This window comes from Varroa jacobsoni, unplaced genomic scaffold (genome assembly GCF_002532875.2).
Source record: "Varroa jacobsoni isolate VJ856 unplaced genomic scaffold, vjacob_1.0 contig01295, whole genome shotgun sequence".
NCBI classification, from domain to species: Eukaryota; Metazoa; Arthropoda; class Arachnida; order Mesostigmata; family Varroidae; genus Varroa; species Varroa jacobsoni.
In genome coordinates, this window is record NW_019214615.1 from 442 (window position 1) to 71,927 (window position 71,486).

General features: G+C 37.7%; 5 protein-coding genes and 1 long non-coding RNA gene across 20 annotated transcripts; 3 read left to right on the top strand and 3 right to left on the bottom strand.

Annotated features, from left to right (window-relative positions):
• The first annotated feature begins 9,833 nt into the window (after nucleotides 1-9,833).
• Nucleotides 9,834-19,887, top strand: LOC111271949 (uncharacterized). Of its 6 annotated transcripts, none has more exons than XM_086973106.1 (6): nucleotides 9,834-10,322; nucleotides 11,990-12,219; nucleotides 12,811-12,919; nucleotides 13,062-13,175; nucleotides 13,392-13,542; nucleotides 14,043-19,887. In XM_086973106.1, exons 1-4 carry the CDS (start codon nucleotides 10,243-10,245, stop codon nucleotides 13,090-13,092), a joined length of 450 nt encoding a protein of 149 aa, XP_086829232.1. In that variant the 5' UTR covers nucleotides 9,834-10,242; the 3' UTR covers nucleotides 13,093-13,175; nucleotides 13,392-13,542; nucleotides 14,043-19,887. The 6 variants fall into 6 exon arrangements, with proteins under 6 accessions (XP_086829232.1, XP_086829234.1, XP_086829231.1 ...); XM_086973105.1 differs by having other exon boundaries at nucleotides 9,835-10,322; nucleotides 13,409-13,542; XM_086973107.1 differs by having other exon boundaries at nucleotides 9,835-10,322; nucleotides 13,409-13,477.
• Nucleotides 13,027-24,225, bottom strand: LOC111271946 (transcription elongation factor A N-terminal and central domain-containing protein 2). Of its 5 annotated transcripts, none has more exons than XR_002687230.2 (7): nucleotides 23,765-24,222; nucleotides 23,078-23,189; nucleotides 22,554-22,749; nucleotides 22,055-22,159; nucleotides 21,815-21,882; nucleotides 21,258-21,387; nucleotides 20,528-20,812 (listed from the first exon to the last, which is right to left on the bottom strand). XR_002687230.2 is itself a non-coding variant. In XM_022853009.2 (7 exons), exons 1-6 carry the CDS (start codon nucleotides 23,891-23,893, stop codon nucleotides 21,341-21,343), a joined length of 657 nt encoding a protein of 218 aa, XP_022708744.1. In that variant the 5' UTR covers nucleotides 23,894-24,223; the 3' UTR covers nucleotides 20,528-20,812; nucleotides 21,335-21,340. The 5 variants fall into 5 exon arrangements, 4 of the variants coding, with proteins under 4 accessions (XP_086829229.1, XP_022708744.1, XP_022708743.1 ...); XM_022853009.2 differs by having other exon boundaries at nucleotides 21,335-21,387; nucleotides 23,765-24,223; XM_086973103.1 differs by lacking the exons at nucleotides 20,528-20,812; nucleotides 21,258-21,387 and adding an exon at nucleotides 13,027-13,139 and having other exon boundaries at nucleotides 23,765-24,225.
• Nucleotides 24,226-24,311: 86 nt separating this feature from the next.
• On the top strand, nucleotides 24,312-39,978 carry LOC111271948 (D-aminoacyl-tRNA deacylase 2). 6 transcript variants are annotated; one of them, XM_022853015.1, is made up of 7 exons: nucleotides 24,312-24,503; nucleotides 27,920-28,084; nucleotides 36,332-36,510; nucleotides 37,958-38,075; nucleotides 38,761-38,897; nucleotides 39,224-39,284; nucleotides 39,806-39,978. In XM_022853015.1, exons 3-7 carry the CDS (start codon nucleotides 36,406-36,408, stop codon nucleotides 39,907-39,909), a joined length of 525 nt encoding a protein of 174 aa, XP_022708750.1. In that variant the 5' UTR covers nucleotides 24,312-24,503; nucleotides 27,920-28,084; nucleotides 36,332-36,405; the 3' UTR covers nucleotides 39,910-39,978. The 6 variants fall into 6 exon arrangements, with proteins under 6 accessions (XP_022708750.1, XP_022708749.1, XP_086829230.1 ...); XM_086973104.1 differs by lacking the exons at nucleotides 24,312-24,503; nucleotides 27,920-28,084 and adding exons at nucleotides 32,938-33,046; nucleotides 39,578-39,650; XM_022853014.2 differs by lacking the exons at nucleotides 24,312-24,503; nucleotides 27,920-28,084 and adding an exon at nucleotides 32,937-33,046.
• Nelf-E (negative elongation factor E) lies at nucleotides 28,356-32,747 on the bottom strand. The gene is made up of 6 exons (XM_022853006.2): nucleotides 32,494-32,747; nucleotides 31,955-32,048; nucleotides 31,619-31,769; nucleotides 31,282-31,463; nucleotides 30,876-31,048; nucleotides 28,356-29,472 (listed from the first exon to the last, which is right to left on the bottom strand). Exons 1-6 carry the CDS (start codon nucleotides 32,581-32,583, stop codon nucleotides 29,350-29,352), a joined length of 813 nt encoding a protein of 270 aa, XP_022708741.1. The 5' UTR covers nucleotides 32,584-32,747; the 3' UTR covers nucleotides 28,356-29,349.
• On the top strand, nucleotides 33,053-35,189 carry beta-PheRS (phenylalanine--tRNA ligase beta subunit). The gene has a single exon (XM_022853005.1). It carries the CDS (start codon nucleotides 33,156-33,158, stop codon nucleotides 34,938-34,940), a length of 1,785 nt encoding a protein of 594 aa, XP_022708740.1. The 5' UTR covers nucleotides 33,053-33,155; the 3' UTR covers nucleotides 34,941-35,189.
• Nucleotides 39,979-40,019: 41 nt separating the features above from the next.
• LOC147751918 (uncharacterized) lies at nucleotides 40,020-47,439 on the bottom strand. Its single transcript, XR_015315542.1, has 2 exons — nucleotides 42,048-47,439; nucleotides 40,020-40,567 (listed from the first exon to the last, which is right to left on the bottom strand). It is a non-coding gene; the product is annotated as an uncharacterized LOC147751918 (long non-coding RNA).
• Between the last annotated feature and the right edge of the window lie 24,047 nt (nucleotides 47,440-71,486).

The window sequence follows — 71,486 nt, forward strand, 5'->3', positions numbered from 1 at the left end:
AAGAAGGTTTGTAATTATTTTTTCTTGGTGGTTAAGTAAAGTACTTAAGTATAAAATATACTCAGGTCCATATATTTCATTAAAAAAGGTGGCCAGAGAAGAAGAACTCAACGTTTTAGCCTTTTAATAATACGGTAGTCACATCCTAATAACCGTTTACTGTGGAGACTGTAGTACTGTATGGATGTTCTATTCCGTACTTCCGCGAAAATAAAAACTGAGTTTTAATTATCTGAATGGGTGGCTGACCGCTTATATATGTAAGATATATAGTATATAACTAAAAAAACAGAGCACTAGTTTTTAGAGAAGTGTAATATATAGCAACGTAGAAAAGGATTCACAGGAATGCTTACGAATTATCGCACATTTATTTCAATATGAAATATGTTATCAAAAGATTTGCACTAAAGTGCCAGTTTATTAATCATAGTATAAAGGAGTATTTACTTCATCCTTTAGCGGCGCGTAGTTTAAAATTTAATACATTTTAAAGTTTGTTGTGCTTTTAACAGTCTAATGTACAATTCAAATTGTGTGGTTTCTGTTTTTAGCAATAGTTTAAATGATGCAGGTGGTGGGGCGACATCGTATGATAATAAAAGTAAATCACACGAATAGTGAATGAACGTGCTGGAGTTACCATGTATTCTTAATAAAGGACTTTACCTTATTTGATGCGACACGCGCTGTCTTGGTAGCCAGTTCATTTCATTTGTCATGCTATGTGTGTGGGTGAATGTGAATATTTGATACCAAAGTATGGTTGCTTGGTATATAGCACGTTCGAAGTGACAAAGATTAGTACATTATATGTCATTTGACCTCAGCCAACGGTCTACTAAAATCCAATCAATGCTAAATCGTGATGTTAAGTTGCTCCAGATAACTACATCTTACGGTCTCAATGCAGACAACAAAGCTACGAGGTGCTGCACACAAGATCAAGGCCAGTAAATCCTTCTCCTCACGAGTTCTTCAACCCATCCTCGTGTTTTTTTATACTGACGTAATGTTTCTAGGTTGTTCGCCTCTGAAAGTCTTCCTTCTATGTTCTCATTCTTATCTGCTTGAGCGGTCAAAAACGTACCTTATGGTAAGTGGCATCCGGCTTTCATTAACCGATTATGTGAGGCTGCTTTTGCCGCAGCGCCACTAATAAAACGAGACACAATGGTTTAGATCATTAAATATAACTTCTTGCTTCGCATGTGTACGGACTTTAGCGTTAAAGCGGATTTTTAACCAGAAAAAACAACCTTCCTTGGACGTCTATTACTGCCGATTTTTTTTTTGTTATTTCGCTAAGCAACTTAACGTGGTGGTTAAAAGCTTTTAAGCCATTGTGGATATCAATGGTATGTTTGGAGTTTTGCACTCGGTATCGCCATTAAGTATTTCATCATAGGGGTGACTATCAGCATGAATTGAAGTGTGTCTATGCCTGCGTTTAAGTACAGACCACAACGTGTTCCAAATGATGAGCAGACAAGTTACCCACGAAGCTATCACCGATATCGGTTGATATTAACTTACATCGGCCACTAGAAATAGAACACCCTCCTCCCATATGTCGATGATCGGATGATGTGCAATTATATCGGAAAATGGGACTAAGGTGTCGAAATTTAAGATGAGACATGAACTTTGATAACGTGGCTTGTGTTCCAATTTTTATGCTAAAATCACTCCGATGTGTAAATGACGATATTTGAGGGCTATCGAAGTTTTATATGCAGTAGAATACTTTAATTAAACGCGGTTTCTAGGCTGAGTGTAACTTATGAGCAGGTACTCTTTGTTTGAGCTGTAAGTGTACCAAATCGTGGCTAGATCACAGCATCATAAACCAGGTCACATCTGAGAGTTGGAAGGTTCGAAATGCCACGAATCATATTAAATATGATTTATAAAAACCAAAGAAATGTTCTTAAAAAATGGTCAATGCTATCCAAAAAAACTTAATTTTGAGCTAATTAGTCGGGGGATAACTTGTCTCAAGATGCCGCAGAATTGTCCGAGCACTGTTAGTGAGTGATATCATTTATATCGGTACCTGCTATAACGGATTGGATCAGTTGAATTTAAAATTGTAGAACTTAAATATGATTGAAACGTGATTGAAGGTTAAGTATAAATTTTATTAAAAAGACTTTGAAGTTGGTTGCGATTTTATCTTGGAGCTGAATATAGTTTTGCAATACAGTAAATAATCTTCAATTATTTTAGCGCTGAAGCAAACTCATTGTCATAAGCTAAATGTTTTTTTAATTTTGGGCAAAAGTTACGGTTTTTACGACAGTTGACTACGAATAGAGAATAGGGAAGCTGTGTTCTCTATTTCTGTCGTTTTATTCCTATTTAAACGTTTGGACACTTGAGATTAAAGCGGTTTGACCGCGTTGAGTTAAAATGTCATAAACTTTAGTCTGCTTATAATGATATAGGAGACGATTGTGGTCTAAAAAAATCAATGCTATATGCCGAAAATATGAATGGCAGGTCGACGGAATAATATTCGAATAGATTAATTAAAAAAAAAAGGTCAGTTACTATATTCAGAATGTCTTGTTATAGACTCTCTTCTGAAATGCATGTAGTAATATCATGTTTAGATCAAGGATTTTTAAACTGAATAACTAGGTTAACGAACAAATTCTTCAGAATAGACGTTAGGTCCTCAGAAGTTTAATCTTACGCACATAATGTTAGTCCTAAAAATGTAGCAAAAAGCCATGGCTGCAGAAGGTACCTGACAGATAAGTTATGATATAACAACAGACTTTATTACGCAACGATTAGGTCCAGTGTAACTTCATGAGTTACCTCCTCATAGATTCGAAGAAGAAGCGATTGTTCGTATAATTATTTGCTCGAATCTTCTTTCATAATTAAAGAAGTGCTTTAGAGATCACAGCAATCAGTAACATGTACTCGGGACTGAAAGTGGTAATGCTCTAGAGGAATTCATTGAGCGTGTTCCTAAAAGCAATAAATGATTGAACCTTAAATTTAAAGGAGCAGCGTTTCAAACGGAAAAAACGATGGTGCATATACTACTTCACATAATGCAATGGCATTGAAAATTAGATTTAATAGAGCTCATTTTTGAATTTTCCAACTGAACAGTTGAGAATAATGTCTATGTGGGTATGAGTAAGTTCTCACGAAGAGCAATAGAGAGAAATGCTATTTTTTTTTACAATCAGGCGTCGAAAGTTGTATTGAAAATACAAAAAAGGTCGACCGTGAAACGGAAAATACAGTTTTTTTAACCCTAGGGTATTTGCGATGAAGGTGAGTACTCACGTTAGCGTCTCGTTCAGAACAAATCCTCTAGATGATTTTCTTCAAGCAAATTAGGAATAAATTAAGTATGAGGGTAAAATAAAGAGTATTGGTCTATCCGATTCGTATATTAGCTTAAGCGAGGTTCTGCGGCCCAATATTAAGAAGATTTGAGCATATGCCAAGACATCGTTAGATAGATATTTTAAAAATAGCTATATCTATTAAGTGTGCTTCATTTTTTTGGAACCTTATGTATGTAACGCTTCAGTTCTTGTAGGATTGTATTTTTTGATATTTTACTTATTACTTTCTTACTAATTTTTAGGTAACTGATGATCGCATATAAAGAAAATAATCAATGTTATTCGACCTGTATGGAAATAAATAGTGTCATGCATCTATAATTTGGCCCCGTTTTTAGATACGAACACCAGGGCTCCTTAAATTATTCATTCGTTTCTTGCACATGATCATCACTAAGTATTCACACCAGATATTACTTTACATTATTCCGTTACTTTTCCCCACCTAGGCTGAAGCGAGGTTGTATCTGGTTGGTTTAGATCTCAATTTATAGCCCAAAACCCTTACAGTTGTTCTAATATTCTTCTGCACTAAGCCCCTTGTCGTCATTTACGCTTTTTCTTATTGTTCTCTATCACATTTTTCCTAATAAAGTTCTCCCATCAGCCTGTTTCAGCAATGTGGCACTGTTGATCTGTTAAAAATACCATATTCTACACCGGGGTAGCAAACGTAAAAAGCGTTATTCTTCGAAGAATCAATATTCTGCGTATTATGTAAAATCTCACGCAAACATGAAATCGTCTTAAAAATAAAGTAAACGATGCAAAAACCCTGTAACGTTCAAAAAAATGTTCTACCATTTACCGGAGGAAACATTATATTTTATTCTCTGAAGGATGAAAAGTTGCCTATTATGTAAAGCTCGAGAAGCTAAGCATTCAGATGTTTTAAACATTGTTAGCCATTTCTGACACAATTGACTAAGAACGAATTTCTTCCTAGGATAAAATTTCCTAAGACATTATCAGGTTTTTTTTTATTTTTACCATATACAAAACTTTTTTCTAAAACATATCAAAAAATATCAGAAACGTTGTTACTGTCATTTTAAAGATGGTCTGGACACATATATAAGTCTTTGAGGCGTTAAAGATGGGACAGAATTTGTTGAAAAAATAACGTAGAACGCGGTTGAACATCGTGGCTAAAGGCTACATCTAAATTAATAATCTAATTAAATAAATTAACATAATTATACCGCATATTTTTATAATTGTACCATATTATATGTAATTAGCATATAAGAACATAATTATACCATATATATATATATGAAATGCTTTATTTCATTTATGTATTATTTCACGTTACTCTGCTGAGACGGACTAGAAATGTCCTTGTTTTGAAGGAATCAACGTGATTCACTAACTTTATCTGATACTCTGCAAATTAATAGTAGCTATTTGTAGCTATCACTAATTACTCATAGTCCGCAGAGCCATACAAGTAGTAAACATGCTTAGAGGTAACAGGCATCGATTAGTCGAACTAGGTAATATAAAAACAGGACCCAGCGGCGTGCAGAGGGGAATTTGTCTCGAGTGTCATGGACCGTTGCGTTTTTAAACAATTGCAATCAATGCCATGTCTGTAGAAACCTAGGTTGGAGCTAACGGCTATTTGCCGAACTGAACGCGCTATTACGCAATAGATGTAACTCTAGGATTTTATTACAAGGACACACGATCTAGACGGTAGTTGATTTGATAAATCAAATCTTTCGTTGCCTATTTATAGGTGCTATCGTAATACCGAGGTAATGTGCTAGTTTTGTCAGGTCACCACCGATGGCACATACACAAAGTTGCTTTTATTCTGCTACCGGTTAGCAAATCCGGTTAGAAAATCAAATTTACTTCAGGTTATTCGTCGCTATATAGGACATGCAGAAGTGAATTATCGATCTGTAGAGTATTATGAAAAATAATAGCTTTTTACTAATAACCGTACACCAAGCTCTATTAATAGGCATGAAACCATTAAACTCATTTAAAATTTAAATATGCTACATACATACATAGAAATCAAACGGAAGTGAATTTTGGGCTCACAGGAAACTAAAAATTTCAAAAATACGAGGCCCTAAAAGCGTAAGAAAATTCACCATTGCAGCTTACTTGAGCGATCGAAATCGCTACCGACATTCTCTCTAAAGCGGCTATTTAGTTTTGTAGCGAAAACTTAAGTGTAAAAAAAATTATTTCAGTACTACAAAAACGAAAAACCCACCACGCTGAAACATTCATGATAGGCGAAACCTTCCGATTGTGTTGAAAAACGATCTATCCTAGATAAATTTCCATGTACTGTCCTTAGCTCTAAAGCCACTTTTACAGATCTTTATAGAGCTGTTATATACGTTCTTCATGCTAGCAATAGATTAATTTATTGAACTGGACTTTTTGGAAAAACGACCTACCGTTGATGTCCTGATTGTTGCCTTTATTTCACAGTTCAAACAGCCGTCATTGTACAATACACGTAAAGGAATTCCATGTGTTCTTTAGAGTACTAACAGTTACAAGCCGAAAAAACGAAAATGGAAGGGAGCTGCTCGAGACTCTGTGGGCCTAACACATAGTTTTTCCATTCCAATTTATTACTTCTTGTCCTTCATGGCTCAAATCTATAAATAATATATGCTTTTGTCCCTTCAAAGATTATCCTTATTGGAAAGGTTGTACTTTCTTAAAGTAAAGGTGACTTCTTTAATGTCTATAGTATCGATCTCTCTTATTCCTAGCTAAAAAAAAATGCGTCACTTTATCCTGATGTTTCGTTGTGCTAATCGTACTCACGTCTTTTGTGATTTGCGGAATCGAAAGGATCGCAGCTATTTAGTTTTGCTCCATACTAACTACTGCGCCTTATTTCGAATAGATCTGGAGAATGTTTATTGACTATAGGTTGCCAGTCACCTCGGAGGGCTCCATCGACGAATAAGGCGGGATGCCTGAACGGCGCAAAGACCAGGTTTGCTGGACGTTTACTAGCACGTCCCTAAGTGGTGAATAAAGGACTGCGTCAAAACCCCAGCGCAGATCAAAACGTAGCTTAAATCCGCGGGTATGCTAAACAACGGTCTTAAAGGTATTCAAAGCGGCGGGCCACTGTGACGGATGCCGGCGAGAAAGAATAGACGTTTTCAGGTTATGCCAATGTAGTTACCAAAGCTTCATCGTCCAACTTAAGCGTCCCTAGTACTAGAGAACGTCCCACACTACGTGGCTTTCGGTTGCATATTAGCGTCCTCGCACTCAACTTTATTGAAAACACAAACAAAATTATTATTGTTATCATTATTCTCTCGGTCATGTCCACGCTCTAAAAAACAGTAAAGTATGGTCCATTACGGCTGAATATACCTCATTGCATGAATAGATCAAATATTTTGACACTCGATAGAGAGTTGAATTCGCGGTAGTCTCTAGATGAAGTCCTCGGCACAAAATTGCGACTTCTTTCAGCACTACTACTATCTTTTCGCTAAAATCGTTTATTCCTTGTCATAACTCTGCACTCTTTTCATTTATTGTGCTTACGCTATGCCCGCATTAAGTTGTTTTGTGTAGTAGGACCGCTGAATAACACCGACGCTGCCGTTACCGCAGTCGATATAACCTGGAGGATGGTGCTACAGCTTTTGACTGCATCTTTTCCAAGCTTGCACTCACTCAACCTCAGCAGGTTGCATGGAAGGCCAAACAATTAGTTATAGCGGGATAAGGGCTTCGATTCGAATTAAGTAAAGCAGCAGCCCGTTTGATCAAATTACATACAGTTTATTTGTGTAAGTTTTTGCGGTTTGAGATCACTTTTTTTTTCACAGTTTGTTGTGTCCTATTGACTAACTAAAATGTGTCGTTCTGAAACACATTCTTTGCTCTTCGTAAGCTTGTTAACGTTGTTTTATCTAAACTATAAGCCTTAGCTCCAGCTCAGACAGTTAAATTGCATTTTTACGAAACATTTTTGACAATCTGTAATAATCTTAAGGATGTGGAATTTACTAAAACTTTTATATAACTGACTCTCAGCCGTCCTCACCACGACAAGTCGAAAATCAGGAAGAACCGGAGCAGGACAACGAGCGGCCTTCACTTACACAAAACTGTTTATATACACTTACACAATATATAATGAGTTTTTTAACCAACTATAATAGCTTTGACTTAACAAATAACATCTGTTGTTTGGTATGCAATTAAATTGCCCAGATATCGATCTGTTTGATTTGCAAACACTGAGTAATGCCTTCCCGCAAACTTTACAAAAATATACAGAATAATCATAAGTAACCCGCTAAATCATTACTAATTTTTTTCAGTGTTGGCATAGTTTTAGTTATCCATCCTAATTTCTTATTTTCAAAAATATAATGGCGTCTTGTTTTATGGCAGTTACAATGGTCAACTTTCACAAAATTATTAAAATATATGATTCCGTAATCCGAATTGAATGTATAGGCTTTAACAAAGACGTATCCTGTTTCAATCAAATAGACTCTTTGTTGCCTTTAGCTACTGCTTTAAACCAAAAGCAGAGTCTTCTTATTAATTTTTGATGAAATTTAGCGGCCTAATCGCAAACCGTAGTCTTGATTTCAGATTCAACTAAGCGCGCTGTGCTGCACTTTTAAGAAATGCACTTTCTAGAAGCTCATAGATAGTTCATAGGTTCTAGAAGCGAGGTCCTTGCTAAAGCTGCTGATTAAAGAAGTACATCTTGAATGGAAACGCTTATACCCTAACGATAGTAAAATGAAAACATGACACGTTTTTTATTATCTGTAATGAATGGATATTATACGTTGCTGCGAAATATTATCTTTTCAAAGAAAGCGCTCACAGCTTGTGTTGCATCCCACCATTTGTATATATTTGTTTACCTAATAATTGAGGTAGTACAACATAACAGCCTCGCTTTGATGTCATCACACTTCTAAACAGAACGACCATCCCTCACGAAACTCTAAAAAAAAAAACTCTAAAAAAAAAAACTAAAAAAAAAAACAGAGCGAAGAAGTTGCAAGGGATACTGCTAAAGTTGTGCGCGCAACAAAAAGGTGAAGTTTATTTCTCATTTTCGGAAAGGAAATATTTATCGAAAGAACGTAAATCAGTCAGCTACTATTTTTTGTCAACAATGATTCAACACTCCATGCGAAAATAGCCGATTGCAAAAAAAATATTGAATTCCTTACAATGTATGTTTACGGATCAGAGACCAGATAAAAGTGTAAGATAATGACTCAACGTTACTAAAATTTTCTTGGTAGATGACTAGCCAAGCTCGTAATAACATTCATAATCATTATCATATTTCTTACGGTAAACGATTTCGTTAAAGGCATGAAGAAGTAGTCGTGGTGAGAAAGTAACTTAAGACTGAATACCATATGGCTTTTCTACGATGGTTTGTGTTTTCCTCTCTTTCCATATTGATCGGATCATGATTAATTTCGCGTAAAGTTACAGCGTACTGGCAGTTGTTGGAACGGTAGAAAGCCGCCGAATTTTTCTATTGGAAGTGGGGCAATCAGCCTAAATGACTGTAATCGTTTTCTGGCCAAACAAACCGTCAGGCTGGATACCTTACAACGTCAAAGGCACAGAAAATATTGATGAGTCGTTAACACTTAGTAACGGCATGGCGGAGCCTACCAAGCCATGTGATTGAAAATCACAATTTCTTTAGGAAGCCTGTACAGTAAACGTTAAAGCAATAAATGTAAAGTGCCTCTAAAAGAACGATTAGAAAGTAATTAATTGTAGCTTCCTTTAGAGAGACCAAACAGGTTGGTCGGGAGTGGACATAATATACGGAACATAAAATAAATTCCGAACATGTCGTTAATCGTTTTGTAAGCATTTGCTTGTTTCTCACAAACAATCTGCTAGAATACATTTTAGATGAGGGTGCGCCTAATACTATTCTGGAAGATGAAACATTTTTGCAAGCTTCTAATATAAGCAAAAATTTGCGTTTCAAAAATAGGGAAAAGAGTCTTATTAGTTTCATTACGAATATGATTATCTAACCTAAACTCTAATGAAAACTATGGCAAGCATCGCTTTTCACTTTTAAGACTTGATGAAACTGAATGCACTTAAATTCACCGTTTCACCGTTTATTAAAACATTATACCCGCAGATTAGTTTTTCTAAAGAGTCTAAAACTTTAATATACGCAGGCAATCATTTGAATACAGAAGAAAATTTAAGCCGAAAGTTCATATGGATTCTATCAAAAAATCCTACTTCGCTTATCTAAGCTCGTTGGAAAGTTTTTTTAATGAAGATTTACATCCACAGCCAAGTACTATACTCGGTTTATTCACGACCAATTCACAATTGTCTAATGATAATGATAGCTGCCTTTGTGCGCTATATGCGATACAAAAATCCCTCCTAGAGCGCAGTGTTTGACGAGCACCGCCAGATGGCGCTCGGCGACAACAAATGCATTTGTTGTTTGGCCGCCTGGACCCGTCTGTCCGCCTAATGGTCCATTCTCTTGTGACTGATGGTGCTCTTCGCTGCGATGCGAGCTTTCCATGAGCAATACCCAACTTGTGCCCTAGCTAGGTTAATAGACAACCACTGTTTCCAGTTTTAGCTGTAGCCTTTGGTACAGCTTCCGCTAAAACTAGACCCCTTTTTAGCATAACCCTACGCCAGGAGTTATAAGTTGCCAGGAGCTCCTAAATGGAGCTCTTTGCATAGTAATGAGTCGTTGATGAATAGCGCTCAACTCTTGCCTTGACCCTCAAAAAGGACTTTTCACTTGGTGTACAGCTGTATTCCGTATTCTCTATTGCAATCGATCCTTAACTTGTCACTGGTCCCGTGTAGGGAAATCAGCATGGGTGTAATTCGTGGTGCCAGAGTTTTTCATGAACCCGTTTCGGACGTGGAGGTGAAGGAAGAATGCCCGCTTTCCAAGTGAGTCCTTTCTTGGAATTATGCTCGTAAACCTTCTATGGTGAATTCGTAAAAAAACATCATGGTCCGACTTGCTCGTCGTCATAGTGGTCGCACACCGTTCCGTGTGTGGAGTCACGTTCGATCGCCCGCTTCATCACCGTCGCCCAAAATTTGCCCTAATACTGACAGACAAAATAGGACTGGACATTTCTGGTAGACGTCCTTCGAAGAGAGTGCGCAGTGCAACGGTGTTGTACATTAATTATGTTTTATATTTTTTGCACAAGAAAAAAATAGCTGGCAAATTTCTCAACTGGAATAAACTGCGACGTTGTATAGCCGTGCAATATACGGCTTATTCATAGGAGACGATCGCATAGATTGCCCCCCACAATAAAACGGTATCAGCCAAATCGTGTTTTTCTGACGATGATGACTCGCGAATCATGGCGGCGACCGAGTCGACGAATAGGATGTAGCTAAGATCAAAAACGCGCGCTATGTCTCCGCTGTGACTCATTATATATAAGTTTGGTCAATAGATGTTCGATATAAATGAATTATGGTATTTGCGTGGTTATGGTAAGCGTCTTAGTTGTTTAGCCTTACAGCAAAGGATACTCGATATAAATGAAGGAAAGCCATATTGTACTTTACAGCTTAGTTGATCGCTAATTTGAAATTATTTTTGTAGCAAAATATTTTGGTACTGGATTTATAAATCAGGTGAAAATGTAGTTCACTGTTTTCATTGATCGAAACAATGATACACAAGAAGATGTACCTAGCATCAGTGAAAATTCGTAATTTGGTGTGACTTTATTACCTAAAATATCCCAGTAGATGATATGCAAGGGCTTACATTCACACAGACGATGACTTCTACAAACAACATCCTTCCAGTTAATTATCCATGGTATATATATAAGTCATATGAGGAATTAGAATAGAAAAGAACATAATCGTTACAACTTACCATCTACCCATTAGTCGTGCTTCGTTAAACGTTGTCCTGATAAATGTAGCTTAATAAACCTTAGTGCAGAATTAATTTTCATTTAAAGAAAATATTTTTTATTAAAAAAGTTTTAATAAAATATTAAAATTATGTATGATACTATCTTATAGTCAATAAGTATGAATGCGTTGGTTATGTTAATGTAGTCTTTAACTTTTTAAATGAAATGTGGGCACCGAGTTACATAAAAGACTGAATTTACTGAACTAGCACATGCAAAGCAATTAAAGAATCGAATGTCGCTGTCTACTACTAAATTAGAATGTATTACAAAATAAAAGTTTAGGTACTTTTAGACGTTTGTATTTGGAAGTTTCGAACAGTCAACTATCTGCTGTGGAGAATTAAGAAAACTTGTGAATACCTTCAAGATTCTCGTTGTTCTTTGCCCTTTATTTATGTTGGCTAACTTTTACCATATTCTCGAATATGTATTATATATTCGTTAATGGCGACTTTAGCGGTCTTAGCCAATAATCTACGTGTATGGTACGCAAAAACGAGCAAGAGTCTCAATCTAAAGTTCTGTTCAGACTTCAATAAAATAACAATCTTCTTTAGGTATGTTTAAAGTTCGTTTAAGAACTTTCAGACTAATTTTTGCCTTTGCAAACATGAGTTGGTACATATTTTAGTAATAATAGAAAAATATGTTTTTCACTCGTAGTATGACAGAAAGTCCAGATAACTCGCGCCTTGCGCTCGATATCTTGGTGTTAGAAGAATTAAAAAATCGTCAGCAGTTAAGACGACAACGAAGGGCAGAATTAGTTGTGGCCTCGAGCACTGGAACTTCGCTTGTAATAAGACTTCGAGCTACCTGTGACGATGTTGAAGGGCTTAACTCGCATCTTGTCGTCCACAATGAGCTGCGCAAACGAAAATGCATACAGAACGGTAGGAGCATTTTTTAAGTCGTCCTCTTTGATTGTCTTATCAGGTTGTGTTGTATGATTGAGCACGGACCTCTAATAATTCTAAATTCTTTTTGCTATTTTAGTTACTCAGTGCTACACAGTGCTGAGATTCAACCACTACATACACTAAACACGTTGCTGATTTTATAATCGTAAAATTATGTTTGGAACAGAGGCCTTACAAACAGAAAGCAAGATTAGAATGGTTTTATTTCGTTAGACGTGAGCAACAGCCATATGGGGTGCAATCGACCGGTATGAGGTTTTCAAAGCTATTTATCATTATACCCAAAAGCTTTATTATCAAAATGTCCGTACTATATGATATTCAGGTTCCTAATCTGCACAACCGAGATTTACAATACAGACTCAACTTAAGCCCATTGACATAGCAACACGTTCCGAAAATTATTTTCGGTGGCATTTAACTTCCCCGTTTTTGTGTACATTCCTTCATACGGAGGTGTTCGTTTGCATGTCAGGAAATTCTTAATTAATACGTAAGAATAAACGGACGCTTTCATATCGCTCCGAAATATTGTGGTATATTGTGCTTATGTTGAATTTGCAGACAAACAGCTCTACGCCCTCTGTCATTCGGAGGATGATTTAGAACACACTTTATTGAAGATTCGCTGCCCGGTTTCGCACTCCTGCTTTCCGAAAAGGACAACATTACAGTGAGTCGCGAATATCTCATCTTGTGTAAACTGTATGTGCAATCAGTAAGCCAATTTATATTAGAGAAATAATAGAAAATAAAATTACCACATACATACATATGCACTGTGTACGTTCGGTTGCGTTTCAAATTGGTTGTAGCTGTGGGATGTCATGCTATGCAAGCAGCTGAAGCTTATGATGAAGATACGTGCAATGACGTTAGTTTTGGATGTGAAGCTGTTGGAAGAAGAGGAGCACAAAAACCGAAAAAAAGTAAGTATAACTAGCAACCCAAGCTATAGCAGCTTTTTATATGTAATCATCTAAGACATCTGGAGCCAAAGAGTATTTGCTTTCATGTGAAGCGATTGTCCTCTGAGCATTACGAATATCCTATGCTCGGGAATTGGTTCCATGTTGCTCAATACGATGATAGCTTCCGAGTAGTCACACCGAAAACAGTCGTTCCTTTTGGCTAGTCTTCTATAGTTTATTACGCCTTTCAGAGCATCCTGCTGCGAATATAACTGAAGATTGTTAGCACAGATCAGACGACGATACGAGGCAAGCCTTACGTAAGTAGTGCTGCCCTATCGACATAATCAGGACCATCGGAGGGCAGCTCGAAATCTTTTTTACAGTAAGCATCAACTCTTCAGATTTGTTTGGATATTTCTGGTCTGAAATTCTATTAACGAGTTATATTTTTCTCTTTAACAGCCTCGACTCAAATATTGCAACTGGTTGGTATATCACGGATATATAACAATTAATCTGTCCTTTACTTGGACGCTGTCAGATGCCGTATTTACTGCTCTAATCAACAACTGTTACTCGAAACTAATGTTTTAGCTCAGAATATATGAGCCTACAATAAAAAAGTAATTAATCCAATTTATTATTCTCTCTGCCTAATCATAGCAACCTGACTGAGGCATTAACAGTTTTTATGCCATTAAATGAAGCAAGATATATGTGCAGATATTAGATTAAAAATGGTCCCCCCGCAGTGAACCCTGTTACTGTTATTTGCCTTTCCTTCAGGAAAATACCCTGGAATTCTGGGTTATGAAGAACATTTTAAAACTCTTTAACCATAGTAAAATTGATTACCGTGCTTTATATCTTGATTTGAAACAGGCATGGATCGTAACGGTCATCGTAAAAATCTTCATTCAAAATTCATATTATTCTCTTTGGCACTATCAGCCTACCTCAAGTCTCGCCGAAGTGCCTCATCGATAACGAAAAATGGTTCTCATCGGCATCGAGCATCTCGTCATTATCATTTACATTAACAAACAAATCGCGTCACTGACAAGTGAAAACCGATCCGACGAGACAAAAACCTCTATGACTATGTCACATTTTGATTTCTTTAAGCGACGTAGCAAGTTGCATATCATTCGAGTTATGTAAGAATTTATAAATACATTCGGGCGAGTTATGACAGAACAACAACGTTACAAAGCAGGATCGCATGCTGACTCTACGTTATGACGTCATCCTAAATTTAACATGGAATTATTCTACCTGACGGTCTTGTTAGCAGCGAACGGCTCAGCCACATTAAGCGCTGGAAAAGCCAAGCAGATGGAATTGCAACCTTGAAAGCATCTTATTTGAGATTATGTAAATCCATACCTGGTGACAGTTTTTTTTCGCTGCTTATTATAATAATAAGAGGAGTTCTATTAGTTAGTTTTGCAAATTTGAAGTCTTTAGACAACTTAATCTATAATACTCTGAGCAACGCATATCATTTTATAAACTGAAGGTCATATTGCGGTTCAACGATGTTCCTCAAAAGATGTATTGGGGTAGAAACTACCGTATATATAGGTAGTTCACTGAATCAATGTTGTTGCCAATTAGTCTCAATTTCAGTGTCGAAATATCGGTCCATAGCTAGCCGAAACGATTAATTTCAATCGTATTCATGTTATTGACCCAATACCGAGCGGCTATTTTAATCAAAGAGACAAGTTACATTCAGTATAAATTGTTAAAGTCACTTTTGTAAGTCATAAATGAAGATTTTATGTTGGAACCTATCTGGTATCAATTAAGTTAAAACGATATCAAATATATGTTCAACCAGTTGCTTAAGGATCAATGGTATGCTAGGCCAATGCATTAGGCTTATAGTGGATAGTGTAAATATCTTTCCGCCTTAATGCAAATCCATGTCGAATTAGGCCTTATGATAAATTAAACACAATAAGAATTAATTATCTTAAATATAAGACGAATCTAATCCTAAAACAAAAGTTGACACAGGTCGAAATCACGTTACATAATTATAGTTCTCTATGATCGTATAATTCAGTCAAGCCCTGAATTTTATGTGAATTGTGAAATAGAATTTTCCATAAAGAAGAGAAACATCGCAGCCATCCACCAAGGAGGACCTATGAGGATATTTTAGAACCCGTGAAAAACATCTCTATGTGAAAGAGGTCTATTTTTGTAACCAAACTATGACAAGTGTTTTGATATCGAAAAGTCGCGTTGACTCGATGAATAAAATTATATTCTGATATTATCACGAATGAAGCACCAGCATAATGGTAAGACATTCGTCAGCATACTATTCTTATATCCAGTAGTTGTGTGCACCCAAACAGAAAAGACTTCGTCATTCCTTCATAAAATCCAATGTTTGTTGTTTAAGCCTCTTATCCTTCCACAAGTTTCTTCCATGCATCCAAACCATTGCACGTTTGCATTTGCGAAAATTTTCCCATCTAAGCGCATCACGCGTATGCAGTACCGCCGTTTCTGTGATTATTATATTCTTGAAAACGAAACTGAGACTCTACCTCGTGTCCCATAACACAGAAACATTAATTTTCCACAGTCGTGGTTTTAATTAAAGATACAGTCTTGATTTCACGGGGTAATTTCATTATATTTTTTGGTTCTTTAATACGTTTTTGTTCTAAAAGATAAAAAATGATCGGACTTAATGCATCGATCGTCTTTTATTGTTGTCTATATTCGATTCCCAATTTAATTTTACTATAGGGTATGATTTCATTTTGATATGCAATGCAATATAATGCAAACCCGTGTATGGAGTTCGTCCTTTTCTGACCCATTGCCAAGATAACTCCTAAACGGACATTTTATCCTTTTTTTCACACTTCTAAACGGCAGGCCTTCATAGCCGAATCCATCGACAGCAATGTAACTCGCCAAGCTACCGAGGACGCTCATATATCGAGAGCACCAGTGAATCGATAAAGTAATCAGGCAATCAATCAAGGATGATAATCAATAACCATCAAGATCAGTCAAACAATCATAACTGTTCTCCAGTTAATTCAGCAAGCCGACGATTCAACCAACCGATGCGAATTTAACTAACCATTATATCTAACTAATATTCATACACTGACTGACTAACTCACTGACTCACTCCGGAAACGCTCAACTACGACGAATAGAGAAATCGTCGTATAAACTTCGTGAATAACGTAACCTGCATGATAATACCTGCATATATTACTCACATAATATAGTTGGTACTACTGGATTAATTAGATTTGTACGTTTCGTCGTGCTAGCTTTTGTATACCATTGCGATAAAATAAATAGAAAGAGGAAAAATACTACGCGAAAGAGAGAAACCGAGAGGAAGATGCTGTGCTAATCAATATTCAATTAATTAATACGCGGCCCGACAAAATAGAAGAGGAACAGTAATGATACGAAAAGCCCGCTCACATTGTCACAAAGTAAATCTTTTACTACTACAACTATGACTATTATTACTATTGTTACTATTATTAGTAGCATTATTATTATTATTAATACAACTAAATACTACTCTGTAATAAAAATAATTAAGTCACTGCTCTTACTCCGCGCCGGGAACCGGTTGATGTAGTTCCAGTTGCAACTAATTACCACCAGCCACAGTGTACGTCACATGTATGTCACAACATTCATTATTATTATTATTACTATGGTAATGATATTTTAGCCTGTTGTAAAGTTGATAACGCGATTATCACAAATGACTACTGCAAATATGAAGCGATAATAATTAGAAAGTGATGCTAATCATAATAATCTCACATTAACAATATAATGAGGATTAGAATGGCGACCACACTCGTCAATAGGCTGGGTTAGGAAAGTTAGGAAGTAGAAAAGCAACTTTAAAATGGAGAAGACTCATATCGGTACCGGCGTGCACCGCTCTGTTCCGTCACTTTTGGTAACTCTATGCAATAATAATGATAACAACAATCACGCTCCAAACTTTACAACACAACCACCGCATAATGAACAACAGTTACTACAGCCATAACTACGTAAAGAATTATTGCAAAAAAGCAACCAGCAACTGTTGCCGATACATTTGTATACTATCTTCGTCTCCATAATAATAAAAGCATCGTCTGTCTTTTTTTTTTTATCCTAATTAAATCTTGACGATCGCCTGCAGCTAAGACTAATAAGCGTTCACTATTACTATCGTTTAAGGAGAATAATAACAATACTAATTATAATTATCATAGCGACTGTATTAACCATATTAGCTTCAACTACATTGCTACTATAATCATATTATATCTTGTCGGAAGCGGAATCATAACAGCAGTGTTAATGTCACAATACTTACCGTTAGCTACTTTTGCTCAACTAACAAGCCTCTTTTTGTACTTTCTTTATGTATTCAGCCTGGCAGCGTCAGCACCTCGCTTCAAAGTGAGGCGGTTGTTCCGTTGGACAGGTCTAATTTAGCTGCCACATTTTGCTCTACTGTGAGCAGCTATTGGTGCTTGAAAACTGCTGTTCACAACACGACAGAAAAATCTCGCTAACTGAACACTGATTTATTAGACACTATGTTCGATATTATTATTGTTATTATATATTGTAATGCCACGATATCACAACAACCGCGTCCTATACATAGATCAAATAGCTATTATCTGTAAGCAAGGCGCAGGAGAGCAATTATATCGGCTGTGTGAAATTAAAACGGTTGCATGAATAACGTGCACGAGTATCACTGGCAAACCACCAGTCCAATTACCACCAAACATCAAAGAGAATTGCTTCGGATAATGCGATAATCGGGCGATGAAGCCGGACATTTTGCCATATCCAGGTGAGTACACGAAAATTGAAAATAATCGATTGAATCGACAAGATCTGCTTAGGCATTTGTCGTAGCGGTAGTAGCAGGAAGCTTAATATATCTAAGATAAGAAGCAAGTCGACAAGTGGAGCGGATAATATTATACTCACTAAAATGGATAATTTTATTTCAATTACCATTTATCGTGTAGAATATGTCACTGGCGGGTTTTAAACCAGCACTTGGATAATCGAGAAACACCGGAGTGGATAATATCAAACTGGTAGTAAGCCAATACGAATGGTAACGCAGCTTATATGCAGCCGATGTAAACAAGTCGTTGAAATCATGTAGTAACTTACACGACAAAGGCATATGATGTCTAAAAAAGAAACATTAATAATACCAAATGGCAGAGATGTTTGTCGGTCAGTACGTATCTACTAATATGGGCATATATGCACAACCAAACGAGACTTGTGTAAATCGCAAGCATCAATACGTAAATACACCAAAATCCATCTTGAACTCTCGGATACTGCGAGTAACATTACAGGAGTTCGGTGAAATAAGCTTTAGCATAGACCCCACAAAGATGGGCACTGTCGTTAATCGTAAGATGACCGAGTCTTTTACTTGAGCTTTAAACTAAACTAAGCACCCGTTATCTGTGTAGCCGACTAATGTTTGAAGCCCATGTTTGAGTCATCTTTGATGGATTCAAATGTTTATGATGTCAGTACATCAAGGACGTTCTATATGAAACGCATCTTCTATATGAAACCGTCGTATTCGATAGGTTTCCATATAAATTTATGAAAATTTATGACATAACGTAAAACGGAGTCCTGGTAGACAAAATAAGGAAGTTAAGCAAGGAGGGATTAAGAAATTCTTGAAACATAACAGCGCTTTTCTCAATTGAACTATATTGTCCCATACAATGTTATTAGGACTTACATAGTATTCATGCATTCAAAGTCGTCGAAACTATTTCCATGGCACGCCCCGTAGACAGTAACACAATTGCCCTATACGCGGCTGTTGTAGAATTTAACGTGCGAAACGGAATAGAAAGACATTTTAATGGTTATCTAAGACTGATTGGTTTAAGGAGACAAACGAAATTATCATGTCTTCCCTTTATGATCCCCTTAAAAATGCCCTGTGCGATGAACGCAGGTTTCACATATGACCCCACATAAACGTAGCCAATTTCAAACTGCTTGCAGCGTCATCGATAGATATTGTATGATTCTGACACCAATACAAACTGGTCATCAGTTTGATCTTCCCATTACCCTCCTGGTCCCTGGAGATCCAAGGCCACTGTTAAGCAGAAGGGAGAACCACAGGCTATCGATTTTTTCGCTGAACGATAAACTAAAAAAATGGAGAGAGGAATGTGAGACTTAATAAAACTGCAAAAAGACGCTCACAGCCATGAAGGTCACTATCGCTAATAGGTCAACGATCAATTGCCATTATGAAAAACGTCAGACAACATCAAAGTCATCCCAATCAATTTGTTGAATTCATTCGGTGAAACCTAATATCAGAAAATAAACCATTTTCTTAAATACGAAAAGGTCATATAGAACAGTTACACATGGAAGGAACATTTTTGAAATACGTACGTAACTTGTCCATCAACAAATTTTCAATCATCTTCATCAAAGCACTTATCCTTCACAGACCTATTTCTGTCCTTCGCACAGCCTCTCGACTAAGAGCCTGTTAATGAACTTCTAATAGAAGCTCATTCTAGTGGAACCGCAAGGCGAGCTCTATGTATCACCATCACTAATTGTCACAATTTAAGGAAACAAATGAACTGTCTGCACACAAATAACAACAGATAGAATAACAATAAAGAAAATAGTTGAAGTATGTCTGTCATGTCTTTTTTCATCTATGTATACTGAACCTATCAATGAAGCCATGAAAATGCTACTGCATTATTAAGAAGTGATCATAATCCAAGGCTTGTATTACGAATATCCAGACCACGGAACATTGTTTTAAGTTACTTCCGTGACAAAAGGCTTAGATGATCAATATTTTTGTTAAGGATAACCATGCGCATTTTGTCCATCCATCTTACTTTTTGAACACTGCTAAGGAAATTGTAAAGAGAATTCATACATTTGACGGATATTCAGAATATTCAACTGAGCAAATTGTGCTTTCTTTTTTAGCTTCCTCTCTTAAGGTCATTTACTCTCAGGTGTGTTACATAAACTACATCTAGCTCTGTCGTATGATAACAGAATAGAACAATAGTTGCAGGCCGTCAATTTCATTAATTACTCAAATTGCTAAAGATCATCGAAACGCTATGCTTGCTCTGGGGGCAATAAAATAACAAGTTCTGAGTCTGTCTAAAAAAAATTGGAGCTTAAGGTGGAAGAGTCTTACTAAGCTTTCTGCTCTCCCTTGTGATTTTTACTCGCACGTTTTTCGATTACTTTGGTCAGTGTTGCTTACATAGTAAAGCAGATGGTTATATTTAGCATAGAGCCCTTCCGACTTCGTAATAATGAAGATATTCTTTTTTTATTAATAGATCTTTGAGTTTGTTTTGGATCCATTGTCAGTCTATCACAATTGGTTCCAATATTTATATTTGGAATAACTATTAGCCACTGGCGCCTATTTGAATAACATTTTCGTGAATTTCTATCGAACCTATACATCAAAGTCTATAATCTTGAATTCCATCTGTGTGATTAGTATCTCGATCATAGATCAGTCTGGAGTAAACCTATTATACACAGCGCAGTCGAAGAGACGTTTGTAGTTGATACAGGCTCCGCTAGAATTCCGAAAAAAATTAGTTTCCGACTTTAGCTTCGGGACGGATATCCAAAGCTAAATCTGGGCCACTGAAGCATCTGGGTAATGTCTTTATATATAAATCATGAAATTCATCATTTCATTAATTAAAGACAGTCAATACGTTGTACTTCTCGTAGAAACAAGTTAACATATGAATTAGTTGAACTGTTACGAACTAAATACTTTTTCTTATTAATTTTGATTTTTATATCTCCGAAATATTAAGAATTAGAAACAGTGCAAGTCTTGCGTAAGTACCCTAGACACCTGGCTGACGTTGAACTAAATCCCACATTTGTCAACACTGAGGTAAACCTACACCTAAGGCTTAAAACACCCACTATTGCAAAATCGTTGACTACTAGACCTAGATGTTTGTTCAGCCACTACGTCTTACTTATTGTCAGTAAGAAAACGCTCACAGTTTTTACAATGCAGTAATGGTGTACAGATTTGCTTAAACTAGATCGACGTTTTCATCTACATTAAGCTGACTAACTATTCATTATGACGACTTGTGCTTTTTTACAAACGCTTCCACGGTCATATTTCCTGTAAGGCAAAAATTGGCTGGTATTTTTCTCAGAGTGACAATAGCAGCATAGCCAATTGCTTTAACCTAAATTTTGTAAAAATATTGGTTTAGGTATCGCGCTTATATAAACCGTCCAACTGAAGTGTTTTATCTATGACCTGGTCAATGTTGATGCATTTTTTTTTTACAGAATGCATATATTTACCTTATTTAGCTACGGCCTGCCATAGCTACGGATAAAACGTTTGATTTCACAGTCTAACTGCATTATACGTGAGCTATATATTTTTAGAGATGGAAAGACACTGCAATAATAATAAAATAAGTAACAATATTGTAATAAATATATAAAAAAATAATAAAATAAGTAACAATATTATAATAAATATATAAAAAAATAATAAATTAAGTGGGAATCTCTCACTTCGATAACAGTCAGCTTACCAGAGACAAGCTTATTTTGAAGATTAACGTCAGTACGTAATTTATATGCTATTTGGCGACAACTCCTTCTGAAAGAATTTAACCGTAAATAATAAAAAATTAAACACTTTATATTAATGTACCATCTAACGTTAAGTACTTTTAAATCCGGTCAAAGTTTTTTAATTTACCTTAAAACAACAACAAATAACTAGCATATTAGCTAAAAAAATTCATAGAAATAGTATCTCCAAGAGTTACCTGTAGGGCGCATTCAGAATTCGCTTGCATTGAGCGAAAACTTCTTGTTCAAGAGCTATAACAACTGTGTCGTCTATTGTTGTTGACAACGCTTCCGAAAACCATCTGAAAAATACGTCGTTATTGAATACTAGTAAATGTTTGCACTTTACAGTTTTGATATGACAAGGCAAACTCTAATTAGACTGGTAATAAGTCTGTATTCAAACGAGATAACTTCAATGTCTATAGTCTATGTTGTAACTGTTGCAACTATATGCTTTTTAAATATTTTATATTATCATAAAGAGCGGTAGCAAATGACCGGTCACTAGATCGCTTCTCAAAAACCTCCGAAGAAAATCCGTTGTAACAGGATTATAAATTTTTGTTACATGCAAGCTAATTCTGGCTTTCGAAAATTCCGACAGTCATTGCAATGTACGAATTATTGCTTGTACTTGTATGCGTGCTATTATAGATTCTGCTAAAAGATTATTACTTTGATCTATTCGTTTACCTCTTTGCAATATCCCGCAACCTTTGGGATTCGATATCGAAGCGAACTTCCTGTTTTTGCAAAGCTGCTTTATTTAGAATATGCTCCTTCCAACGATCGTAAACGCGCTTGGCAGCAGTTCGTACAGAAAGGTTTTCGTGTGAAAGAAGCTGACGTACGGGTTTTCCAACGCTAGTCTTCAGCAGGATATCACGACCTAAAACTAGCAGCTGTTAGGCATACTATATTACAAGATAAAAATACCTAAATGGAATAATAAGCGTATTTATAAATTGGTTTTCGGAATCTTTCTTCAATGCTGACTAATTTATGGCTAATTCCTTGAGCACTGTGCTTAAGTCCTACATGTTGTCAATGAGAAATCCAAAATATAATCGTAAGATCACAGAAAAGACTACGTACAGTCGAAAATAGATAATGCACTTTTTCCCTAAAGCTTTATGAACTGAATTTCAGTTGAATCTATGTAGATTTCTTTTTCAAAATATAGTAAACAGTTTATCCGAATTAAATGAAAAGCTTACCTGGGGTTTTTTTGGCGAGTTGTCGCAGAGTCTTTTCGAGAAGCTCGTCACTACTTGTCGGATTTGAAAGAATTTTCTTAGCTTCATCCAGATCTTCAAGTATCACAACGCCCTGGGAAATATTATATGATTAGAAAGACACATTAAGAATAAAACATTACTTACTCATCTCTCAAAATGTTGTCACTTAACAAGGACTAATAACGCGTCCGAGAACAATGTAGAAGTACAATGTAAACGCTACTATCTGACCGTATTTTTGGTTAGTTCAGAGCTGTAATAATTCAAATTATTTTTAAGATACATAAGTCTGTGCTTTCCTGTCAGTGCATACAATTAAGTATATAGAACAGCTTCTGTTCATGATACTCCACAAGAACTTCGATTCTCCATTATTGCGCCTGATATGTTTTGCAAGCAATCATTAAGTGGGTGTTTTGTAGCTAAATGCTTTTGATTAAAAAGGATATACGTTGATACCAATAATTAGTACGACCTCATAGCTCCTAAGCGACGAATAAAACTTAAAAGGCTTAAACTTGGGAGAATAAAAACTTTCATCTATAAACTGTAGTCTATGTGGCCAGTATTACCCGGAGCACATCCAGTTGAATTAAATGTTCAATGTCGGTAACTCATATACAAAGATAAGATCTTTGGTAAACTAAACCTCCTAACTAAATGTACCTGAAGATCCTTAAGTCGGAACTGAGAACGCCGACTTTTTTTTTTTCCCTGCAACGACCTCTTAAGGAATGCCTCATCGTTTGCATCATCGCCTGTTTTTTTTGGGATTCGGACTACAAACTTGTCCATGGTTTGTTCGTACTGCGTATGTTGACTGCTAACAATTCCTGGCAGTCAACTACTCACAAGTTACATATCCTTTATGGTGAACATCAAACATTACGTACTAACACCCGTATAATTTGCTACCATCTAAGACATAATGGAAATCATTCCAACTACATGTTAGGTTCCGGTTAGCATATCACTGTCGTCTACTATTATGCCATGCATAAGTTGTAATTCAAAAGTAAATGTAAAGCCACTGCTCAATTAATATTAGATCACCAAAAATGAGTTATACATCATCACGAATTCATGAAGTAAGTGGCTACAGAACTGAGAGGCAGTTGAGATTTTGATATGGATAGTGGGTTCACTTAGCGGTCGACAACTGCGTTGGCGCCTATAATCTGTTTGTAAACAAATACACGTGACTCTGAATAATAATCAGAGTAACGACGATTTCTGCATTTACATAACATATATTGTTATAACTCTTATATAAGAAACGTTCCAGTTTAGTGAACAAAACCATCGAGCGGCAAAGTCTAGGTATCTCAATTGCAAAGATCAAATTTAAAAGGGAAATGTCAGAGAGGGCGCGCGAGAATGTGCTCGAATCTGATAGAATTAAAAGGTGAGTTGTGTTAATTCTGGTGAAATCACACTTCCCACAGATCATAAACTAAAGCCTACTTCATAGCACTTGATAATGATTTAGTCGACCAAAAACAGAATATGTGAACGATTGTTTTTTTTGGTTAGCCTGAGATACAGTTTGTGTGTGACACAAGTGTATAAACTCGTTACCTGTATTAGAAAAGACCATCTACAAAATCCCTATTCTTTAAAGGTGCTGCCATCAAGTTTAAAAAATCTGTGGACATCGCATAGCAAACTTGCAGTGCGGATACTAAAATTAAGAATAATAATTTCTATGGTCGCTCTCTTTCGTATTGTTCGTTCACTAATTGACGTTACTATATTCCATGGCTATATACTATTCAGCTTTGTTTCAACGAAAAAATCTTGTTTAGGTTAATGAATTGAACGATTCCCATAATTTGAATTGTCAATGCCACGAACAGCATTCGTTCTTAATTGTTGTATTGTCGCGTTCCTTGCATGAGAGAGTAACGCAGTCTATAATATAATAGTTTAATTGAAATGGCGTCTACTAAGTTCTGCTTGTTTCGTTAATGTCTTCATTCATTTTTGGTAAAATCAGTCGAAGAATACTTCTGCGTAGCCTTGCCGATAGAAATAACTATTCTTTGTTATGCATACTGTTTGACATAATCTTCCACTTCACAGATAGCAGCATGTACTATAATATTTTTCTTATCAATCAGCTTATCAATGGCACCTAAAGCTTAGGTTATTTACTAATGTCTTTTTTCTGTACGACACTCACGTGTGTAGCGAACTCAAGTTTGTGACCAGCGATGAGGAAGAAGCAGAGAGGATCCTTGAGCTGTGGCCTTCCGAATGGCCGCTAGCAGCTGAAAAATCTAAAACCTTGATTACGATGTAAGAACCCGTTGACTACCTTGCATCTGCAAAAATCATATATATATATACGTAGAGGCAAAATACATGTTTGTAAGCTGCATCTAAATAAGCAAATAGCTGGATTTTTTCATTTTCCACAAGCATGTGTATTTAATAAACAATCTTCTTGATTCGTACAGTTCATATAGTATATGACGTCGGAGGGGCTTGAAGCACCGGCTTGTGGTCTCCTTCAACCAGAGGCTTAACAAGCCATATATGCTCATTTAAAGTAACTGCTATTACGTCTGATTACGGTTTCAATCCAGGAGCTAAGAAAATTTCAAGATCATAAGAAACGTCATTGTGTGCTACCTTCGTGCGCTATTTTAAGTTCTTTCAATGTAGTTATTTGCGGATCTTACGTTTTCTTCACGAAAACTATCCTAATTGCATGTAAACTATCCTAGGCTGTCGATTTCGCTCAATAAAAGAAGTTCACAGTTTTCATGACGTTAGCCGACGTGAAGACTAAGCTGATAGCTCATTTGCTCATATAGCGAATCTAAACGCGCTACTTCTGCCATCATAGGATAGCAGTGGAACACATACTGAATAAAATGTATTTCAGTTTGTGTTTTAGAGTATGTTAAAGGTTCTCTGGTATATTTATCCATTGTCGGTCGAAGTTTTTTTTAAAAAACACTTTTTTTACTTCGCAGCGATCCTGTAGAGAAACGACTTTTTTTTCTACCGTGCAAGTAGAAGAAAAAGAGTATACATATTATTTATGTGTACACTCAAGACGTTTGCAATGGCTTTTCACTGAGTTTGTAGAATATACATTCATGCCTTTAACATTTATTTGAATGCATGCGGTCTACTTAGGCAGTACAGCAATTAACAAAATCATCTAAAGTGACTAAGCAGAAGTTGCCATTTAGATCCATCCACTTCTTCTGGCTTCCGAAGTATTGTTTTGTATATTTAATTGAGATCTTCAGCTCTAGACTGCTAAAATCGTTTTAAATAACATTACGATACGCTTCTGATTTATTTACGGTAAAACAGTCTAATAAACGAGCGCACCCAACTCTGAAACTAAACGCATAAATAAAATATACAGGTAGTAGATTTAAAATGGCCGAAATTTTTGCAATCCAAATAGGTGCGAATAGGTACGCTAATAGATATTTGCGTGCAAGAAAAGATGACACGAAGCTTCGAGCTGTCGTCCGTACTGTTTCATTAACTAGGTGCTGGAAATAATGCGGGAACGACACACAATTACACATGAAAAAGAATGCACTAACCACGTGGCTTCAACTTACGCAGGATCTAATTTTCATTTCAAACTACGTGCTAAAAAGCCATTGTTACTTCACCACCTAGCAATTATTTTACGAGAACTTACATGTTAGTCTTTTAGCAATGAGGCATTGGTGCAACGCTCTGTGACCGTATACGCAGTTTGTAATAAGCGCGTTCTGAAGGTCGCTAGGTTTAACAGCCTTCCCACTTTAGTACCCAGACCACTCTTTCATAGATTCCTTTCTTCGGGTTGTTGTCAAAAACAAAGTTTTTGCTCAATGGTCGTAATCGATCGCTAAGATGAAGAATTAACGAAGTACAAATCCATATCAATGCAATTTTTTAAACAAGTAGCCTTTTCTCGAACGTACAACCCCCAAGACTGCATCTCTTTTTTTTATCTTTTACATTTTTACGTGTGCATAGCGAATGCCATATTTATCTGGACCGCTTCTTTAGCTGTAAATCTGTTTTTTCTAGCGCAAGCCTACTTTTGATTCCTTTTATATTGCCAGAATGGTTATGTGATTTTGGACAAACTTTGACAGGCTGTTCACCGTAGCGGCATGCGTGTATCCGCTCTTCTTAGGGAAAAACCTGTTCTTCAAAGACAAAGCAATAACGTTATCATGGCAGGATAGTGTTCGTTATTTTTGCAGTTAGGGCGAAGATCCAAATTCTCTCCAGTCTTTTGAAGTGAGTAGCCCAGATCAGTCCCAACAATAGCTTGTACTTCTGAATCCTTAAATTTTTAGGATTTCCTGTCTGCTGTCAAATCAAAAGTTCATTCTACTGGATTTTCTGCGTCGTACGTATTCAAACGACACTATAGCTGGATTTTACCAATAGTGCTTGACTTACGGTTACAACAAGTACGTTAAATTTCAGACTAAATTTTTTTTGAAAATGAATAGTGAGTGGCTTTTGACTGTAATTTTACTTAACGGTTATATTACGTAAACATAGCCATGCAAAAAACTTCACTGCGATATCTGCTTTTATCTTCCTATAGTCTTAGATCGATTATCCCATACATGTTTGCAATTTTCTTCGTTTAATAAACGGAGTGCACGAAGCATTGATTCATGGGCACGGCTAGGGTATGGATTATAATGCATAGTGCATAGTTCTTGACACATTTAAAAATACGGGTTTTGCAAACAAAAGCGATAAGGTTAATAAACCTACTGATATTAAAATAATTTATAATTAATAACTGTACTATTACATTCTCACACTGATGTGTTTCAGGATATCGACGGGTTCGTTAAGCGAGATTCAAGAGCGGATTATCTCATTCCTTGACAAACTCAAAGAAGCTGGCCTTCCCCGATCTCAGAACGTATCTATCGATCGAACCAAGAAGAACGCAGGCGACGACACGAGTGATCAAGACGAAGTCAATGATGATAGCAGGTAGATCCGGACATGATCTTGCACCCTTTGAGATAGCATCAAGTATATGTACTGATATTTAATAGTAATTATACTCACTATGCTCACGTGAAGCTAAACTCAAAGTTTAACGTATGTACTGCATGGAATGCCCGTGATTTTATATATTTACCTATAGAAATGAATATTGTATTTCATAAACTGAAGTTTTCCACCCATATATGATTCGCTTTCGTTCCATATAGGCGCATACGAATAAATGATTCATACAATTAAATAAATGAGACTGGTGTAAACTTTGGGATTTTAATCAACATAATAACAAATTATTTCATGGACGGTCGCGGTCTTTTTGTTTTCGCACAAATGCGGTCATTTATCTGCAGGAATTTTTGACAACCCAATATCTTAAAATACTCTTTTACATTTTCTTTTTTTTGTTTTGTAAACATCATTGACAAAATTAAGTAATTCACATGAAGGCTTTGGTGTCAGGCTTGGAACGCGAAAACCCATCTTAGGCGTGTCAACGTGAATGTCTGCATGAATGCTGTTTCGTCTGTTTGAAAGCCACTGATTAGCTTTGTTCTGTACTTGGCTTCATGTACTGATCAAATTAATAATTACAGGAATTATAAAATTGAGCGAGAAAAATAAACAATATTTTTTTCAGCGGCTCTTGGTAATAGTTTTAATGAACTCAAGCTCAAGTGAAAGAGCAGACAACATTTATAATGATAAAAATTAGATAAATCGGTGCAGAGCTCACAATGTATTATATAATATCACTATTTATTATATACATTATTATGGGCTGATTATACCTAAAATAGTTCTCTAGTCTAGAGAAATCACCCGAAGTAACTTCATTACTAGTTACTTATATTTGTTTGTCAACGCTTCATAGAGATAGCTTCTTTTAGTCGTTCAAACCTGTTTGACAAATAAAATTTACAAATAAATTTTGATTAACAACTGGCTAACGTTAGATGATCAATAATCAAACCTTTAGTTTTGCTCAGCCTCATCGACAGCGAGATGTCGAATTCGAATGCATATTTAGGCAGAGTTGTTCTAACATTTGGAGACCTTTAACCATTGTCTTCCTCACGTAGTATGCAAACGTAAATAACTGTTTGAAGCAAAGTTACACACCGATCAAACGACAAATATTCCAAAATAGAACAGTAATCGTAGTACGTGCAACATTAGAAAGACGAAACGGCTCGGAGCAGGTAGAGGTGCGTGACTTGAGTACCTTGAAGGCTGGAAAAAAGTTTTGAGAACTAGAAGGGCAGACTATCATAAACTACAAGCGAACGGCTGTTTTCGCTTGAATTGCTTGATGGAATGGGTGGTGGAGGAGCGGCATTTGATGGCAGTTGAGGTTGACGACGCGCTAATGCTGCCTGAGAACAAAATAACAATTACCATTCATAAACACATCCATAACGTTAATAATAAATGCAACAAAAGGGACACAATTTATAACAATTAGGAAAGCGAATTAATTAACAGCAAGTTGGATTACCATTTATAAAACTTGAATTAAGAGTTCTTCTTAAAAGAATGAGATCTTAAAAGTTTACATAAACTTTTATATATATATATACTTTTTTTTATTTTATTTATTTTAACTTTTATATAAATATATACTGGGACAGACCTTAGCGGCCTGTTTATCGTAACGAGAATGCGCTTATCCGCTACTCCTGATACCAGGTGATATTAAGATCTTAAAATAATGCTTTAAAGGAAAAGCCCGGAATCGACGATCTTCGTTATTACTAATTCCCATGCAGCTTCTAAAAATATAAATAATATAAAGAAATAAAATTAAAGGATAAAAGTGGCCCAACAATCATTTTTGATACACTTAGATCCCCGCTACAGAAATTGTCGTTTTATAAAGGGGAATATTAATTATCGACTGACTTGTTCAAATGAACTCTAAGAGTTGAATTTTCTGCGTCTTTTTGATTTTTTGAATTTCTTGGCCTCTGTATTTTTGGGATTCTTGGCCTGCTGTCAGCCAAAAAATTAATTCAATTACAAATTCTTTCAAAAAAATTAACTACAGTCATATGAATATCGAGAATTTTAGTTCAGAATCCACTCAAAAATAAAAGCTCGTATATCCCATACACTAAATGTGAAACACCAAAAAACACGGCTTCATCTTGTCTGACAGCGTGCAACTCGCAGCCATATAGACAGGTTTCTACACAGAAAATTTATGGATGACAAAACCTGGTGTTTCTATATAAATATGGAGTAGAGAGCTCTAAGTGATACGCTTGTGAGCACAGGATTCAATCTTAATTCTGCACATCGCAAGGTTCGTTAAAGCCACTCTACAAGTGCCTTAATGGTAGCTTCTTTTCCATCCGCCATACTATATATTTGGCGCCAGACTGCCACCTTTTCTTATCGCTGGTAAATAAAATTCGTAACAGTATAACAGTGAAGATAATCTCAACAACTGACCGAGCGAGTTTTTAAACACGAGAATTAGTCATTTTTGGTGAGAAGAAAAGCAAATTGGTTAAAATATAGGAGAAGTCGTGAGGAATAACCGCGAATACTAAGTCGACTTTTTTCCTACCTGTTATTAGGTTGATACGATACTTTTCTTTGTTAGGTGAAAAACTTAGTAAAAAAAAATCTTAGTAAATAGGTTAATAAGTATTCAGCATACAATGGTCCGATTTAGCATAATATGGGTGAAGTATAACTTGTAACGTTAAGCAAATTGAATTCATTGAAAAGTTTAATTGTGGATAAATGTGTAAAGAAATATATACTAACTTACCTTGAAGGTAAGGCCGAGAACAAAGTTTCCATCAAGAGCTTGAATGACTTTCTCCGCAGCCTCATAATTCTCGAATGTAACGAATGCACAGCTTTTGTTTTCCTCGACCGAAATGTGTGCGATCGAACCCCCATGCGACGCGCATGCCTTTCGCGCTAACGTCTCAGTCATGCCTGCAAGTTTATGACAAACTAGTGATTGTTCTATGAGAGAATTAAAACTATATGGTTTAAATTTAATTAAAACTATATTGTTTAAATTTAACTAAAACCATATAATTTAACATTATTAAAGCTACATGATTTAATCAAATTAATCTTTGATGCTGTAACGTTTACTCATAGCACCTATCCGAATTTTATTCAAACAACTACTTCCTTATTTTTATGTCAACTTTTACTCTTACCCTGAGCATGGAGGTAGACTGTGTTTCCCTTTCGAGGTGCCGATGGAGTGGCCGCTGGTGCATCTGGATTGAATTCCTTTTCTGCCAGAAGGGCTGGATCATCTTGATCCAGGGCGCCAACTTTCGAATTCGGGCCCCTTGAATCGCCTCCTTTTGATCCTGGTTCTGAGAAAGGCTGATAGCTGCAAAAATAGAACAAGTACATTATGAGCATCTTTATCGGAACGAACTCCAGCTTTTTCTGTAACCGAACTCAAACCGAACGAAAATGTTAAGCGTAGATCAAGATAATCTAACTTTTATTCTACTAAAAAGTTCAATAATGTTTACTACATACCCCACTTCCGATCCAATAATATTTCTTTTGCGACCAGCTCCTTTACTCCTTTTGAAAACGGTCTTTTCGGCAGGTTCGGATTTAATTGGCTTAATAGCACCTGACTTTAGTAGCTTCTTAGCAAGCTCCTTTGTGTCCGGCTTGGCGATTCCTACAAAACCGAATTAATAGTGAGTGCTGAAGAACGCGAATGAAGTTTTCACACAGTTATTTAACGAGCTTATCTGCTGTATATTTTTCAGTTCAATATATTATTTCTAATGCAACTCCGTTATAAATAACAGAATTATTATGAATTGAAAATTACGTTGCAGATCTTGAAAAAAGACTTCAAACCTTCTTGAGATTTTCGTTTGTTGGCAGCAATCGAGGCGAGTATTTTGTCAGCTTGTTCCTTTTGCTCTTGTTCCTTACTTGGCTGTGGCTTCAACTAAATCAGAAAATACTTTCTTGTAAAGTTTTACCATTATAAAAGTTATGACCGAATAAACTTGCTTAATAAGCCAAGTACAGCTTTCTAAATAGATGTTAAACTATACACCACGGTATATATCCAGTGGTGCATTAACAAATATCATTAGTCTTATACAAGTAAAAAGACGTGTATTTCATCGTGCAGTTACCCTTTACAATCCATATATTTTTTCACTTACGAAATATTTTCTATTAAATCAAATATTCTTATCGTTAATACCTTATTCGAAGCAAATATATCCACTTATAATAAAGTCGTAAGTTACATTAGTGAAGTTTTTTTTATCACAAGGAACGCCCAAATAAGCCCACTCACTATTTTGAAGGCTTTCGTACTTAATGAATATACTTGTGCTGCGTTAAACGTTTTTGGATAGCTACTTGTACGGTAGTCCTTGTACCTGTTTCCTTTTGCGTTTAAGCTTGGCGTATTTGCTTTTAAGAGCTTGTTCTTCTTCGGTGAGTTGCGTAGGAAAATGTATAAAGCCCATTGCCGAAAACAATGCTAAGGTGACTTGAACTTCAAGGAAACTTGCTGGCTTACAACGCGAATTTCGTTATATATTATTGATCATTATTAATCTGAAACATAACAGAGTTCTTAACACCTGTCAACTCATTTGGGAGCCTCACTCTCAAGTAGTCTGATTGTTTACATTGTATGATACGGTTGCTAGCGATGAGAGGGCGTGTATAAGATTCTGTATCAAAAAAAGATACTAGACATCTAGTGCTGTTGTTATTTCGACAGAAATACATATAGATTCATAAGAAAATCAAATAGGATTGACATAGTGCTTAAATTTCCTAAAATCATTGTACCAACTAATACCGATTTGAAGTTTACCTGTATTTTGAATCGAGTCGCCATTTACCGCGGATGCACCGTTCTCTCGAAACGTGGAGCAAATCTGTTAGTGATTTGCTGTTGCGTCAGGAGATCTGATAACCCAGGTGCTTATGTAGGAAATCTAGGTTTAACAAATTACAAAAGGTCTTTAGAGGTTTTTCTGTGAAACAGGCTGTGTGTTTCTCTAAGATTGATTCAAGTCAAGTAACAAAAATGCCGACGGTCGGTGTAAACGCCGAGCTACTCTTTACGGCATTAGGCCGGCGTTATAGTGAAAAAGAGTTTGCAGATCTTTGCTTCGACTACGGGCTCGAACTAGATGAGGTAACCTCTGCGAAGAGATTATTGGCCAAGGAGAGGGGTGAAGCTGCCGCTGGAGATGTAGATGTCTCGGACGATACCATATATAAAATTGACGTCCCGGCCAACCGATATGACTTGTTGTGCCTTGAGGGATTGGTAAGATCTCTGTTAATTTTCCAAGGTAAGATTTGCATACCTCGATATGAGCTGATCACCCTTGCTGCTCCGCTCGATGTTGTGATCACAGAGAATACGAAGCTAATTCGTCCATTCTTCATCGGTGCCGTCCTTCGAAATATTACATTTACGAAGGGGGTTTACGACTCTTTCATCGATTTACAGGACAAGTTACACCATAATATTGGACGCAAAAGACAACTGGTTTCTATCGGAACGCATGACCTAGACACAATTCAAGCTCCATTGAGGTACGACGCCTTACCTCCTAACCAGATTAAATTTATTCCTCTGAATCAGACAAAAGAATATACAGGCGATCAACTTTTGGATCTTTATAGCAAGGATTCTCACCTTCGTTTTTATTTACCAATCATTCAAGATTCCCCGGTGTTTCCCGTCGTTATGGATGCAAATGGTGTTGTTTGTTCTATGCCGCCGATTATCAACTCACAACATACGAAGATTACGTTGAATACAAAGAACGTGTTTATTGACATAACGGCATTAGATGAACATAAAGCTTCCATCGTACTCGACACACTTGTCACAATGTTCTCTGAGTATTGTGACGACCAGTACAAAATTGAACAAGTTAACTGCATTCGACCTGACGGTTCAAGTTCCCTATATCCTAAACTGCCATATCGGGAGTTACTGTTATGCCCTCAGCGTGTTAACCGAATGCTAGGAACGAAATTAGAAACGAAGCAAATTGCGGATTTGTTATCGACCATGTCTTTACAAACCAAGGTTACCAAAAAGAAAGGCAACTTAAGAGTAACTATTCCTCCGACTCGTCATGACATAATTCATCCTGTCGATCTGATTGAGGATGTTGGTATAGCATATGGGTACAACAACATCGAACGACGAATGCCCCCTACATCAACTATAGCCGGACAGCTTCCTGTCAATAAATTATCCGATCAGTTACGAGAAAATCTCGCTCAGAGTGGGTACACAGAAGCATTAACATTTTCACTTTGTGCCCGTGACGACATTTCTGTTAAGATTTTGCATCCTGTTGGGTGTACGGAGGCGGTTCACGTTTCTAATCCGAAGACCTATGAATTCCAGGTTGTCCGTACACAGTTGTTACCTGGTCTACTGAAAACACTGAACTGCAATAAGAAGCTGCCTTTGCCACTTCGGTTATTTGAAATATCCGATGTCGTCAAAAAGTCTACGGAAGCTGATGTGGGAGCTAAGAATCAGCGCAACCTTTGTGCTGTCAACTATGGCAAAACGTCTGGATTTGAACTAATACATGGTCTCCTCGATAGGATTATGTGCCTGTTAAGTGTGCCACATGTGTCGCAACAGACTAAACGAAAAATGATCTACGAAATTAAACCTGCCAACGACAGCATGTTCCTTCCGGGTCGTTGTGCCCAGGTCTTTGTCAACGGCGAATCGGTGGGCTTCTTGGGCGTTCTGCACCCGATTGTGCTGGCTAACTTTGACTTGGCGTTGCCCGTTGCTGCACTAGAAATTTCCATTGAAACTTTCGTTTAGAATGATTGCTCTTCATCTGAATATTCATGGTAGATGTTAGGTAGGCCAACCATGTGTAGTAGCCAAATATGTTTTGCAGAATATTACGCGGGTTGTAGGGCGTTCGATTAAGTGAGCATCGGTAATAATGAATATTGTGCATAGGGTCTGGGGTTAACTTATATGTAATGTTAATGATTGCACAGAATTTGTGATGTGCCTCAGTGCTCGAACAAATAAAAAGCGGAGTGCCTGGCATTTTGTCCCTGACGCTGGTTTTGGTCTTTTGTGATTGGTGGTTTTCGTATTCGATGTTGTGGGCGTGAAAAAACTGTACACGTGTTATTGAGTCTGCTCCTGTCGTTTGAAAAATATCAGTACATAAGTTACGTATATAGCTAAGTTTCGATGTTGCGGAGAAGGTAATAGCTAAAAATTTGAAAAATATTAGAAAGCTAATTGAAATGAAAAGAGCAGTCTCCGTGGCAGTCTGACCTTTACGAATATATAAAAGAAATACACGTTTCTGGCGGTACATCGATGTACTAAAACTGTAAAAATTTAGTAAAACGATACACTATAAACATTCAACTCTCGCATTGATTGAAAACTTAATGGAGGATAATGTGATTAACAAGTATAAGGAAACGCACACTTCTAATTTACTTTTTCCGAATATGTTATAGGACTATATATATCTGATGAGCTTAACTTCATGCAGAATATCTATTGCTCGTTTCTAAAAATCATACGTGATTATTCTATTGGTACACGCGTATACTTTCGAGTTTATAAGAATTCGAAACGCTGTTACCATTATCAAGGCCGAACCTGTATCTCCTGAAGATTGTGAACTCGCTCAAGCCATGGAGGTAATGAATGGAAACGTTGTCGGGAATTACTGATACTAAAACATGTCAGTTAACTATAAAGCTAAACTAAAGGCCAAATGTGACGAACTGATATTCTTTTACGTGATTGGGTGGAGGCCGTTAAGTTTCATTTGAAGTAACTGTTCTTTTTGTCAAATTTAATTTCGAAGCAAACTGCTCTATTAGAATGGGCTATGGAAATTACGAACTAAAGATTTTCGTAAGGGCAATGATGTGGCAAATAAATCCTATTTGCCGTATCAGTGAAAGCTAATGTGCGGGTTCAGCAGCATCAGAAATTTCAACATAGTTGAATGCAAAAGTAAGTCGATATTGTATATCGATACATTTATTGAGCTCCTTGCTTGGAAAGAGATGTTCCAGAAATCCATATAGGGTCTCTTTGCTTTTTGTTTATTCGTGACTGATACTTGTTTCAAAATGTTTAACAGTGCGCACTAGTGAATCTATCGAAAGAAGTAACATATTGCATCAGATCTTCTAGGGCTTACAGAATGTAAATAGCAGTTCACCTTACAGAGTCGGCTGTGCCCAATAGAACGGTAAATCTTGATAGGCAGGATACGTCACGCTAATTAGTACTCGACGCCTTCATGTCGGCTACGGAAGACAATAACGCCCCGCCGAAGGGTCCACAGTGTCGCGTTCTCATCCAACAGTGCGTGCAAGCAGAGCTGCATATAGATGATGCCAATTTGGTGCGTGCATCGTCAATACATTTGCTGTTGTAGTGTAAGAACAAAATTCTGTGTGTATGGCAAATACTTATTTCAGGAGACTACAAAACAAAGTATTTACTTACCCCTCAGTCTTTTTGTAATAGATGTATAGTATTTCCACATAAGCCGTTACGCTACAAAGATACGTCTCATGTATGATCGATTTAACTCTGTCATAATGTACAGAATAGAACGGTAGCAAATGTTTTTTATTATCTTACTACTCATAACTTCACACTTCGTTTTTAGTTGTCTTGAAGTAATATAAGATTTTAAAATTGAAAAGCTAAAAAATACAGAAATATCTAGGTATCACTTTCTTGAAGATTTCGGGAGCTTTTGAAAATATATGTAAATATTTAATTATTACAATCAAACAGACAAATGATGCAACATGAATGCCTATAGGATATTCGATGAAGAACAAGGAGACTCGAGCAACTTTAAGGACTAATTTTCTGATTCGTGGCTAATATGATATCATATAGAGTAATAACGTTTTTTTTACTAATTATGACTGGATATCTATTGGTGATTTAGTAATCGTAGTAGATATAAATTATTATGTTCAGAACATTTTAATTCGATACGCGAGAAATAATTTTTGAAATTACTTACTTACCTTCGCAGGTTTTATGAGTTCAAATCTTTACTGCTGTACTGCACAGTTAAACGATTTTGATTCTTTAGTTATCTAAGTAGCTGTATTCTAATCCTACTTTCTAGTAAGATAAGTTTTTAGAGCCTAAAAATCAGGGCATTTTCTCAAGCGTCAAAGGGTTAATCTTTCTGTCATTTTGAGGCATCATCACTTTTCTGACATGGCTTGTGTGCCGTACTGCTTTGTTAGTAATACAGTAACTGTATTTTTGTAATTCAGCATCAGACGCCACGGCTTCAAATTTCTGATACTGAAATATTTTTTTCATGCTTACTGCTGAGCATGCTAGTCATTAGTAAAAAAAAGACTGCACCGCGTTGCAACAGGCGTAGTATCATAAGATTAACATGGCCGTCAAGAAAATTACCACAAGTTAAGAATGAAATTTATGTGTGTTTTAGGTTTATCCTAAGGAACTGTGCCTTTTTTTTTGACTTAGCATTTCGTTGCTACAGCAGACTTTTTTGTTTATTTTATTAAACTATTTTAAGTTAATTTTGTATGTCTCCTTGTTGCTAATTGCATTGAAAACTTGCAATTGTTAAGCACGAACAAAATATGCATCTGCCAGTCAATTTCTCCACAAAAACTGCATTCCACTATGTGATTACAGGCTAACAGGCCTTTGATTTATAGTAACCTTAATTGCTTAAGCAATATGATATTTTTGTTTAGCTATACATAAATACTGCGTTTTGCAGTTTATATGCCGTGTATAATCTACACATGAAATAAAATTTTCATGTCTGTTATGTTGATAATTAGGTGAAAATTGATCGTGGCATTGTCGTCTTTGTATCGTTCTTCGCTGGTGCTACCGAGGATGTAGTGCGAAGGGCTGCACAGAGTATTCTTAAAATAAAACTCTCGGAAAACCACGACGGTGAGCTCAATGCAGACATAAAAACACATCAACATTTAGCACATGCCTTGACGGATGGGTTTTGAGCGATTTTAAAATCGTCTATAGATCTTTCACAAAAAAATCAGAGCTGAATTAGATGGTTACTGCTAATCCACGTTAAATTGAGGCATGGACACACTTCATTTTACACTGAGAATCGCCGATCTAAAGCAATGCCGAATAGCTTATTGCCGTAAAATATTTTTCGAAAAAATACGAAACGTTTAAGCTAACCTATGCGTGCTCTCCCTATTTACTGAGACAAGCAGTAACACTGCTAGATTGTTTAAGCAATGTATTATATGTTTACTATTAAACAACTTTAAGACTGTTTGCACATGTATAGCGGTTGTCGTGGATATTTTTTTCGAGTTTTGGAAGTTAGCTTAAATATAAAAAAATAACCTATTTGGCGTTAAGCTAGCGTTCCGTCATATAAAGCCCACCCTGTATTTAAAGCGTGAGCAAAGTTCGGCGGTTTAACCCGCTGTGTTAATACACGAGAAGAAAACGACTTTCGGTAATACTAATATTCTAGTGTGTACTTACTTCAAAGAGTAGTTTACAACTTGAGGATAATGGATAGTTGCATATACATCCATAATCATACATGGTTTATAATGCGAGCTAAGTCCAATCTGCACTTTCGTGCTTCTCATAACAGGTAAACTAATATCTGTGTTGGATCTTCCGGGCAGCGTCTTGTTAATCCCTCAAGCCTGCCTTGGAGGGAAGCGGAAGAACAATGCGGTGCAGTATCACCAGTTAATAGAAAAAAATAAAGGAGAGGTTCTTTTTAAGGTGAACAAATATTTTAGGTTTTCTTCTCATTTTTTGCACGACAGCATAAAAGATCAGGTTGTGCCTTGAGTCTTAATCAGCTTGCATGCATGTTCATATAAAGGCGCTGTCCTTCTCATCAGCCTGATGTGTCCTACTAAATATCGTAAGTGCACTACAGTCTCAATCATCAAAGCCGATTAGATGCACTTACTTATTGTGTCACTCAGCAACTTCTAAATACGATACACTTTTTCAATAACTCTTGGCAACTCAAGATTTTTGTCATATACGGAGCTGAGTTTTTAGTTAATAGTTTGATTCCTGCATATATGTAAATATTACAGATTATGGAATCAGAGCTCCAAAAACACCTTTCGTCTTGCCCGAAAGTCACGGCAGTGGCAGGTGAATAATTTCCTATGTGCATGTACCAGCAGATGTACGATTTTGGGGCTAACTTGGATCTTCAAGAGAACCCTTTGCCGTCATAATCAGTTTTAGTATTAAATGAATAGTAGTAAACGTATGATGAAATAACCTTATATATGTCAATCATATTATGTATCTACTATTATTTCCATATATGCAGCATCATTTGTTTTCGCTGCACTAATATTTTTGTTGCCCTTAAAATAACTACATCATCATAACATTGTTGAAGTGACGTACTGTTGATATGAGCATTTTCATTTCTACAGGTAGGATATGGCCGGGCAATCGGATATTTGTTATAATTATTGTTTGACTGTCGTTTTCTACGTCCAATATATTGTAAGTCCGTACTACGTAGATATGTAGCTGAGTGGTTATCGCTGGTTTTTGAGTGATGTAAAGTGAGGTTTTCTTAGTGGTCGACGATATATATACATAATGCTTTTTTCGGCTCTATTTATGAATCTTCTATTAATAGGGCATGTGTATTTCAGATGAGACGTCGAGGCCATGTGTTCGTAGTGGAACGTATGGCAATCGACAAGTTCTCAAAATGGATTCATCGATGGGACCTTTCTCGCACGTTATTGATTTTTGAGCTGCTTTAAAAATCACAGGAAAGAGGTGATAATTAAATAAAAGTTTGCTCAATTGACAGAAATCCCGACTGCATTGGGCATTCATTTATTTCAGAAAGAAAAAACAATACTGAATGAGGTAGGCGTACTTTCATTAAGAAATACTGTCATATGACTCATAAACATGTAGAAGAATGTAGAAAGTTAATTTGCAGGGACAATTTATAGAATTGTCAATACAAGTTGGTAGACAAATTGTTTTGATTAGCTCAAATGTGTATTACATTGGTATGAATTGATGCGATTAGCACCTACATTCAATGTAAAGTTTGAAAATAGCATGTATGATACCAATCATTGCATTAAAATCTTTATTTAAAGTTTTTTAGATTTTTTCGATGTTGACTTGTATATTTTTTTTATTTTATAGTATTCTCGAAAATCCATTAACCTATTCTGCGAAACGGGCAAACCGAGAATTCCAAAAGTTGGGTTTAAAATGTAGTTCAAGTGAAAAAAGTCTACATCCTACATATGAATACGAAGCCAGCTTTCGAGTAAACCAATGTAGATTTAGAGCCATACATATAGGCTGAAAGTTTCTCCGTGCAGAGCCTTAAAGGTGGAATGCTCCTTTTCAGTGTTGAAGTATGTTTATTTTAGCTTGTGGACGTTTCCCTGGAAGTAAGCACTTGATATTACCTAACCAAATTACTCATTGTTACAAAAATACAGCATTGTCATAAAAATGCTTGTCTGAGAAATCCTTCATTTCGTAGCATTAAATCAAACTGAATACGCTTTCAAGATACCCTGAAGCAGCCAATACTTGTGGAAAAAATTGTAACATCATGTTATGATCATATGAACTAGAGCTAAGTTTAAAGTAGCATGGGCAATGGTTAAGGGTGACGCAAATATTGAAAACATCGCGCCACACAGTGGAGCATACTTCAGTAATGAGATATTTTCTCCTATATGACATAGTATTTCGCTATTTCGAGTACTGTTATTTTTATCCTGCTTTTATACTGTATTATTGACGCACTGAATAATTGCAGTTAATAGATCATTGAAGACTGATGCGTGGATCGGTGTAACGCTTCTGATGACTGGGAGTGCAAAGGCAGATTATGACACTCGATTGTGCGTATTTCAAATATTAACTGGTTCCCAAAAAGGCATTATACATTTATAACATAAATATATGCTCTGTGTACTATGATTCACAAAGTCAAAGTGGAGCGCGTTTTACTGCACAAGAATACTACGATGAGACTATCGATATTATACTTGAGCTATGAAAAACGACTTTTGAGACCCAGATTTAATTTATTACAGTCAAGTCCATATAAAATCCACATAAAGTGCAAAACCAATATAATTTAGTTTTACAGAATTTCGTAAATACCTAGAGACTTGAAATATTTGCCTGTAATAATGTCGCGAAATTCAAGCCTACTCTTCTCGTCTCATATAACAACCGACACTAGTTAAGTTGAATATTTAGTAGAACTTTTCACGATTTTATGGCACCATCTATTCTAGTTTGGGTTTTAATCTGACAAACTTCAAAGAAAATATTGTTCGTTCGTTTGTTGTACGAAAAACTACAGACCTTATTTAATATCCTAAAAAAAGCATCTCTTGATTTTGATTAATTGGACATCAGCAACTTATCCCCAATTCTTTTTTATTTCTGGGGCGATATAGGTACCAGACCCAGATCTCAGAACTGAAAATTACAACAGCAGCTAGCCTATATAGTGAGAATCGAATGTTTCGAAGTTTTAACGCAGAGTTGCTCTACTTGCCATCCTTTAGCATATCTCTAGGGTATAGAGCAATTGAACAGACTTTGCACTGCACGCATGACAAGACGAAAATCCGCAAGTCTGTAGGCAAAAAACTTAATAGGTCGAGAGGCACTTTGTGCTAATTTGCTAACGAAACCGGGTAAGCTGAATTTAAGTTGTTTATCGAACCTCGTTAGACCTGTGCCAAAGCTAGATATAACGCCTACAGCTTTAGCTACTGCCTTTGTGAAGGTTATATGGTATCTAGGAAACAGCATGAGAAAATAAGAGTGACTATGTAAGAGTATATGTAAGACTATGTAAGAGTGAGAAGGAGAGAAAGAGCACGGAGGGCTGCTTACATGGGTCACAAATGCGCATCATTTGGGCGGGCGTTCCTTCTCTGGTGGCTTCCGCCTATGGAGGTCCATATATGCAGATTCCATATATATATAACGTCAGGGAAACTGGAGTGGTGGGAAACCAATACTTAACCGACCAAGGTTTCGCCTCTTGTTAGCTCCCACCTGCATCTGGGATGGACTATCGAAGCAGGTCGCTTCACTGTGAGGCGGCATGCTTCAGTGTTCATTGTTCAGCGATAGCTCTCTCCTATGCATCGATGCTTGACTTGCGCTGGTGGTTTTGGTAGCGGGGATAGCGGCAACCATTGCCTTCCGCGTGCTTATCTGCCTCACACTTGCTCCTTCCACACCGCGCCATTTACCGTTTGCTGTATACACTCTATCGTCCTATGTTATTTTACACTTGCTTTCTTTCGTAACTTAAACCTACTCCATACTCAAGCAATACTCACACGAAGCCGCACCGCCACGCATAATAATAAACTTAATATCGTCGCATATATACATACTTTGAATCTTAACGATGGAGAAGGGGCGGGGTGGTAAATCTATCAAGCTATCGTCGTCTACTAAGGATCAACTGTTTCAACATTGATATATTGCCTTATATTGAAACGGAAATATCAAATATATAGGACATTTGTTCGATGCGCGCCACTTTGAAGTTATAAGATACTTCCTTAGTTAGGTGGGTCAGCTAGCTTCAGCTAAAGCATACCTAAAACTTAAAAACAAAGATACTACTATATTGCTAATAACTATATTACTCATTAGCTTGTTTTCAAAATGTTCCCAGTAATTGCTTAAGAATATCCCAAGCGACGAATACCTTGATCTCCTTTTGTACCATTTACTCTTAAAGTTTTGCCTACCATGCAGTAAAGTATGTGTGTTTTTATAAATATCTATAGTATATATAAATGTACGTTTGTATGCTTCGCTTGAAAGAATTGAGAAGTTCCTTAATCCATGTGAAGATTAGCTCAAACCTAACTACGATGAATAATATCGTTCCTTTCCGATATTTTGTAGTCAGTCTTAAGTGTAATATTTCTGATGCATGTAAGTTTGAATAGAATTTGTCCAGTAACGTTCACCATATATATGCTGGATATTGTAGTAGAAATTGAAAGTCAGTGGCATATTTCGAAGCCTGGGTGGCGAATTGCCTCAAAGGAAACAGCTCTATCGCCCTCTTGTTGCTCGGGCGGTGTCCAGCCGGCTCATTTGGCCTGACGACATTGGGCGCTATTTCCGGTTTCCAGTTGTCAAGGGCTTTAAGGGGAGTGAATTCTCCTCGTGAAGAAGTGACGTAAGGCTAGACCTTACAACAGTAACAAAAAGGACAGGCGCACGGGCGCCGAATGGGGTAGGAGAGGGTATGCTGCTGCAGTCTTCCCCACTGTCGGCCTTGAGCATCCTTAGGAGGTTCTCCGCTGCACACTTCTTCCCACAATCCGAACGGGAAAAAAAAACTGAAGCTTCCAACACCGGAACCCCTTCATCGTCCAGATGTCCATCGTATACCGAGTTGTCAGCACCATAATAAAGTGCTAATGGTTCTTCCCGCCAGCGCTTGTTGCTGCTATTGCTGCCAACAGCTTTACCACCACTGCAAAATATCCGCTACGGAGATACCACAATACATCCAGCCACACGCACCGGATGTCAATGGACAGACGCGGAAGGCGTTGTGCGCGACGCTTTTTCCGTCCTGTAGGTTGCGCTTAGCATACAGAATACGGATGATACCGCTTGGTGATCGATGCTCGAAACAGGAATGGACGCTGAGCGACGACGACGATGATTCCAATGGCAAGATAGAAAAGTGTTCCGGCTGCTTGGGGAGAGAGCTGGGGCAGGATCGGAAACGATGCGGTGACGGGGTGGCAGTGTGGCAAAGCAACCTTAAACTCGAATGACCGAGCATTGTGGATACGATGCCCTCTGGAACTGAATGGCTGTGGTTCTTAATGGTTATAAGTAGACGGGGCATGACTGGCCTACTAGTGAAAATGACCATTGCACTCGTGTATCGTTAGTTGGTTTTCAACAGACCAACTATGGTCTACAAAAGAATCACCAAAAGTATGGATCATGCGCTGATGACATGGGTCCTCATCGACAGGCGACCCGTCGTAAAGACACCAGTGTCAACTGCTGTCGCCAATAATACTAATTACGACGAAACGTTATTCAATGTCGAACTTCTATTAATATTTAATTTGATAGCAAATTTTGTTTACCCGTAATGATTTATGATATGTTTCCCGCGTACAAAAGCTATGAGAAGGACGCTTGAATGAGAGGTCATTGAAACTGGTGTTCCTGATTGATATGTATGCTTATCAGAGATTGAACGTGAGGTGTACGCGTCGGTCTGAGGGCTACCAATTTTATTTCCACAGTAAATGCCGTTCAACTGAATTTTTCAAATGTTTGATTCCAGTAAAATTAACTGCCAGGCTAAAGCTTATTGGTTGTTAAACCTTCATCGGCAAAGTTTAATATTGCGGTGTTTCATTTGCTGTTTTACAGTAAAATTGTAGGCAAGTAATAGGTTGAATTAACCTTTACTACTCAAAAGTGAATTGAGTCGTTTGTTCTAGATTGATAAGTATTTAGTTTCAGTGATCTCCCTCGAGGCAAATGCAATTCATTATGCTACGGTTTTTTCTAACCCTCAAAAGCACTTTTCAAATCCGATTGATGAAATAGCCTTTAGCTTGGTCTACAATTTTTCTTTTATTTCTTTTTATGTTTTACCGAAACATTTTTCTTTAGTATTCGGAATAGGAGAAACCTACTGATGCCTAGGCCTGATAAACTAAAGGTGTGGGGCTACACATATATAGGGTGTTTTTATAAAAACTATTGTACGCGTAGTGAGGTGTGGACCGGTGCACTGCTGTAATGAACGATCCAGGATTTGTTATGCCGAAGTTTTGATCCCTTGCGTCAGATAGACTTCTAAAGAACTTATAAGAAACTTTTTGGTAGTACTGTTCAGTGACTGTACAACCGGACAGCACGAGTTTATCATGGATACTTCCTCGACGACCAACTCCGTGAGGAGCAGCTTGGTTTTATACCTAGATTTTTTGACTTCCTTTCTGTCAATGTTCGTTTTTGAAGTAATACTCAGGAGATGACGTCTTGATCTCCCCATGGTAGCCGTCTGGTCACCCGTAATAGCATTTAAGTAAATTTGGCTCTTCCGAAAAAAAAAAAACTTCCGATACAGTTCTTCACAAATGTTCATCTGCTAAACATGCAGCTGCTTTAACACAAAATTGGTGATAAGTTGACTGACGTATAAACAGCCGGACACAATGGTTCGACATGAGCCAATTGAGATCTCGTCTGCTAATTCTCTTATGGTGATACAGCAATTGGCAAGCACAAGTTATTTCACTTTGTCGACATCCTCGTCCGTGATAGTTATCACAGGTCTTCTAAGATGAGGATCGGACCCGATGCGCTCTTGTGCGTCTTCGAAATGCCTAAATCATTTGGTTGGTCTACCTAGGCACTCTGCAACATCCACAGAGCGTCTATGCGGATAATTACATTTTTTACGCTAAACATAATGTTGCTCCACTTGGAAGAACGTGTAATGCTCAACACACTGACTTAATTTCACTATAAAACTCGATTGTGTCAGATTGTTTTTATTGAATTTCGCCTGTGTGTAGCAAAATCTGTGCTCTTGAATGAAATGATTGCTTGTAACAGCAATGAGTGAACTTGATCTTCTGCGCTACAACGAGGAATTATTATATTTAATCTGATAGACGGTGTGAATAGCCTATGAATAAAAATTCAGTTCTCCATTTTACTCTAAGCTAATGTTAGCAATCTCTTGAGCGATGTGGTTCAGGAAATTTTGGTACCGTAACGCAGCACAGAAAAAAAATACCTTAGAAATACATTTTCTTTAAACTAGCACAGTCTGTCTGTGCTTTCAAAGACACCAATTTTTATTGAAGTTTACGGAGAATATTTCAAGACTTTATGAAACGTTTTTAAAGGGGATCGTTATATTCAATGAAGTTTAAGCATCTATAATACGTTTCAGCGTTGCCGTGTTAGAAAACTGAAACGCAACTAACATCGGACAGCTTCCGGCACGTTATGATGTAATTTCTTATGTAAATACTTGTTTTTCTTTGGAAAACTAGTTTGACCATGGAACCTTCCTCTCATCATATTGAGCGACTGGAAAACCCCGCCTACATCCAACAGATTTCGATTACAACGAAGTAACGAGGCTAATATCGCGAACCTGTGTTGCGTAAGTTGCGTGCTCGGATCTGAGAGTGCGCGTTAAACATTTTCACGAAAAAATCGTGAACGCGGTTAAAAAATTATGTTGTATTTCTATAGTGGAAGGAGAATTAGATAAAGCCGGAGCAATACATATAAAAACTTCCATGCCCGACGTTGAAGCTGAAGGTCATTGAAGAAAACAGATGCCCACTCGACAAATCCATGCGTATTCATATGATGATAACGAAGAGTTGCAGCAGATAGCGCGGGTTCACCGTAGATATCCACACGAACACAGAATAGCCACGCTAGTATACAGAAAAGAAAGAAGCCCATAATGAGATTTCATTTTTCAAGTTAATTTCCGAAGGTTGCTAAGATACCGTTTCACTGTTCTTAAGAGTGTCTACTGCACTTGAAGCTACGTATTTTTCCTGCGTTGATCCAGTGTCTCATTTCTGTAGTTATATTTAAAATGCATTATATTGGTAACTACATCAAAGGTTAAATGGGAAAGGATGTTTTAACAATGAAAAAGGATAATGTCGTAAGATCGATCTCACGCAGATTTTTTCGATGCAGCCATGGCTCTTCTAACGCTAGCGAATGGGCCAAAGCCTCTTAGTATTCTCTTAGAGTCACTTTATTAGGTGCAAGTCATATTTTGGTGAACTATCTTATTTTTAGTAACGGAATGATTTTTCTCTATAAATCTAGTTTGGATTTTTTGAATCAAGAGCTGTTGAAGTTCTTGATATCCACTACCAGAATTTCTGCATGTTAATCTGGAAGGACTTTGTAAAAAAACACTTGTAAAAAGATATGTTGTAAAAAAATATATTTTGATTATCGCTTTAAAATAATAAAGCATTTGTGATTTTCGTAAAAGAATATTCTGCCAGTTTTACTTTCCATTTTTTTAACGACAAGTTGAGGTTTAGAATATTTTTGTGTTAGTTTCAAAAGTCGAAATTGAAAGCGCATGTATTACAATGGCGACTCGGTCAGAACTTATAATATATTAGAGTCATGAACGGTAATGGATTTCTCATAAAGTGGAGACTGCACGGTATTATCCAATATTATCAAGTAGAAATGAAGCACCTAAACAATGGGCATGATTACGGCTTGTGGATAATCATTGTTTTCAATAAACAAAAAAATATAGAATAGCTATTCATTGTACAACTGGTAGCGGTCTATAAATATCGGAAAATATGAAGCTCTGAAACTTGCCACTTTTTTCAAAGTATAAGATAAAAGAAACCTAATATTCTAAAATATCCGTATACATTTTTTTTTCTGCTACAAAAACTGCATTTTGCTGCATACTGGTACTACAGAAAAACCTTTATTTCTCCCGAAAAATACAACTCAAGCCCTCTTATATCAAGCGTCAATTTTTTTCTTCGGAGAAATTCAATTTTCTTTTCATACGTAAGGTAAACTTAATCCCGTTTGCTAAACAACCTATTATATATTAATAGGCTTACATTAAATGTCCATGTTATTTGACTGTTATGTTGAAGTTCGCATTGTTATTAATTATTACAGCCACCGACACTACTTTCTTGACTGTATGATACAACTGCACCGTCGGCGCGGCTCCATTCGCTATGATGAGCCCATTTTCTTTGATACCACTTACGTGTGATGCTGTTGATACGATGTTGATCTATGATAATATATTGCCTGTTACAAAGCAATTGGCAAGTGGCGCGTAATGGTCTTGGCTGGGGCTAGAAGGTGCGGTAAGCACCTTATTATTGGCCTTTACGCCTGGACATAGCTGGCCGGAGAGTTGCGTTCGTCGAGGCGAACTGTCGGAACCCCCAGCGTAAAGCTGCGTCGCTCCACCGCGCAAACCAATATCATGACCATTGGCCCGTTTGCTTCGAAGCTACTCACTAATATCTACGTTAAGATATGAGATTTACCAATCATTGATAGCCGGTTATAATGTCTTGACTGCGCGTAACAGAAATATGTATTTCGGTAGCTTCAATCATGGCCGTTGACATTAGCGAGCAATAAGGCAACAAAAAATACATGAAAGAAGACCGGCTTGCTATGGGTGGCTAATGCACACCTCTAAATGCGCTATTAAGAAAACGTAATTAACAAGCATGCTGTTGCGCTGCTTCGAATCTCATTGTCGGGAAGTGCTAACAGATATCAATATTTCAAGGTATAAAAAAAGAATAAAAAATAAGATATTATTAAGATGAATAGCTGTTTGTATGATTGTCGTGACGTTCCATAGGTTTATTGCAAAAAATCCAGATGAGTCCATCACGGTACGTTCCGTTGACTCCTTATAGGGCAACCCGTTAGTTGTTAACCTATCAGTAAATTCAATACAATGGGTGATTTTGGAGACCCATTAACATAAGAAAAATATTTCGCGCAAAAACAACTGGTGAGTTCTAACTCCGTTGGATGTCTTCCATTAGGCACATTTAATATGAAATACTATGAGATTTTTAAGATAATATCCAATAAAACAAACATCGCTATCGATATGCCCAGGATCGAAACAAAACCATTTCGTTAAGTTCATGTCACTGCCAACTGGTTTTAACAGAGCCTTCGATTTGGAGTCTGGATCACTCACTGTTTTTTCACGTAAGTCCATGAATACCTTATTAATAGTACTTCTAAGTGAAACCACATTGCTACTTCTGGAACACTTACAAACCTGGTGGATAGAATTTTCACTGACAGCAGCCCAAGAGTAACCGATAACTTCGTTTATAAGTTCGATGGGGGTTTGTCTGACTTGATACCATTGGACAAAAGCCAATCATCTTTTAAATTTGGTAGGCGAATCTCTCGGTTCCACCATGATGAATTTGTCGTTTGGCTTAAAAAAAAAACTAGTTTTTTTTCTGTATGACCAATATGAAATTTCACTAAGACTTCACTAAGACTAAACTTCACTAAGAAAGACAAGCAGTTATAACGATAAAAAACAAAAATAGTGATCAGTTTCTTCATATGCGTAAGGTTTCAAATCACAAGCTATAAATTGTTTTTAGACAACTGCATCGACTCATACGGAAATCTTAGAACCAAACAAAGTCTATACAGCTAAGTAACTTGTAAACTTTTACACAAATAGTGCGACATGTGAAGCCCATTATCCTGCGTCAAATACTGCATTGCGCATTTTATTAAATATTCTTGTATGTAATAGTTCGCTAGCGTGCCCTCCAGAGGCCGATTATTAATGTCGAATTGGCTGCTTGCTGATTTCATGTGATGACATGATTTCAGTTTTTGAAAGATCGAAACGTCTGCGTAACCTCTGTAAACAGTGCTATGATCCGGAATATTCGAACTAAGCCTGGCGGTCAGCTTTTAAAATGAAGCCCCCTGCATATCAGTCCCGACGCTATTGAAATACGCGGATAGCGAATGGTGTTCGGCCTAAGTTCGGAGTTTAACCTTTTAATGATTCCAGCGCATGTTAGTGACCTTCGCAAGTTGTTCAAGTGGGCTTTGTGTTTCGGTCTGTCAATTTTCCTAGTTTCATCTGTATGTGTGTTTGTCGACCTTGGACATTACGCTAATGTATGTATGACAAGCTGCCTTACGCTCTCGGCTCCGTTATAATGTTGTTACAACAGTGTATGTCGTCGCCCTACGATCACATATACCTAATCCTATTTTGTATGGATATCCAATCTAGAATACAATTCGATGCCAATTGATATTGTTTATAACACGCCTCACCAGTTTATATTCAAAGCAAATATTTCATTTACAATACGACCTTTTAAGTTATACTAGTATGTTTGGCTATGAGGCAGATAATCGATATAGATTTTATTTGATACTTTTATCTAATAAAATACCAGAATCGCCGATTCATATTTAGAATCAGGGCATTCAACAAGTAAGCTTTTTGTGTACGGTAATTGATGGGTGTATACTATTTACCTTTGGATTCAAATGATACCTCTTTGATGGCATAAATGGCGTGAATAAAAAAGAATACAGCCGAATGGCCGTACTCTTGCAATTTCTATCGTAACGAACAGCACCAGACGTGTCCAGCGTCTACTCCCTTCTACTTACTACCACCGAGCTTCACATTCGTATGATTTGCACAAAATCTATACTCCTCATATACACGCCAGAATATGCCTCTTGATTCTAACCTATTTCTCTATCATCCTGTTACATTACAATCGGTGCGGTAATCTTTGTTCTTTCACCGCAAATTTCTTGATGCAGTTTTCATATGACGCTCATAATGTGTATATATATATATATATATATATATCTCTTATTAGCTTATGAGCGTAAAATAACATTGTTTTGTATTGACTTTTACAGAAAGATAAAGAAAAGTTTAGAAACCTATTGATTAGAATAGTTTGGAATATAAGAGAACAAGCGATACGATCCAATGGCCTACCTTAACAACGATGATATTCTAGTCCTTAACAAAACATACTGATTTTGCAACATTAGTTAACTCTCGCGTTCATGGCATATTAGCTAGCCAAAATCGGTGCCTGTAGAGGATCGGAAATGATTACGATTGTGATGTGACAGCTGGCCTTCAAAGAGCCATCGGAGCTAAGGGATTGCACATTCTGAGTGAAAAAAAAAAACTTAACTCGATATTAACTCTAATTAATTAAAAATAAAACCCTATTCATAAACGTAAAAAAGGCTCGACCCACATTCAGCGACTTACCAACAGTTCGATTTATGCAGTCAGTCCACCTAATAGAACAAGCCTCTGAGCGCTTGTAAAATGTACGACATTGTTTGGCACAACAGTAAATCACTTAACGTAAATAGGCGCTTATCCATTGTGATGTGGAAAGTTTAAGGATAACGCGTCGTTACTCGTGCAATTTTTATCCAGTGGGTTTTAAGCTACTTCAGCCAATAATGCATATTGACGTATCCATCAGTGTTATCGCAAAATCTAAGCGTACGATATTTCTGCAAAGAATGCGAAATGACAAATACCTAAGGAATATCAAACTCGGTCGCGCACACAGTTCGATAATATTCGATATTCAGACGAACGATAATCTGAATGCAGGACCCTAAGCAGGATCACAAAACACATGAAAAGATAAGGGTAATCTAAGGGTAGCTAACGGAGTAGTTGGATGATGCGTCCTGAACACGTCCGCTGCAATGCACCGGACGAAACAGCCGTGATAAGGCTATCAATAAAGCAGTCGTACCTATATTAATTAGAGTGAATACAGTTTGAATACAACCACTGATACTAATGTCATTAGGGCGCAATAGCCCAGTAAAGCTCAATAGTCTTTCAGAGATGTGTGTTGTTGACTGCGACGCGTGTGATGTCAAACTCCATTAAGGCGTTCGATGCGTCCATCTTTGAATTGTTACAATTGCTTGAAGTATATTCGCAAAAATTGCATATCGTTATTACGGCCTACGGTGGTTCCATGTTTTTCTTTAAAATAGTCTTCCAGTGACTTTACAATTAAAGCTGACTCAGCAGCTTGAACACTTAACAAATCGAGGCTCGAATCTCCACAGTTTTCCACTGTCCACAAGGAAGAAGTCTTTGAGAAAACAATCACTCATTATCGCCACATTAAGGCATATGGCGACTCAATTGTGCTAAGACAGATCTACATGTAGAGAATATAGGGAAATCACCAACCGCCACCGCAATTCCTACTAAGAATCAGACAGCTTAGTAATTAGGCCAGTTCATTGTTCGGCTGCGGTAAGCAGTTACACTCTGCTACCCTATCGTCTAACAGGATTTAGCTAACAACAAAAAATTTTAAAACGTGTATACACAAAGCTACGCAACGTAGCAGGCAGACACTGGCGTGTAAAGCAGTGCACATTGTTCAGTCATCGGATAAAGGACTACTCTTCTCGTTAACATCGTTGTTTTACCTAAAAGACGATTGAGGAACTTGTTATTATTATTTTTGCTCTTTCACTATGATTAGTTGTTATCTCGATCTGGCATTTTTAGAAAGTAAAGGACTCTTTTCATGGGTACAGCTGTTAGCAGTTTATCTCTTTTCGTGCCTTATACAGCAAAGTTACTTTTGTCCGATAGCGAAACTGGCAGTTAATTCCGGTTTGAATTCTATTTGAATGGCGCATTCACATGGGCGTGTGCCTTATGAACGCAGTATCTCGAATGGATACACAGATAAGTCTCCACACGAACAGTTATGTATGAACGCAAACTTAAGAAGTGCAGCCTGCTGCGTGTAGTTCACCCTACAGAATCCACGCGGTAACTGTTTCTGTTCACATTACATGACACATATGAGTAGGGATCAGTTATGTACTATTTCCTATCGCGCAAGCTCGAATCCACGATTAAAGGACACGGGGCTGTCGTAAGTTTTGCGTTCTCCAGATGTCTACTTGATTCATAGCTATATTGTTATTACAGTCTGCTTTTTTAGGCTGCTCTGCTTTGTTCGAAGTCCGGCCAAACAAACAGCGCATAGTTTACTATCCAATATCACCGGGCTTAAGCGAAGGCGAGGGTGGCGTAGGCAGGCGGTTGGTGTATGTTGTTCGTTGGTGAAACTCTTGTTGGTCTAGCAGGCCTTTGTTGGGCCCGGCGGCACCTGCTCAAGATTTCTCACGGGACGGACGAGAGCTCTAGTGTGCCTTACTTTCTCTATACTTTAACGCATCCACTCGGGATCGAAGGTGGTTCGGTGGGTACCTACCTTCTAGGCTAGAGACTGGGTCGGGCGTGTCCCAAAAGCCACGGACAACATTCTCCGGAAACTCTTTATCCGTTGACGTAGAAGACGGCCAAGAAAACAATCAAGGCTCAAATACGCTTTTTCCTTCATCTTTGCTCCTCGCTTTTCCCTGTAGCAACTTATACGAGTTATTGTTGCCACCCAAGGAACGCACAGCAGCAAGATACAGACAAAACTAAGTGAAGAAATACGGGAAAACGAAAAGATGTTGGGGGGAACATGGAAGTCAGATATGAAAATCGTAATCTTCAGACATATGTGACACATTCTCGGAAAAGTTAAACATCGATATGATTATTATACGCGTTAGTATTTTTCTCTTTCTGGGTATGTCAGAAGTAACTATTAAATAAGTTTCTACCGATTTGCAGATATTGGCTAAGCGCACTATTAAGAAATACTTACTCTACTATTGAGTTGTTTATTGTACTATTAACGCTAGCTAAAACGACGGAGTATTTAGCATTCTTTGCCAGGTAAAGAATTGCACGGTTTTTGGAAGTTTTGCATGGAACATGGACAAATCGGCGGCCGAGGAACTAAAGTTCATGCAATTAATCTCGATCATTTTTTTCTGTAAATGCATATTAGGTAATGCCGTTCTAAAACAGCAAAAGGCAGGATAGTAAGTAAAAATATACCTTTGAAATCTCAAGACTTGGTCCACTAGTACGAATGGTCAGTGAGATTTTAATTATACCTGTATGTGTTTTGAAATAAGTTTTCCTGCGTTTCTGAATAAAAAGTTAAAAGTTTTTATCTTAATAAATAAAGGTAAATTGCATGAAAGGGTATAGTTGAATTCCTCTATAACTGTGTCAATTTCTGAACGCCCTATAGGTGCACAGCCTTCGTCTGAAATTAATGCATGATGACATAGTCCACATTCTATGCTCAACGCTCGCAGGTAATTGAAGATTGTTAGAAAAAGGTTCGTTCATAGCGCAGCAGGCGTAGTGAAGGCGCATTGTCCTTTTCGATCACTGCCTTGTCGACTCGCTAAGACCATTAGCTCAACCTCGTCTTCTTTTTGCCAGTATGCTGCTTCTCCAACCTCTTATGTGATCGTATGATATCGCACACAGCTATACCTTTTCTCTTTGCTTTTACCACTGCCTAACCCACTTTTCCACCGGCGTGGGTTTTGGGTTCATCGGCAGCAGAGCAGTAGGTCATTGACGCAGTGGGATGGGTACGAGTCGTAAGAATGTGGCTTAGCTTTATGTTGCTCTATATAGTGACTGCAGTGAACGCGATGCAACCATAACGTAGAGTGCACTTCAAGAGATAGACGTTGATATCAACGCCGATACTACAGTTTGCCATCACTCAATTGGTGGCGCGTGCTCTCTCTCTATTTCTCCGTTTTCTCTCGCGTTCGTGTTCACTAGTCGCTTCTTGGCACTGAACCCCTCGACGAAGTAAATGGATCAAGAAGTTGACGTTGTGATTGACGTATTATTACATTAAGCTGAAAATATGTGACGGCAAGGCAGCACTTGACAGTGGCATTAGCTGAAGGCTGGGGACAGAAGAACACCGTATAAAAACCACTGAGATTATTCTCGCGTCGTCAACAAGTGCCGTTTAAAATGTATTTTTCAAATAATTCCACTTTCATTCATTAAACGTTTCGCTTAATCTTTTATTCTAATTAATTTATTACTATTTTTGACCAGTCATTGTCACTAAATGGTTTTTAAATGATCCAGCTGCATTCGATCTCTTTTTGATATTAATCAAAAGAAATAAATAAAGCTAAATTACATGGACCGACTTTCCTCTTGGTGCAAACATAGAGAAGCAGTCTATACGCTGCATATATGCAAGGGTTGAATACCCGAAGCAACGGTAGATATACTTCAGTAACGCTAATACGGGGCATAGGACTAGAACACTTCACTGTGTTTTGATCCGTTACAAATGGTTTAGCCATTAATTCAGCTATATTGCGCCGTTTCACAAATCGTTAGTGTATCCCTCTTGTTGTGATAATGTTACTACTGCTAATATAATTATCGCTTCATTTTAATGGTTCAAAACGTACTCACAACATATATATAACGTGGCTAGCCATTACGGAATTTTTATTTATTATTCATTGTCCTGTCGCACGACCACACCTACACAACGTATCTCACACACGGCAATACCGAAAGTATCCTTTTGACCCAGGTGAACAGAAGCCCAGCTAAATCTTGGTTATATATCCAATTAGTATCATCAGATACCGTGACGAAAAAAATCGCGATTTTTTCGAGAATTCTTGATAGAAAAGCAAGTGACACAGTTATCCACATACATAACCCGTACAATATGAAAAGCAACAGCAAGCACAATTTAAGCGAACAATTTCACATGACGAGTAACTGAATTGCTCCGACTGGGTTTAATGAGCGAGTACAGATATAATTCGATTAATATGGCCATAGAATAAATTATGTTTTCACTTTCTGTCAACCACGTACCGGAAATTATTCACTAAAGCATTAGGTCAGCTTACCGATCTCGATCGATCTTCTCAAGTTAGAGATCGACTTTGTAAATGTGACAAGTTTCTTAAGGGCCTATAAAACGGTCGAAACAATTTTCTGCAAATTTAATTTCTGCAACCTCTGCAAATTTAATTTCACGAGACATAGGTATTTAGTCTCATTGTTCCATTCATCTGTTCGCGGTTACGTTAACTTTTAAATGGTTGGCGGTGCTTGATTTTCAGGGTGTGCTATCCTACCCTCGTCAGCAGATAGTAACCTCACTTTCCTGGTGCCCATCTATGGCCTGTATTTCTGCTATCTAAAGTGGGAAAATAATTCATGTCTTTACTATGCACACAGAGGCGCCAAAAAGATAAATTTAGGAAAAAAAAAAGTGTACTTGACTATTTAAAGAACGCTAGTCGAGATCATAACCTGTGATGTCAAACCTATTATATTTTGGTATAAAGGTTCTTGGCTGCATTAATTGAACTAACAGAAATAAAAGCGTCGTGAAAGTAAGGAACCATATCCTAAGCAAATCCCTTTCTTGAACGCGTTTTTTTATAACGATGAAAAATAAACTAAGGGCAATTATTAGGGACGTGACATATCCTTGAAGAATATTGAACCTCTGTGCAATTTACTATACCCGAAAGATCTAGATTACACCTGTCTATGCTCATCACGGACGCAGTCATTGTTTTACCTTTTGTCATCACGTCCTCAAGCGACTCAACAATCGCTGTCGCAATACGGCAAGAAAATCAAGGGTAACGATGGTATTGCATGTCGATTGTTAATGATTTCAACGTCAGCCGGCCATGGTAGCAGCATGTCTGATAGCTACTGTATTAGTTTAACGTTGCGTGTTGTCAGTGTGTGGTATTCTCCTCTACGCAAGGTGACGAATCTTGCCCTAAAGCATAATCGAACCATAGTAGGCAATTGAACTCATACGCGTGCTTGGAAATCACACCTTATTAGTAACGGAGTGAGGAGCCTGACTTCTATACTTGTCTAACTCTAGCTTCAGCCTGAAGCCTGTAATAGTTTGCCATACATTTATAGTATCAAATGTATTTTACATTCAAATAAAAGGAAAAGCCGGGAGCAAAATTGCTACACGCAGTTAGTAACGATGACAAGCTTAGGCAGGTACATTTTGTGTTCTGGATACTCTCTTGTTGAATATTGTTATCGTTTTGACTGTGACGCGCTTCTGAGGTTGTATTTTAGACTTACAGATAATATTAGTCTAAAACTGTGTGACGATTTTTTCCTATTAATAGTTATGTTTTGCCCCTGTGGGCAACACTCTTCCGCAAAGTAATGCAACAGGAATCATTCTAACCAACTAACGCATTCATACAAAGCTCCTATTGACATCGAGAAAATGAGCACCTTTACGAATACAGAAAATAAAAGTCAGTAAATAAACGCAATAACTTCTTTTTAAGTAAAGAAATATGGATTTCATAATGAATTATAGATTATCAAGGAGTTAAAAGTTTGTTATTTAGGATTTTTGGCACCGAACGACTAAAACGTAGCTTTTTTACTTACAAAGCTTTTAATTTTGCCTGAGATAATTACTGCAAGCGCTATCCCAGCAGTAACAGAGTAACACTCACTGGAACGTGATCTATTTTTTAGTGCATATCCTGGCGAATATAACAGCCGCGAGGTGCCTTTAGCTTGGCTGTTATATTCGCCGAAAAGAACATACAAGATCGTTGGGCCCTCAGCCCCTCAAACACCTATATATCGAGGATGAAAAAGGCCCCACGCATTATCATTGGCGGGAAAAGGAAGCTAGGATTTCGAGCTATTTTGGTTTCATCCTCCGTAATACGCTTTGTATCCACTGCGAGTTCCGATAATTGTGAGCAGCTCTACTTGCTCTCTGTGGCTACTCAGGATTAGCACAACAGCGTAAGCGACAAGCGATATTGCGAAGCCACACAATTTGGTGGGTGAGAAGATGAAAACCTAGGCTGTCCCGCTATATCTGAAGACCATCTGCTGTCTCCTTTGTCTGGCGCAGTTCAACCCCCATTTCATCGCCATCCTCGACGACTCTCTCGCCTGCTTCTTTCAAACCATATCCCTATCCCATACCAATCATCGGAGTAGTTTTATCCCCATTTGACGCTCCCATCCATCGTGAGGATGAAGCAATATACCACAACTATCCACGCACAGAACAGAAGTGTCACACCAGTCAAACCTGAAACTACTAGACAATCTCAGCCGATGTATCAGTGATCCTTCTCGAGATCTTTTGGAGCTGGTCAGCGGAGCGTTCTTTGCGGAACTGAGTCACCACTCATTGCAGATGGAAGAACTACTGCCATAACTATACTCGACAGTAAATTTCTAATAAAAAAGAAGCAGATCCAACGAAAACCTCGGAATATATAAAGACGATAAAGCTAAGGGTAAATGTGGCTATTCGGAAATAAGTCTTTCAAAAAAAAACAATCTCTGGCAACAATCAAAAATAAAACATTCGTACTTAGTGGAAACAAAAAACAAGCTCATAGCAGAAGGCCATTTTAGGTATCTAACAAGAATGAGTACTTCTCACTTTTTCTAACATATATAGAATCGATGTAGGTTGAAGTGTACAGATAAGTTGTCATACGAAACTCGTTATAGTCATAAGAAGCTTGCCAATTTGAGTACCTTTGATATTTTTCGAATGATATTGTTGAACTGTTACCCCAGCATTTATGAAGCAACAAACAAAAGCAGAATTTGGAGAAACAGCTTTCGGTCGCTCGTTATTTTAACTTGAGCTCTACGGGGCATAAACGATAAATTGGCTCCTGGAAAGCATTGCTAGCGGAGCGGCAGGATCTCATTTATACAGTAATTCATGCGACTTTCTTTGCAAACACAGGCTAACCAGATCGTATTGCGCACTTTGACAAACTAAAGTGCTGATCATATAGAAATTTCGGCCTGAGGCTGTCCACTAGTTGAAATCTACGAACGAAGTAAATCAGTAACTGCGTTTCGAGATGACTACAGATAGCCCAATATCGGTTACCAATGAATCATTCATGGAACATATAGACAGTCGGACAAGGCAAAAAACCGAAAACTCATTAGCAAAATACATTCTGGTTGGAGAACTGCCACCCCTAATGGGAGGCCATCACTTAACCGGTTGAAATTTTTAGTAAGATTTATAATTGGCCGAAAATTAATGGCCATATCAAATTTGAGTTAGCTCGACTACTCCGTAAAAATTTATAACATCTGAGTTAAAGCCACATGCTGTTAAACTATTATTTAATTTTAGTTAAATTTAAGATTTAAATTTACAGTTCAAGAATTCTACAGGCCTGTTTAAACATCAGGATGTTGTGTGCATGCAACTAGTGTGTCAAACCTGCGGTTCACAATAGCTTCATACGGCCTACACCACTGTATAAATCTGATCCTAAATCCTCTAGCAGAACTTATGTGGCATGCGCCGAGACATTTAATCATTTTTTCGGAAGTAGCGTTTCATATGGAAGGCTAATGTTTTTACAATACAGATATTTCATAATTGAAAGTGTGCTAACTTCCTCATGTCAAAAGTCGGTAGTTGATGTTTTCCAACGACCGCTCAAAAGACTTTAGTGAACATAATTATATATAATCAATAATATGAGTGCTTTGTAAGCAGAAAAAAGAGTTTTCGTATGAATAATAGCAGATATTTTGAGAAGTCAGACATATGGTCAAAGCTTCTTGCTTCGAGTTAGTCTGTGTTTGCGTCGGTGTACGCCATGTTAAAATTTTTAGTTAGAGCTCGAAGCTAAGAAAAGATTACACTCAACAGACAGCTGAATTTTAATGAATGTAGCTTTAAATGCAGGCTATCTCTTAATCAGAAAATGGGACCTTTTTCGAGGCTTAAATTGGATATGTCTAGGACAAAGTACAGAATAGGCCTTTACGGAATGAACCGCCTTCACATAGGATCCATGACGATGTCTGATTCGGGATAATTTTTACCCTATACTATTAAAGGCTTGTAACCGCTCTAATATAACAAAGTATTAATCCATATAAGGTTATATCTGAGTGTACAGTGCGAACCCTGTTTGTATGCTATCTTTATTTGACCACCATTTGCTCGTGGTAATCAAATTGATGCCACAGTGTCAAAGACTTGATTAGCCAAGACATCGGGGCATACTAATAGTTCTCCTATATGAACAATCCATACCTAACCATATAGGTAATGCGTCTTACAGAAACTTTTAGTTACACGTCTAAACGATATCTGCATACGACTAGCACACAGGCATTACTGCTGCATAAACTTAGTAAATTCAAGACGTATTAGTATAACAAGACGCATTATTTGAGAAAAGAACCGCCGCTGCCTGAAGGAACCTTAGAATCTTAACATAAATATGCGTAGGAAAATAGCTGTTGCAAACAAAAAATTTGTGCTCTCTAAGCCATAAAGCTAAGGCAAACTACTTATACATTGTTCAGTAGCTTCAACCCTCGTAACTAAACTTAGTTTTATTATCAAAGGTTTTTCTTAGCCCGTCAGTTAGATACCTGCATCCCATAGCCAGCCAGCAATACAGTCTTAGGCCGTTTAGGAGTCCTAAAAGGTCTGCGGCTTTTTCCTAGTAAGTTAAATAGGTGGTGTCGCATTTGAGAGCATTTTGGACGGCCTTGGTACTCGGTCCCCCGCCTAGTCTTGTTCCATCTCGAGGCCTCCACGTTTCGTACTTGAAACAGAACAGTTTGTGTCCCCCAGCCCGTTCTAATGTCAGTGATTTATGCCACCCATTTCGCGTATCTCTGCTACAAGTGCATTCTCTTTCTACCCCATCCCTTGAGCCCCCTTCTGAACACTCAAGGGAATTCCAAAGAACTTTCATGCTTCTCTTTTACTGCTTTCATAGCTGTTTTTGTACGAAAGAACTGTGTGCTAGGCTATTGGGAAATTGTGCTGGGTGGTGTCCAGCGATGAACCTTTGTTGTGGACGGTCAGAAACACCGGCTAAACGGGACTCGGTCGGCATCTAACAACTCGCTACGCTAAGAAAAACTATAGCTGAGTTGCCGCATGTGCGAACAAGTTACCACAAACCTGTACTTCGTTGTTTTCGAAAATCGGACCGCAAAACCCACCCTCTGCAAACAAATAGTTTGTTATTAAATCTATCGCTGTGAACATTTACCGTAGTACTGTTATAATTTAGACGTATCGCATTAGTAGCTGAGTGAAACGCCCCCTCTTTATACATTTATTGAGAGCACTAAGAAAACATTAAGTGCACATTCATTTAAAAGCATTGAGAAAAAATTGAAAACACGTTTCCATACAGATTTAGATTTATATTTGGGTAGTGATTTTCTAAAACATAAGCTGACTAAGAGCCAGATGAAACAGACCTTGAAACTATACGGAGTGTTGATATGTTATCAGATTTACGATTTTATATATTGCCATATTAAATGCGATCATACACTAACACGAGATAATTGATTATATCCTTATGTAGGGAAGTTGTAACCATACTAAAGATCAGCGTTGAGAGCGCTCTGTGGGGATTCTGGAGAATGCTTTGGTTAGAACTATATTACTCTATCTATGAAAATCTAATTTCAGACTGGAGTGGCCTATAAATGAATATATGTTTGTACAATTATGCGATTGCTGTGCATTTTGTAAATACTAACGTGTTTATTTTTGCCAAATTTGAAGAGCAGTTTAGCTGCCTTTCTTTGACCTCCTTATATTACAGGTTTTACGTACAGTATCGCCGTTAGACATTCTTCTCTTCCTCCTCCTCTCTATGACCTGTGTCTATCTAGCGTCTTTGTGCAATTAAAATCATGCTTCACACAGATTCCATTAGAAGTCCCATATTCTATGAAAATTTTAATATGTTCCTCGATGACATCGGTTTAATATTTCTTTTCAATAGTAAGATGTAGTTTCTTGTAATTAAGAAATTGCACAATTTAAATAAAAAAAAAATCTTGCGGACATTTATTTAAAATTTGGTGCAAGTAGCACAAGTATCTGTGCGAATGGACTTGAAACATCTGTTTTGGTTGCGAGGCGCCCTTTTGAACATAAGTACGAAAAACAGCTGGGAAAATTTTTAAAAAACTTTTTCAGCTTTTGTGTTTTTTCTTTACAAAGCACGTATCGCTCTTTAAGATCGCTCTTTTGCGCCTTTAAGGTCTTTTATAATCATCGACATATAAAAAAAAAAAATGCTAAGAAACAGCACCAATTAGGATTCATATAGCATAGTTTATTTCAAAACGGCCACTTCGACTTGGTGGTGTCCTAGCTATAATTTCGCATTATTAAGCTACAAAGATCCCCTTCATTTTTCTTCCTTCTGAACATGCCGAACAATTAGCGGAGTATCGATTTTAAATTGTCACCGAAATAACAAAAAACATTTCATTTTGTGGAGACAGGAAGCGTAGCGCTTCTGTTGCAACAGCAGGTGTAGCCTCTCCAGTCTGCGCGAAGATAAGAGATCGACTCAAAGAGTTTGCTTCTCTAATCTCCACCATAGTGGTATCTATATCTCTCGTGCTCCAAAGCCTCCTAGCAACGCGTCATGTTATCTGTTCATGCATGCGAATCTAGTCCAACCAGAAATTTGCTCGCATCGGGAAGGTTAATTAGTGCACTTCGCCGTTTTTGAATTTAAATGCCACTCGCATGTGCCACGTAAGCGAATTCTGGATCTACCATCGACCCCCAAGCGTCGGCTGTACGAGACAGTGAACCATCTTTTCATACGGCTCCTCCCTTCCGTCCATTCAATGTGATTTTCAATTCGACGTTTTGCTTCGCGGGATATTTTGTCAAAGAAATATTCAGTAACGGGATATACATGGTCGCTTATTGTCAGCCAACGGATTCCGCGTTTGGCAACCATAGGAGTCCTGCGGCTCTGCTATAAAGGTACAAAGCTATGAGAAACGTACAAATGGGAACGTCATTGTAGAATGTCATTTCTGTTTCAGTACAATTCAACAACAGTGCCTTGAAGCATCATATAATCTGCAAAATTATATAAAAAAAAAAAAAAAAACATTTAATGAGTAACATAAAAGTCGTAATCTATCGATTACTAACACATTTACTGAGTTCCGATGATGACAAAAAAACAACAGATTCGGCTTAAGATATCTAACGTCAGCTTTTCACTTCGTCATTACTTTATAGTTTTATTCTTTTTACTACTTCTCTGGTTTTAGATAACAAACTTCTGAGCACTAATATATTCCATTAATGCGCCTCGTTTTGTGCTTTGAAAGTGTCCATTCCGTCCGGGAGTCGATAATGTCTGTAGTTTGCATTTGAGCCCATGATCATAGCTGGCGCTTCAGTAGCCGATCTTGTTAGCGTCGGACGAAAAATAGAACTTCTAAGCATTTTAGATAGCCCCTAGGTCCGCGTTTTACCAGATCAAAATATCGATACACTAACATTTGATGCCTCACTGATCAGACTCAATATCTACAATAAACGGGCATTCTTTTAAAACCCTTAGTTATTTCCGAAAGCTATTCAGAAAAGGTAAAAGGTAGAAAATTTGTGACGCAATTTCAAGGCAAAAGCCTTAGGCCGCTAGGATGTTGTGGAGTATGTCGACGTCCCTTAATTCATCGCTACGTCCGTCACATGATATATTTAAAACATTGGCCATCAGGCTCGACTTGGCCCACAACATCTATTTACTAATTGCGTTTGAAAAGAGCAGGTAAGTTCTGCTACAATACATTTTTTATTATTCTTTATAAATTTGAAATCCAGATAACAGCTGCTTTGAATCTTCACGTGACTTACAGCCTTTCGAAAATTCAAACGTTACTGATTGATTAACCATATAAGCAAAGGATAGATTAAAGCACCGCTACAGCCGTAAACCGTATAACAACACAATCATGACAAAGTTCAGACTGATCATCTACTTAGTTACCATTATCACCTAACCTAGCCCTTTATGAGCTTCGATTGTATACCTTTTTTTTCAATCGCTACCAACTTCGAGCAACATTGTAATTCAATAATGATAATTAAAAGAATTCCCTTCTAGGCTCGAAGCTCGAACTATTCGTGTTCCCGTCAGTGCCTCTCCTAGTTGCCGTTTGATTCATGTATCGAACGTGTACATTTTTTTTCTGCAGAGAACAACTACATTGTTCTTCCTCGCTAAAACGTGCTTCCTCCCTTTCGTTCTCCTTGATGGCTATTGGAAGAGTACGCACTGGATGAAAACATTCCAATTTGAACGCCATTCCCACTTGCGCTACTCTGATTACCGAAAAGATTCGCTTCTGGGCAGCGGCGGGACGCTGGCGGTCTAAACGTAAAAGTATCTGCAACAAGATTCATTATGCCGTTGCTGTCGTTGATGCCCATCTGAGTGCCTGAGTATGACTTCCTCGACGACGCTGATCACACGCAACACACGACAGTGGCACAAAAGGAGAATGTTAGCTTTTTTGTGCTCGACCGCCTTTGAGCCCACGGATTCCGTTAACCGATCTCCCTTGTTGTTGTAGAGGTCAGCTTGCTGCTCCGCTCGGCCCCCTTAGCCGACGACGATAAGCCCGGCGAATCAACGAATACAGCAGTCTGTTATGTTCACATGCATTATAATACAGAGCGTCGCTTAATGAGTGCAATACCGCGCTATGGGGTTGCTAGTGGCAAGCAAACACAATCTTCGAAGACCAATCGAGAACTTCCTAACGGATTCTTGCCTCCTCGAGAGACAACACAGCGGCCAGCAGCCAGCACAATCACAATCATCAACTTGTTCTATTGTTGCTGTAGATAAAAAAAAAAAGCACATATACACACGAAATCCGAAAGTGATGAGAGAAACAATTTACATTGGTACCGAATGAGTATACTTACCTTCAGCCGTTTCTGTTTTTTTGAAAGGTTTACCTTTTACAAAGTGGCCTGCTGTTTAAAAGATTAAATCAATGCTTTATCATTTGAACCGTGTTCAATTGACACAGAAATGCCTTAGAACTAAACGAAATCTCATGTTAAAGAAACCGAGCTTTTTAATCGCTAAAAGTTTCTCGAATAACGGATACATCGTGTCACAGTTTCTGATTCTGCTTGTATATGCACTACGTTACTTGTAGGTCAACCTTATTTGTATGACGTCAGCTAATTTACCCGTAATAACCGTAAGACGAGGTTCAACATATGAAATGCTCACTCAGCATTGTTTATAGCAGCTGAGTACTGCATCTATGATACTACATATTGCAAAACATAATTACAACAGCGCCACCACCTGAAACAATTTTTCAGCTAACCAAGAGACGTGTTTTTGGTGTTTTTGTTATATGATAAGGCTTACCTTTTGGGGTATCAGCACAGTACAGCATTGAGGTACCGGCATATCTACTCAGGCATGGTCTACAACTCGACGCGCACTCAATCTTCTTAAAAGAGGTAAACTTTATATAGGTATAAGAGTCATAGAATTATAGTCAAAAAGACGAAAATCAGGACTAAGGCTGTAACTTATACTTAGCTTATTAATATTTTTAACAGAATTGTTTATACCAAATAATATCCTGCATATGGGATAACTTTAAAAGTGATATCAACCTAAAGCTAAAGTAAGCCAGGCACGACTAGTTTTGACATGGTTGTGTATGGGGACTAGCTTTTGCTTGTGTCTAGAAACTCTATGCTTCACGATTTACTTTTGAGATTTGCGATGTAATATACACCGCTCCTAATGCACGAGTTAGGATAGAAATGATACTCAGCCAAGTCTTCGGATAATTTCAGCTTTTTGCTTTTTTTTTTTGAAGCTAAACATAACACAGGACGAGGGGCCTAGCAATTATATTGACATTTTTTGCCAGAGCTTGCAAATGTTTAAATATGTAGATGATTACAAGTTAGGTCCACACTGGAGGGCACAAGCAGGCGTTGTGGTACGGTAACTTCTCAGTGTTTTAAATATGTTTTGGGTTTACATGGCCCCTTCATATATGTCTCAGAACACTCAGCCCTTCCTTTAGAAATGGCTCTTTGACTTGACTGGCTTCTATTATTATCTGAGTTAATTTTCATTCAATATGCTAACTGACCCATTGCGAACGTTGCATTATATTATCAAGACGTTATTATGTGCTATTATGGAAAATGAAATTGAAAATTTCATAATAACATAATAAAACACACAATAAAAAATTGTATCTAACTTCAAGCTATATAATGTTGCAAAATGATCAGCCGTCCCATATCTAATGTCTACATATACTTGTCTGCTGAATATGAGCAACCAAGCTCTTTATTAGCATTTCTTGTTTTTAATTTGGCTCTCCATCTTTACTCTAAAGCTATTCTGTAATAATCAATCATTTTTTTTTTGCTACAAACACTAAGGGATGTTGATCTGTGGTGCTGATCATTATTATATACATGCACACACACCGCCGCAGCAGCAGCACAGAACACAGCGTCAGTCTGAGTTCTACTGTTCGTTGTTCATACTTAACTGTCTTGAGCAAGCTTTTTTAAAAATAAACGTCTTCGCTCCTATAGGCGATATAGCTTTAGAATGTTTTCTATGTCACACTACAACAAATGATTGTCCTAAGTATCCTAGCACTAACTATACATGCTATGTGTAATAGATCAGGTAGTGGGATCGTGAACCAGGCCAAGGTTGTATACAGGATAAAGCCAGCGAGTATGAGCTTCGACTCGGAGATTATTAGAATACGGGTACTTACAATATTCCATTGCAATCTACGAGTGGTATTTCTTAGAAGAGCCATCTCACCACAATTTTGTACCTTTGCTTGTAATGTGTGTTCACTTAAACAGTGCTTACAGAAAACTAGCGAGACGGTTTTTATGGGTGTTGATAAGCGTGCGCTTCTGAATATCTTGGTAGCTTCATTTCACCTCAAATAAATTGTCTGCGTAACCGTAGGGTACCTCTCGTGCAATGCACTCAGGTCTCAGCGTTTAATAACGGTTTTGTTTATAGATACTCCTTGTTTGACACGATTACCACACAGCTAGTCAAATATGTAGTTCGTGTTCTGGACGTTTTAAAATGTATACTAAGACATTTACAGCGCTATTTTATGAATATGCTACACCATCTTATAAATGCACCGGTGCATTAACCAAAGGAGCACTTCGCGCGATATCGAGTACAAAGCTTCGCGAATCAATGACTGGAACAGCCCGCCCGGGAGTCGTGATTTCTTTACGTCTCGTTAATGCAACCTTTGAACCGCATATATAGCCAGAACATAACAGTCGATCCTACCACTTTCCATGCTATCTGATTTAATTGTGACCCTAACTAGATAGAAGTCGAAGCTTAGGTCGCTATTTTTGGGTTCGTGCTTCCAAATAAACCAACGCTAGTCTTTCGTTTTTTAAGCAAAATCATTGCTTCTCGACCACTTAGTTTCATGGTTTTAAGTCGTGGTATCTGCCAAAGTAAGCACACGTCTCAGTCTCGTGGTAAAACATAAAGAACCTTGATGTTCTTAAGGTAAGCTATTTTCAAGTGTCCCTCAAAGGGTCCCTACATCAATGGGACGTTTGTGACAAAGCAGAATACCTTTAAATCAACACTGCTTTCAATGGGAATTTCTCACTTTCGTTAATGACTGTAGCTGCTACCAACGTGTTTCGTATCCTAGGAAGTTTGTGCTCCTCAAATAGTCTTCCACTGGGTGTCAGTATTATCCTTAAATAGGTGAAGGAACGTATATAATCAGTAGCCTTTCTCGGCGGAGCCCTACATATTCATATAAGTCACCTACAATCCTAAATTGCCTACACGTCTTCTGACGCTAACCAGTAGTGTAGGTGGAAGATGATAAGAAGTCGTAAGTATACAGGAGATTCACTTGTTAGTAGTACTTACTAATTGCGATTGGCAGATAGGTGATGACAGAGAGTAGAGATGTAGTTTCGGATTGTCATTTGAGGAAGAGCATCGGGTTTTGCGACACCATAATCTATAATGACTGAAACATCACATAACTTTACCATATTTGCGACGCGGGATAGTTTGAAAGGTCTGGCGCCTCTCGGGACCATGTCAAATGCAAATCGAAGGTCAACGAAGACTGCATAAAACACTGACGCATATTACAAACACGCGCTACGTGTGTTTTAGCAAAATTGACCCAGCTGCGGAGGCAGAGTGCATAAAAAGCTTCGACGCCATTCCAGGATGTTACTACGAACTCTATGAGATGGAAACATCTGTAGTGCTGAGGTAAAAAGATATTATAAGAATTTTTCCTCCCGACGCCTCGCCTGTACTATCAAGCAAGGTGCTAAGAAGAACGCTTATTATGAATTGTCCTTATGAAATGATTTGACGGCACGTATCTTATTCCGTTACTTTTTATCTCTCAATTTAATGTATCCCTTAAGTCAAGCCTCGATTAATCCAATTACGCGTGAAATACGTTGTTAAAATGTTGAATAAGAGCCGAGGACGTTCGTCCTTATTAGGTAGACTACTATCGGTTGTAGTCGCAATGGTTCAACATAATTAACGATAGGAACGTTGATGAGCAAGATTCTAGCGGTTGTTGCTGTTATATTACCGGTGATCCTGCTGCGGCTCGTCTTAAAGGCAAATCAGTAACAAAGGAATCGACACTGTTTGCTCTAATGAGTGTTCGAACATCGACACTTATTATAGTGTAGTTGAGACAGTGAATAGTAGAAGTAAAAGGTAGGATTTTTTAAATCGATTATTCATGTTGCCACATCCAAGACTGGAACACGTCGACGAGGTGAATAGTTATGGTGGCATGTTATGAACTTTTCACTTACCTACAAAATGCCTTCAACAACTTGAAGACGAATGTAGTACGGCATGAACGGAATGAATTCTGTTGGGCTTATTTGGCAATTGTTTTTCCATGAATGAACGTTTCCAAAAATGAAGCGGCATGGCAATAATAATATTTTATTTTCCTTATTTTTTCCGTCATTCCTTATTTTCCTGATTATTAGTATCTGGTAATAATTCTTGCCAATCCTTAATTCTGAATTAGTCTGCAGCATGCTCGTTGATCATACTTACCAAGGCAGCGGACTTAAAAAAATGCACATTAGCCACCCAGACCACATCGCAACTGAGAACGTATACGGTAAAATTATCATCGGCGTGTTCACCCGATTTTCGTTATGTCTCATCGACCGTTAGATTGGATGCTGCATTGGCAAGCGTGAGCAAAATAGGCCGAAATTTATTAAGCAGCCTGGTGCGTTAGCGGTGGTAAGGTACACGGGGCAGGTGGCCTTCGCTTCGTTCTGCGTTGATGTTAGTCTTATCCCATCGGTCTATCGATCGGGTGCGAACTTTGTCCTGGCGACGTGCTTTTCCAGAACGTCCAGGCTGTTTAGGGTAAACACCAAAAGTTTTGTAGTGGGTGGATTCTTGCATTCTTCGAGTGAAGCGTAAACTAGGAGCAATATAAAAGCCTAATAAGGATTTCGCAAAGAAAGCAGATCTTACGAGACTTACGAGAGATCGTTTTATTGATCTTGGAGCTTAAGCACATCCAATGGACGCAAAGCTTGTACGTCAGAGACTCGTTTTCAACAAAAACGTGTGACTCATATAGCTTACACACAGGTGGAGGAAGCCGAGAACAAGCTCGTGCCTTTCCGCTGAATGCGGCGGTGTTCATAGCAGAGTTGGGTCTACAATTCGCACCGGTAACAGTACAATCGCTTGATGAATAGTATAAGGAGCGATACCAGCCTGGTCTTGTCGATCACCGTTAGCCAAAGACATTACCTAAACCTTTGCGAAGCGGCGAACTTCCTGTGGCAAGCAATTAAACGTCTTTGTTTTTAAATTCGACTGACCAGTATTGAATGTAGTCACAGCTTTCTCATACCTTTTTTCATGCCATCAGCGAAGCGAAATTACTGTGGTATCACCGCGCTTCCTCTTCCGGGAAATACTCTTATTCGTGTCTGTGTCGTGTCCTTTGCTGATGGTGACTAGATAGATTTCGAGTCGAACCTTCACTTTCACCGCGATGTTACAGTTAAAACCAATGCAAAGCGGCGCTCTGCTTCTGATTTTTGAGATCTCACCCTGGAATGGATTGCACCTTATATCTCTACCCCTCGAAATGGCCAAGCGTTTCGCACATTTAGTAACAGGACGTTTGGGGTTCCGTATCAGTTAGTCGCTGCGCTTCAACGGCCTGAGTCAAATGGCATCGTCCATGGCGTTCATTTCAAGTGACCTGGAAGAGGCAGCTTTTCACACAAACAATGTCCCCCAACTGTGGTTTACGTTCAAAGGCGTGCACTGACCGCGCTTTCTCCGACCCGATTCAAAGATCCAGTGAAGCTCAAACGTGGTCGGCTTTGCGATTTCTTCGGTGGTGGAATGGCCTTCAGCCGTACTCTCATCCTGCGAGTAAGCCAGCGGAAAGCGCCTTTGCCTTTATTGCCAGTTAAATAAAGCTTCGATGATTGAGGTACCTCGGAAGTGACCGAAAATGGCGTCTGAAGCCTCTACGCTGAATGCTTAAAGGCAGACCATGGCGGTATCATATCGCTGATCATGAAATAGATAAAAGTTGACATTTGGCAAATAATTAAACTAAATAAATCCTTGGATAATATAGTGCGTAATTGCTGTGCAACTTTTTATTAGCCCAGAGCAACGATTTCAAATGTCAAAAAATGTACCTTTGTTGGGAAGCTATGACAAATAAGTACTTGTCTCAAGAGAAATTGCGAAGTGCTATATCTTTTATCTGCGCTATCAACTCAATGCACATTCTGCAAAACCGAACAGAAGTAGAAAAAGCGAGACTACTACGAATTCAGGTAATTCGTATCTCGCGGTATTTTAGGTGTTAAAACTTCTTCTAAGTTAATCCTATTTTCGCGTCTAAATTAGAATACGAGAACTGCTGACCAGAATTTTTTTATCTTTAAACCATTGGTTTATCGGCTTAATACGAACTGCGACTAAACTCTTAACTGAGATCATTTTGATATAGAGAGCATAATAAACCAACGATGCAACCTATTATACACAAGATTTAGGAAACACGCCTGTAACAATGATAGCCATATAATCTGTTAAACCGATTCTTGTTCTGTTTAATTTTACCATGGACTTGAAAATTAATTTGCATAAATGTCGTATTCGAGAAACTGCCGCACAAAAATGGTTGATTGTAGAAATACTTGCTAGACCGTACTACGAAGCCAGATCGCAAACCAATTATCATTTCCTCCAAGTACAGCGTAATTTTTGGCTCACTTCCAATGATGGACTGTTCTAAACGCGTTCGTAATTAACATCTATAAATTCATCCATACGAAGTCATTTTGTCCTATGTCTGAAGCTTCCACCTGTAATTGTTAGCCTTGTAATTTGCTACCAGTAGCTGACAAACTTATCTTCCCAAACTGTGAACTATGTTCCCATTTCGAAATTATCATGCTCGCCCTTGGTTACTACAATGTTCTTTGCGCATTATAACTTTCCGAAATTGTGCTAGTACTCCGATTGCATCTATGTGTACACACGCGACAACTAATAAAAAATTTCCACTCAAGTACATTAAATTACGAGGGGTACGAGGGAGGGATAGTGGAGTAACTTCACGCGCAGTACATTCTTTTTTAGTGGCATTGAATCGGGCTTTGATATCTGCGTACTTGTATGTTACGTGTATAGAATATAATACATTGTAATAACTCCAATTTGGTATACGTCAGCAAGCGTTAATGGGACCGGGCGGGTGTCCAAGTGTAGACAGTTTACTGGTACCTATAAATATGAGAGATGTGGTAATAGTTGGGATTATAACGAGAAAAGGAATCGTCAGGGCTCCATGAGAGCATGAAAAATTTATCTTTGAGGCCATTTTGC

Coding starts and splice junctions, on each gene's coding strand:
- LOC111271949 (XM_086973106.1), top strand. CDS start 10,243: ATGGGTGTAATTCGTGGTGCCAGAGTTTTTCATGAACCCGTTTCGGAC. Junction 10,323..11,989: donor GAAGAATGCCCGCTTTCCAA/GTGAGTCCTTTC, acceptor TTTCACTCGTAG/TATGACAGAAAGTCCAGATA. Junction 12,220..12,810: donor ACGAAAATGCATACAGAACG/GTAGGAGCATTT, acceptor TTGAATTTGCAG/ACAAACAGCTCTACGCCCTC.
- LOC111271946 (XM_022853007.2), bottom strand. CDS start 23,893: ATGGACAAGTTTGTAGTCCGAATCCCAAAAAAAACAGGCGATGATGCA. Junction 22,160..22,553: donor TTGCGGGATATTGCAAAGAG/GTAAACGAATAG, acceptor CGTATTTTTCAG/ATGGTTTTCGGAAGCGTTGT. Junction 21,883..22,054: donor ATTCTGAATGCGCCCTACAG/GTAACTCTTGGA, acceptor AAATTCTTTCAG/AAGGAGTTGTCGCCAAATAG.
- Nelf-E (XM_022853006.2), bottom strand. CDS start 32,583: ATGGGCTTTATACATTTTCCTACGCAACTCACCGAAGAAGAACAAGCT. Junction 32,049..32,493: donor TTAAACGCAAAAGGAAACAG/GTACAAGGACTA, acceptor TTTCTGATTTAG/TTGAAGCCACAGCCAAGTAA. Junction 31,770..31,954: donor CAAACGAAAATCTCAAGAAG/GTTTGAAGTCTT, acceptor TCGGTTTTGTAG/GAATCGCCAAGCCGGACACA.
- beta-PheRS (XM_022853005.1), top strand. CDS start 33,156: ATGCCGACGGTCGGTGTAAACGCCGAGCTACTCTTTACGGCATTAGGC.
- LOC111271948 (XM_022853015.1), top strand. CDS start 36,406: ATGTCGGCTACGGAAGACAATAACGCCCCGCCGAAGGGTCCACAGTGT. Junction 38,076..38,760: donor ACTCTCGGAAAACCACGACG/GTGAGCTCAATG, acceptor TTCTCATAACAG/GTAAACTAATATCTGTGTTG. Junction 39,285..39,805: donor GAAAGTCACGGCAGTGGCAG/GTGAATAATTTC, acceptor TGTGTATTTCAG/ATGAGACGTCGAGGCCATGT.